We start from the raw sequence: 72,089 nt of genomic DNA on the forward strand, positions 1-72,089 counted from the left end.
AACCAAAGGCGATAAACATGAAATCGTTTACATCTATTATTAACAATAGGCTGAATAAACTAGCAGATGCAAGTAATCTTATATCTTCAGCACAATCTGGTTTTAGAAAAGGATACTCAACCACTGAAAATATTTTCATACTACATGTTCTTATCTCTATCTATTTCTCTAAAAATAAAAAATAAACTATACTGTTCATGTATTGATTTAAAAAAAGGGTTTGATACGGTGTGGCGTATCGGATTATGGATAGAAATGCAGTCCTCTTCCCTCACGGGAAAAAATTTCAAAGTTATCAATAATTTATATAATAATATTAAATCATGTGTTCGAAACGGAAGTGAGACATCTGATTTTTTCATGTGTAACGTCGGTTTAAAACAAGGCGAAAATTTGTCACCATTTTTGTTTTCTATATACCTTAACGATTTAGAAGATTATCTTCAACAAAACAATGTTTCTTGTTTGCAAGAAATTGATAGTTTATGTGAACATACTCTTTGTGTATATGTTAGATTATTTGTTATTTTATATGCAGATGATACCGTATTGATGTCCGAATCTCCTGAAGGGCTACAAAGTGCTCTTGATTGTTTTCAAAATTATTGTGAACACTGGAAATTAACAGTTAATACCAATAAGACAAAATTGTAATTTAAAAAAGACAATTCATTTTACCATATTTGATGAGTAAATACATCGTGATGATTCTTATCCTTATCTTGGCATACTATTTAACTATAACGGTTCATTTGCTAAAACAAGGACAAAATTAGCTGAACAAGCAAAGAAAGCTTTATTTGTATTGTATACAAAAATCCCCATTATCTATAGACTTGCAACTTAAATTGTTCGATTCACTGGTTACCCCAAATCAACTTTATGGCTGCGAAATCTGGGGATATGAAAACGTAAGTATAATTGAAAAAAAATCATTTACAATTTTGTAAGAAAAAATTCTAAATATAAGAAGTAGTACAACAAATTACATGGTTTATGGCGAACTTGGAAAATTTCCACTTGAAATTTAAATAAAATTAAGGATGTTAATGTTTTGGCATAAATTAATCACAGGAGGCGACATACTTTCTTCTACATTCTATCGCTTAATAGGGAACAACCAACCAAATGAAAAAATATATTTTTGAAACAGCCCCTGTGTATAGAAAGTTGAGCCAAGGATAAAATGTCTGGCAGCCACTGATTGGCCAGTATGTTATGAAGTGAGAAAATAGATGTGTAGCCTGATAGGTAACTATCAATAAGAAATGTTAAGTCCGATTGATTTTTTCCCCAAAAGTTCAGGTAATAATAATAAACAGGTAAACAGTTATGATTTTTGGTAATTTTCACTGCGAAATTCACCTATTTTCAAAATGGCTACCCTGGAGAAAATTTGAGCTGAAGGACCCAACTTTTTTTTTAATTAGGTGTTATATCAGACCCTAAACTTTTGTTATAAATCATAATTGTCATATTGAATTCAAAAATTTGAATGAAATACTCCAAAACGTTAATACTAAAGTCTACGGGAAAACAATTGGTTGGTTGGTCCCTAATACTAAAAATGCAAGAAAATCAAGTAGCAGACTTTAAATGGCTTAGCTATATAAAACAAATTTTTAATTATACTGGTTTTAACAATATTTGGATATACAAAATGTACCAAAACACTTGTACATTAAATAAAACTGTTTTTAAAACATTACTTAAAAGACGTTTATGTGACCAATTCATTCAAAACTGGTTTTCTACTATCCAATCATCGTCTCGTGGACAATTTTACTCTATCTTTAAAAACAGTTAAGCATTGAGTCTTCTCTAATTAAACTTAATTCCCAAGAGCGCATTATTATCAGCAAATTTAGAATGTAAAATTTAAAGTTACCTGTTGAAACTGGTAGATGGATAGGTATACCACGTAATAATCGTGTTTGCTTATTATGTCATAACGGTATTGGTGATGAATACCAATATTCATTTCAATGCAATAACATTTTAGTGGCGGAGTTTAGACACAAATACATTCCAAATTATTACTATATAAATCTAGCTAAAATGAGAGAAATGTTTGAAATATTCAACAAATCATTATTATCTAGAGTGAGTAATTTCCTGAAAAACTTTGTATTTCAAGTAGATAATAGATAAGTATAATATTTCATATGTTGTATTGTAGTTATTATATGTATAGTGAGATAGCATTGTTTATAACTACGTTAGTATATACACTCTTGTATTTTCACGTTATTACCCTGTAAGCCATGTACATTGTTTTGTCATATTGACCTCTTGTTACACACTTTTGTGTCTTAGGTGAATAAATCTTGAATCTTGAATCTTGAACTTAATGCAATTAAATAAAAGTCGGCTTTACTGTATATTCAGATCAACTTGGGCGTATTTTATGGATCAAACACAAGTTATCAATTTCGAATGACTTGCAATTTGCTTGTACTTCCAATGTTCTTTGGTCAGAAGTCAAAGTCTTTTTAGGTTAAGCGGATACATATAAATATGTAACTAATTGTCTATCAATGTAGGCTGATTTGGCCTTCTCATGTGAATCTAAGTTATGAAATGAATAAAAGTAATAATTATTTAGTCATATCTTCTGAAACAGGAACATCTTCAGATTATCAGATAACGTGTGTAGAAATCCACATGAGACATATCTTCTCTATATCTGTCAGGGAAAACAATCCAATAATCAGTAAAAAAATTCCCTACGGCAAAATAAATCAGGATGCTGGAGCGCATGTTCAAATATATATATTATATTATCACTATCAGTAACCATGCATTCTTATCATTATTTCGTATGCTGGACATGTTTGTCAGGTTGGGAGTTTTCTTGGATTTGTAAAAGATGCACTGAATCTACAGTGGTGCCCTCATTTATGTTAAACAGGAGAACCAGACGCCAAAGTTCTAATATATACACCAAAAGATGGTGTTTTGTTTCAAACCAAAATGAAACGCATCTCAGCCCTGTGATATTGAAAGTAGGTCAAGGTCATTAATTTTAACAAGCTTCCTAGCCCTTCTTATCAGTATGCTAATGATCAAATAATATCATGTCCTAGGGCCTATTTTTTATTGAGTAGAAGTCGAAAATGTTAATTGTTCACAGACGGAGGAACGGACGAAAAGCGATTGCAATACTGAGCTCACTTTAGACTTTGTCTCAGGTGACCTAAAACCCCTATGAACTGGGACACATTGGTGTACAGGTACAGAAGGTAAGTGATTTTTTTTTTATCTGTAACCGAACGTGGCCGCTATAGCCCAGAAGGACACACCTTACACGTAGATGCTTAAAACCGTTGTCATTGATGTCCAGTGTTAAATAAAGATTTTAGCTGTTTATGTAAGAATTTTTGTAAGATATCCAATGAAAGTTTATACGTGACGTTTCGATGACTGGTACGGTATGTACACCTTCATCAGACAAGAGACCAGGGCAGCATGTGTACACAAAGGTGTGCGAGTTGTCTTCGAAACTCGATTGATTGATGTCGATTTCGGCTATGTTGCAGTGTACAATACTATGCTTAGTATTGTAATTGGACTGAAATGACTCGATTTTGTTACACTTTGCCTAATACCTGGTCATGTACGTACCCCCTCGTTAACATCTGCTGAAAACACACCTTTCTTAACTGACTGGGATTTCTAATCTTTCCAGTGTTCCTCAAGGCGGACCCCAAAACATCTCCCCGTCTCTACAGTATACGATGCTCCGTAGTTTTTCCTGTGGTGTTTTATCCATTGGATGATCTAAGATGCTTTGGAGTGTCTTGTGTGGCTTCCTAAATATAGTTATGCCACTACCGCGGTATCCTTAATTTGGTTTCAGATATAATTTTGATATACGGGATGACTACTTGGCCTTTAGTTCTGTTGTTGTCCTTAGTCGGTCTTTTCCCCCTTTATTTTGACGCTGTTTTTGTACCCGTTGTAGGGCCCATTCCAGATATCACATGTTTTATTGCCCTAGCTATTTGGCTCTGCTGTGTTCCGCTGTTCTGTGACTATAGTCTCACATCTGTTAAGCAATGCACTCACTTTTTGATGTAAGGAATGATTAGAATTGAAGTTCAGGTATTGGTCTGTGTGGGCCTTTTTACTATAAACCAATACATTTACAGTACCGTCTTCTTTCCTTAATAGTAGAGTGTCCATGAAAGGCATATTATCTCAAGTGGGTCATCAAACGTACCGTTTACATAGTCTCTGCTTGCATTATATATTGGTGCTGTGCTCCAGATCCTCCGTGAACAAATTTACCACAACAGGTGACACTGGATTCCCCATGGCAGTGCCGAAGCGTTGCTCGTAAATGTTGCTTCGGACAACTCGTTCACGTTTTACATCTTAGTGTACACATGCTGTCCTGGCCATTGTCTGATGACGGTGATAGCGTACATATACCATACCAGTCATTGTCTGATGACGGTGATAGTGTACATATACCATACAAGTCATTGTCTGATGACGGTGATAGTTTACATATACCATACCAGTCATTGTCTGATGACGGTGATAGTGTACATATACCATACCAGTCATTTGTCTGATGACGGTGATAGTTTACACACCATACCAGTCATTGTCTGATGACGGTGATAGTTTACATATACCATACCAGTCATTGTCTGATGACGGTGATAGTGTACATATACCATACCAGTCATTGTCTGATGACGGTGATAGTGTACATATACCATACCAGTCATTGTCTGATGACGGTGATAGTGTACATATACCATACCAGTCATTGTCTGATGACGGTGATAGTTTACACATATACCATACCAGTCATTGTCTGATGACGGTGATAGTTTACATATACCATACCAGTCATTGTCTGATGACGGTGATAGTGTACATATACCATACCAGTCATTGTCTGATGACGGTGATAGTTTACATATACCATACCAGTCATTGTCTGATGACGGTGATAGTGTACATATACCATACCAGTCATTGTCTGATGACGGTGATAGTGTACATATACCATACCAGTCATTTGTCTGATGACGGTGATAGTGTACACATATACCATACCAGTCATTGTCTGATGACGGTGATAGTTTACATATACCATACCAGTCATTGTCTGATGACGGTGATAGTTTACATATTCCATACCAGTCATTGTCTGATGACGGTAATAGCGTACATATACCATACCAGTCATTGTCTGATGACGGTGATAGTGTACATATACCATACCAGTCATTGTCTGATGACGGTGATAGTGTACATATACCATACCAGTCATTTGTCTGATGACGGTGATAGCGTACATATACCATACCAGTCATTGTCTGATGACGGTGATAGTGTACATATACCATACCAGTCATTGTCTGATGACGGTGATAGTGTACATATACCATACCAGTCATTGTCTGATGACGGTGATAGTGTACATATACATATACCATACCAGTCATTGTCTGATGACGGTGATAGTGTACATACCATACCAGTCATTGTCTGATGACGGTTATAGTGTACATATACCATACCAGTCATTGTCTGATGACGGTGATAGTGTACATATACCATACCAGTCATTGTCTGATGACGGTGATAGTGTACATATACCATACCAGTCATTGTCTGATGACGGTGATAGTGTACATATACATATACCATACCAGTCATTGTCTGATGACGGTGATAGTGTACATTTAGGAGTATTTGAATGAGATATGTTGACAGCTATTCGGACAATGGTAGCCACAACAACATGAATACACGTGTAATATATATTTACCACGGCGTAAACCTTCCACCACCAAATCATCTGATCCAACAATCGTCTTCCCAGAGCAGGCTGGAAATAAACAAGGGGTATCAAAGGTCCGATAAAAAAGATGACTCCTAGGGTACTGCTGTACCCTAGTAATATTACGAAAAGAACCCCTTTCAAGTTCATCCTCCTGATGGATTGGCCACAAGCCGGATGTACTGGGGTTACAAAAACAACATACAAACACCTGTTTCAAAGACACAAAATTAGCCATAATACAGCTATTATCCCCGTTCAGGTCCCGCTCACTCGTTCAGGTCCGCGCGTGTTTGTCGGTTCGATCAACAACTCATTTATTGAGCTTTAAAATACTTCAATGAAATTATTTTTTTAATAAAAAATGGTTTTTAAATATGCAATAGCATCCCTTCTTTCATAAAACACTGGGAAATTACACATTTAGAAGTGATAAACACCTTTAAAACCCATCCATATCCAGATTCAGGTTCATTCAAGTCTTTAGGAGGACCCGTTTATTGGTAAATTAGTAAAATGTTACTGCGAATAAAATTAGCGTATTTGTATTGAAAAAGGGCTCATCGGAATGATGACATCTTATCTTCATGACATTACGAAACGTCAACTAGACGGCGACATTTTGAAAGGACTTATCAACGCAATTTTAGCGTTTTCTCCTCTTAAACGAAGATCTCTGTACACAAAGCTAACGTCAAGTGAGCATTTTGCCAAAAACTAAACTGAATATTGTGGAAAGGCATGGGTGCATATTTATCTTCTCCGTGGGGTATGCTAACAACAAATGGCTGAAGCGTACAGCTCATAGAACATTGGACCACGTCACTACTAAATATGTGTCAATACACGTTGTGCTTGACAATCATACCTATCAGAGACGGAAATTTCAGATTGTATATACATCGATTGATTAAAAACGTGAAATGTATTGAATAAAAATGTTGATGGTCTTTTTAATTTTGTGAATTACACTGGTGCATATACGTAATAATGTCAAAAATTGCTGGAATCAGTAACATAATTCATGACGTCATCTGATCTATGCATGAATAGCTAAAGTCAAGTGAGTATTTTGTCAAAAGCTAGTCTGAATATTTCAGAAATACAGCAAAAGAACCAATTTATCCATCTCCGCTTCGATTGGGAAAAAATCGGCAAGTTTCAATGAAATGAATACAATGGTTAGCTCTGATTGGTTATATAAGAAAAACTTATATTTTCACTGCAAAATCTTATATTTTCACTGCCCATTTCTGCAGTGAAATATATACGTTTCATTAGTTTGATTAAGGACCTGTTACAGGTTACATTGATTTTTGCCCATGAGCCAATTTAATAATTACTTGGTGATATTTGTAGTACTATATGAGACAACCCATGAAATATGTTTTAAAAATCCAAAAGGTCCCAAGGGCCAGTTCTGTGACCATTTTAATATCACCCTACATGGGAGTGTGACAGGATTCCATTTTTAGTCAAAATTACGCACACTCAACTTTTTTTTTTTGCTTCAAAAAGGTTATCATTTTCTTTAGAGTGATATTTACTGCAAATCATAGATGCATTTATGCAACAAAAAATATCAATTAAAAAAGTCACACAATCTTAAACCCCAAAATTAACTATATTTTTAAGCCAATTTTAAGCCATGTTCACTTTTTACAGAATTGGTACAACTACTTCCGGTTCTTTTACACCCAAAATATTTGGCGATTATTTCGACCAGTATGTTAAATATCTTTGGTGAAAATTATAGAAAAATTGAAATTCGGTAAAGTTGACATATATACAACAATCTGCAGGGAGGCATTTTTCAAAATAGCCCTGCAGGTAGGGCATAAAAATTGAACTGCTGCCCCATTGCGTGATCGTAAGAGGCGACTAAATTTGGGATTTTATCAACTGTGAAAATTCGTGTTGGTATCACACCATCAGGTGTTATTTCCTTTGTATCAGAAGGATGGCCGGGCAAAACATCTGATAGATTATTAACTATCGAGTCGTGTATTTTAGATCATTTAGATGAAAATGACCTTGAAATGGCTGACAAAAGATTTACAATCAGAGATGCTTTAGAAGAAAAAAATGTAAAGTGAATATTCCTCCATATAGAGGTAATAGTCCACAGTTTACTACTAAGCAGATTTGAGAATACATGTGGGGGGAAGTACAGTGTATAGGTAGAGTGAAGAACTTTCATATTCTCGATGGTATTTTACCTTTGACCCTGTCGCCACTAGTAAAAAAATATTTCAAAGTTGCATGTGGGCTCACAAATCTAGATGTCCACTAGTCACCAACTAAACATTTATGATTGTAAGAGCTTATTCAGAACAATTTTGAATTGCTTCATGGAAGAGAAATTGTACTTGTATAGTTTTGCAAAATTGAACTGTATTCAACCTACTTACATGTCATGTTTTCCTTTCATCACAAACCAACAGTATCTTATGTAAACCATGTTGAAAACCACATAGATTTAAGGTTATGACTAGGGATTATCACATAAATAAATGAACTGTGAACACACGTTATAATACCTGTCACATCTGCCTGGTTATGGGTTTCTATTGTATCAGTTATTGTGTCGTGCCATCTTGACATCACATGCATTCTGACATCATCAAAGAAAGACGAATGAAGAGAGAATGTCACCATTTTAGATTTTATGTCAGTCTGATAATATAAAGAACCACAGACTCCTTAGACTTGACATCTGACAGGTAACTTATAGTGGACATATAGAAACTCAGCAGTGTCTACTTCCCAGTCATTTTTTATAAACAAATTATGACCTCCTTACTAGTTTACATATTTCTTAGACATTTCTACATGAATTACAATGGATTTTGTTTGTTTGTTTTTGTTTAATGTCCGATTGACAGCCAGGATCTTTTAAAGACGTGCCTGGCTAAACAACAAACAACAACTCACCTATTAAGATTTAACCCTTTTACAATATGTTTAACAAAAAAGTTTGGTTGGTGCCCAGCATGTAAAACCGGCTCATTCCCCGAACACGAACTCTGGTGAAGACAAAGGGAGGTGTTATTGTAGGAAGTTCTTTGAAGTTTAGTTATAGCCTGTTTCAATATGGAATACCAACTCAGGTAAAAAAAAAAGGGTCAACTCAGGTAAATAAATCAGATATATAGTTTTCTAATACAAAGCACTATCATATAGATGATTTTACTAGTAATAAAAATGAAATAAAAAATCAAATTTCCAAAGCACTATGCCTAACTATATATTTTATTATCAATAGTAACAATATCAGATTACAATATATATATAAAAACAAATAAAAATCAGAAGCTATTTCCTAAATTCAAAGCACTAGATATATATATATTACTATTTATAATGACAATATTATATTAAAATATATATAAATATGTAAACATGTAAACTAAAAAAAAAAAAAAAAAAAAAAATAAGTAGTATATCTCCAGCACAATCTGGTTTTAGAAAAAGATACTCAACCACTGAAAATATTTTCATACTACATGTTCTTATCTCTATCTATTTCTCTAAAAATAAAAAACTATACTGTTCATTTATTGATTTTAAAAAGCGTTTGATACGGTGTGGCGTATCGGATTATGGAGGAAAATGCAGACCTCTTCCCTCACGGGTGAAATTTTCAAAGTTATCAATAATTTATATAATAACACTAAATCATGTGTTCGAAACGGAAGTGAGACATCTGATTTGTTCATGTGTAACGTCGGTTTAAAACAAGACGAAAATTTGTCACCATTTTTTTTCTATATACCTTAACGATTTAGAAGATTATCTTCAACAAAATAATGGTTCTTGTTTGCAAGAAATTGATAGTTCATGTGAACATACTCTTGGTGTATATGTTAGATTATTTGTTATTTTATATGCAGATGATACCGTATTGATGTCCGAATCTCCTGAAGGGCTACAAAGTGCAAGAAAATCAAGTAGCAGACTTTAAATGGCTTAGCTATATAAAACAAATACTTAATGATACTGGTTTTAACAACATTTGACCATGTAATGATCGTAATTGCTTATTATGTCATAACGGTATTGGTGATGAATACCACTATTTATTTCAATGCAATGATATTTTAGTGACAGAGTTTAGACACAGATACATTCCAAATTATTACTATATAAATCCAAGTTTAACTAAAATGGAAGGTATGTTTGAAATATGTAACAAGTCATTATTATCTAGAGTGAGTCATTTCCTGAAAATTGTAGAAAAACTTTGTATTTCAAGTAGATAATAGATAAGTATATTATTTCATATGTTGTATTGTAGTTATTATATGTATAGTGAGATAACATTGTTTATAACATCGTTAGTATATACACTCTTGTATTTTCATGTTATTACCCTGTAAGCTTTGTACATTGTTTTGTCATATTGACCTCTTGTTACACACTTTGTGAATAGTGAATAAAATCTTTAAATCTTGAATCAGGTGAGTTGATTTACCTGTGTTTCTGATTTACACTGAGAACATTTCTGTAACAGACTATAACTCCCTACCAACACACCTTAATCCCTATGTAAACACCCCGCCCTAACCAGAGTTGGTGTTCGGGGAAGACCCCATAAAGGCTCACCAAAGATAGAGCTAGTCAGCCGCCCAATATGCTGCCAAATGTCTGAAGATCTCTGACCACGCGTATTTATCTCAATATACGCTACCAGGTCCTGGTCAATTGAAAGTGGGGGTACTACAAGAAATATATAAGTAAACTGTTTTAAACAAGTAAACTCATTGTTCCCTTTTTTGTACATCTGCAACTGTGTTGAGACCTTATGTGGAATACTTTTTATATCAAAAACGGATTTCAAAACATTGAAGTAAAATTCTCTTAATTTATTTGCTGTCTGTTGTATGCATGTAGGCTGTGTAATTTACTGACATAAGTATGGGTCTAATGATCTCTTTTAAAAAAAATTCACATTAAATTACAAAACAAAACTCTAATTTTAATCCGTTTTATTGATAAATAACATTTAGCATGTAAATAAATCTTACAATTGCTGTTAGAGTAGACGATGTTTTCCATCTTTAAAAACATTGGATTTTCCACAGCCTCTATCTCCTCTTCCTGAATGGCCTCTGGAACATGGTCACCAATATTCCACAAATTAGACATTCCTGAACATACCATTCAGTGTTAGGCGTGTAAAGAATGTACATGTTCATAGGTGATACGATTACCTTGACTACTGTATTCAAATTTACATTTTTAGAAATTGTCAGCATTGCCAGATAATATAAAAACTGTCAATATGATCTATAATAACAGGAAGTGTTTTTACGCGTATCTTTACACACACGTTTCAAGTTAATAATTGAAAGTTAAAGGTATTGAAATGCAAAATTTTCAGCATTTTTTAATCATCTATTAAGCATAAGTTCTTCAGTGGTTTCTGTATACAGTGCATGTAAATTTATATAAGCATATTGGTCAGGTGTATTGAAAAATGGGTATATGGGTCAATTTCACTCAGGTTCAAAGAGACAGTGTCATTGCCTAGCAGTTAATATACATATATTCTGACTGGTTGCATAGTATTGATTTGTATATTTCTGCTGAATTATATTTGATGTGTTATTGTTATCAAAGTTTCCAATTACATAAAAAGTTGAAAATTAAACTTTTGTTATATTTTTTAACTGACCTGCATTGGGAAAAAATCCTTAAGATCTCTTTGATGGTGAAGAGATTCTTGAATATTGAAAACCCTATCACTAGTGTGACGGGGATCGTATGTGTCGGGATGTGATGTTGCTACCTGCTTTGTTGCTGCAACTGGAATTTTCTTTTGTGGCAAGGAACTCATCGGTCCTGTGGGTTTAACTTAACTTTATGTTGAGAGAAAAAGGGAGATATTTTGATTTTATAGTAAATAATCCATGTTTGGGGTTGTTTTAATTTGTTTTTCTTAAACCATTTTTAGCAGCTTTTATATATAAACAAAATCTAGGTAACAGAAAAGCATTAGCATTATATAAAAAAAAATCTTTATGTAAAAAAAATATCTTTGGACATTAAATCTAAATTATTGTTTTTTGGGGTTTTTTTTTGTTGTTTATTTTTTCTTTCTTTTTTTGTTATCAAAAGAAGCGAAATCTTGATAAAGTTTTTTTTTAATATAAACATGGCAAATAAATATTACATTTATGCATGCATCAAAGGGCCTGTTTCCAGTAATGTTAATTCTCCAGGAGCCTGTCCCCGTATAATTTCTTATCTAGCTCAACTACAGTTTTTTTCTTTTCCGAAGAATAATTTTACACCTTTCCGACACCCAGATTTCATAATGTCAGTGAACATGTACTTTTATAAAGTTGTCATTTTGAGCATCAAAGACATAAGGTCGTAAATGAAAGAAGGTTATCTCGAAATGGTAATTCGCAACATAGTATAAATTTCTTTTGATAAATATTTCCAAAACATCGTGTTTATTTATAAAACATAAAACAAACATTTTCTCGGATGAAAGTGCACTTGCAGAGACACAATTATGAAGAAAAATGCCATAAAATTGCAATTTTCTCCCGTTATATAGTTTTGGGTGCAAATTTCCATCACAAAATCGGATAGAGCTTTACTTGTTTCATATGTGTACCAAAAATCAGCTAATTCCATGTAGTGGAACGTTCTCATATCGCCGCCTGAATGTGGTTGTAAATTGAAAGAAAAGGGGAAATGAGTAACAACCTTGTCTGAAACTCTATTATATAGCTTATTATATACAAAATTTTATATTGAATATCAGAGCGGATATTTTCATGACAGTTTTATGATATATAACGACTAAATAAACAGTATCGATATAAAGATTTACACTGAGGACACCTTGATACATGAATACTGTTCTATCTCAAGTTGTCCTCTTTTGAATTTTCTTATCGTGTGGCCTTGTACATTTATCCGTATCTTCTTTGTCTATACGTTTACGGAATCATTGACTCGACGATAGCTATTCTTGTCTCACTTTCCTTGTTGTATTGTCCTATCTCCAAAGCGTTGTGGCTCTATCAGGGTTGGGACCCTGACTTGTCTCACTTTCTTTGTTCCTGCCGACCACGCCACATCGAATAGAAAGATTATCCATATGAAACAGTTTATTTTTTTCCAAGTAATTAATCAATTCTACGCCTCTTGGAGGCATTGAATGTGATTTATTATATTGTCTTGTTATTTTTTGTAATTAGTTGTTCGTTATTTATCACACATTTCATAATTGTACCAAACTACTAAGTATTAGCTGTTTACAGCAATCATCGGTGGCTTGCTATTTTGTTACTTTATCGACGCTTCATACACCAATCGTTATTGTTTCAAGATGGAGGGTAAATGTGTTGGAGAAGGCTGTCAACTATACTTCAAGAAACGTAGTGGCAATAAGAACAGAAGCGCACGCAATTTAAATAGTCCACAATACAAATGGCTCCTAGATACGCTGGTGCAACAAGGATTGATGTCAGCAAAGGAACAAGCACTTATTTGCCAGAAGTGTTACATGAAGTATATTCGGAACAAAAATCAGCCTGAACCTGAACCCGAGCAGAACCAGGAAATAGAGGAAGAAGACGACTTCCCGTCCCATATCCTGCCGTTGCTGACCCTTCATGATCTTTTGAATGGATCATCTTCACACAAAAAATGCTGTCTCTGTCTTGTTACCTTTGCAATAAATGGAACAAAATCATCAGTCTTACCAAAACGTGTAAGACATCACCTGATCTATTCACACAAACTGTGGTGTCCCACCTCATCCCTCGTCATTTGTAATGACTTAGATCCGTCTACAGAGGTTGTCCTTGATGGTAGAGGTTCCTTGGAATCTCAGTTACCATCAAAATCACAATATATGTTGCTTCGAACCGATCTCGATTACTTGAGAACCATTACGTGTGGAACGTATCAGATATCTCTGGCTCCTGGTTGCATCGCCGAACATTTAAGTGATGACGGAGACTATGAGGTGTGACTTTACCAGCACTCCCTAGACCTTCTCCGATGTCAAATACATTCTCGACACAAAAGCCAAACGAAATATAACGTTTGGATACGGTTCACCGTTTCACCCGATGATGAGGCCCCAATAAAGGACTACTACTGCCAGTGCCCAGTTGGAGAGAGAACGATTGGAATGTGTGTGCACATCTCCAGTATCTTGTACTACCTTGGGTATTACAGGGCGCTGGAAAACCCTCGACCATTACAACCACAGATGAAGAAATTCCGACAAAACTTGAAATAGTTTTCCATGTGGATGTTTGGGGCTCGATATGAAAGATCCCCGTTACCATGTGACTAACCAAACTTATAAATATAGGTATTATACAATCGTCCGTAGCTATGAACACTCCCGTAAATGCGAAAAGCAACCAAAATCATAAGGAACACGTTTTGTTTGTTGTTCTGTCTATTTGTCAGCCAATGTCTTCAACCACGGGGACTTGTGAAGTAGCCATCTTGGATTTTTTTTTTTATGAAAAAGTGTTTCTCTTAATTTTTTTTTCATATCTGTGTACATATTCTCAACATACCGAGCAAATACTCTCGTGCTTTTGTTAATTATCTAAAGAAAGTCGAAAATCGGCAATTCAACCATAGGCTAATTCAACCCAAGATTTGAAAATGTTCAACCACTTACATGTTGATGATTTTTCCTCTCATTAATAGCATATTACGTACTGTTTAATAGGATAAAAATTGGTTTGCATGCAACGCCCATAAAAGGTGTGTCCAAAAATTTTATCATCGAAAATGGCATTTTTGAGATTGTTTCTTCCATAAAACAGCCAAATAGCGCGATGGAAACATGATTTTTTGTCACAATCATGCCATGAATGTATTCTTTACGGTGACCATTTGATTAGATTTTCATTAATATTTTACATAACATGCACATTTTATCAACAATTAGACAGCTTCTGAAAGGTACAACTTTGAGGAGCCATAAAAAACAAACCAAGTGACCAAAATCTTTATACTTTATAGATTTGTGACCACAACGGCATGGGCAATGCACCACCAACAGGAAATTTGAATCAGAGAAGGGGCCATTTTGGAAACAGGACCTTTGACAACTAATATTTGGAGTTCAGCACATGAAAGGAAAAATATATAGATCCAATTACAAAAAAAAAATAGATTCATCCTTAATACTAAAGCACACTTTAAATAGCAGAACTACCTTTTATAAACTCATCCTAGATACCAATTTATAATACTTCATCCCCTTTTTATACAAAGTTGATACTTTATTCTCACATACATGTACTTCACATGGTTATCCAGCGGTTGCTAGGGAAAAGATTAATAGAATCTTTCACTCCCTTAGGTGTGAGACAGGGGGATCTCAACTCGAGGGGAAGATTCTAAAGTTGCCAAAAACGAGGCTTGCCGATTGCTTGGCAGCTTAATTATCTTACCCCGAGGGTTGAGATGCAAGGAAATGTTGACGTGACGTGATTGTGACATCATTGTACTGTTGCCGTGACGTCATGGTAGCTCGTGAAACGTCTTACCCCGTATGCTAACTAGGCCTACAGCGAAAGTTTGCATACAAAAAATCAAAGGGCCAAAGGCCCTGAGAAACGTCAGGGTCTGAGGTCATATTATAAGAAATTTAAAATTGGACTTTACAGCCAGACAGTTACATTTGTATCAGATGAAATGTCTTCATCTGGCCCTGGTATTTCTATTCTATATATATTCAAGAAAACATGTATAACATATATATCAGCTGACAACTTTACAATAGCTGAGTATAGTTGTTTCCCCATTTCTTTAATGCTTGTGGAAGATTATTGATATACTCCTGAATCAGTAAAGCTGCTTGTAAACTTTGAAAAAAGAATCAACTGAACGACAAATCGGTCTATTAACAGAACATGTTGTTCAAGTAACTACAACTAAAGATAAAATCCAAGATGTACACAGCCGAAGTTTTTTTTAAATTTTATTTATACTATAAGTCATTAATAAGGCCTATCAAACATCTATTTTATGACCCGTAGTAACACATTTTCACTCCGATAGAAAACTGCGGTCGTGTTGTCCGACGAGACATATCTAGTTTTGACACCGACGCCAGTACATCATGTAACTTCATGATCAGTCACGGATCATAAGCATTAGATTCTTTTCAAACAACAAATAATAACCTTATTTAATAAAATCCTCACGAAAAACGGCAATGTAGTTTGTTACAACTTGCCCTCAATTCCTGGTCATACCTCACATACAAATGAATATGAAACTGCGAACGGTCGTTGGTTTACATGTAGTTACAGCAGACATAACCGCCATCTTGGCTGACTAGTGATGAGTCACGTGACAGCTGATGTTATCTCGTGGAATGCTCGGGTGCAATTTACTACGTAAATAGGATTGGGTTTAAGCTATCAAATATTCCTGCATATGAACTCAGGATGAACAGATGTGGATAGTTTCTCTGTGAATGCATGTAAATTTCCACGACGATCAAACTGATTTTTCTACTTTCGTTTTCAAGGCAGTATCGAGACAGAACTACGTAATCCTACGCCAACAAAATTGCATATACTGACGAGGAAAAAGGTTGATATTTATACTCTAAAATAGTCTAGAACAACAAACATTCACATTTCATTTTAAATAATTGCAGTAAACACGGTTTACATCACTTAAATTGAGTCAATAATTGCTATCAAAATAGGAGCTATATTAGGTTGCGGATGTATATCATTTGTATGACAGAAAAGAGGAATAGTTAGCCGGAACAGATCTGTCAGTAACAACATTTTCCCACCACGCCTATAACGGCAGGTGCCAAAGGCACCCTGACGTTAAAAAGTAGTTCTCCCTGTCCAGGTGCTGACATATATGTCGGGGTTTCTGATTGGTCAATTATTTTGGTATTTTCTAATCATTAATTTGATTGGTCAAATCAGCAAAAGTGATATTTTTCACTTGTGAAATATTTTTCACTAGTGAAAATATCACTTTTATAGAATGAATTATTTTTGATATTTCACTGGTAAAAATGTGATAAAAGAAATTCTCCATACTTCACAGGGTTATCCGGCGGTTGCTAGGGAAAAGATTAATAGAATCTATCATGGGTCTGTTCCGTGAACTCGTTACCGAATTACCGTTTACATCTTACTAATTCACCTTTCTTTCCCTCTACTATCCAACTATGGAATCATTTAGATAACGGAATCCGACAAAGTGTTACGTACTCGGCCTTTAAACATTCTCTTCAAAATTTTACAGACACAAAAGTTCCCTTCTACTTTCAAATTGGTGACAGAAAACAGAACATTATGCATGCAAGATTAAGAGACAGATCTAGTACTCTAAATGTCACGTGACTCCGGGGATTTCATTCACGAAACAAGTCTTGAATATATTTCATCATACATTTATTCATTCCTTCCTCTCGACAACCTATAACAATGATACAAATAATAAGACAATGACAAACTCTAAATACAGAAATACATACGACGACTTACACTAGGTATATCGCGGTACATGTACAAAATCACGCGGACAAAGTATTAACAACTTACAGTACGACAACGAAACTTATCAATATCAACCTTACATTTACACCAATTGAATTAAAATATACATAGCACTCTACTTAGCTTATATTCTGAATATATTTGTAAAGACCATCACTTACCCCAGCACAGCTGGATAATCTCATCTTGCGCGAGCATAGATATGAGTTGACTGTATTTGTAACTATGGTGTAAGAACGTCCGTACAGGTCAGTCCCAGGCTTCAAAGTGACAGGGAAAGGACAGGTAACATGCATGCACGCACACTTACATTAACAACCAATCAGAACTCATTCCCAATATGGACAAATATACAACCATACCCAATCATCACCCATACATGGACACACGCCACACCTAAGACTGGACACTGCGACAAGACTGCGACAGGACACTGTATACGTACATAACATACAATATATACAGACACGGGTCACTACACACGATACGAACTCTATACGCACATTCGTTACGCCACACAGTGTTTATAATAATAAACAATCTGGTGACATCCTCCCCCTCTTAGAGTAAATGCCTCCTGGCATCTAACCTGGAATCTAAAAATGTTCGGTAATCAAGCACAAACATGATTTTGTACCAAAGTTGAACCTGTGAGTAAACAAAAATAAATGTTTATTTGATTAATATAATCAAACTTTACTGGCTCTGAAATGAAAACAAGAAACCGTCATTAATGCAATTACTAACAAACACACCCTGTAAATGCAAATGGGGAATTAGTTAGAATTGAAAATTAGTGTTGTCACATAACAAGGATGAACTTAAATCACACCCAACTGAGTACAGTAGATTCCTAGCATCTACGCTGAAAAGGAATTATCTATACATGTACCTCAATTAAACACTATTACATTCAATTAAGGAGTTTGCTGTGGAATTCATCATACAAATCCACCACATCATAATCATATCCACAAGATATAAATGTATCTGCCTGCTTCCCTAGAAAAAGAAACAGCAAAATGCTTAAAACCTCGACATCGTCACTTAAATAAAACAACAAGTACTCTTGTACTCTTATACTACAGGAAGCCTATTTACACAAATATCTCCTCATTGTCAGACACGTTACTCTGACCAACAAGTTGTTGTACCCAACTTCCAAGTCTGTCTGGCTGACGAGTATCCCGTACTGGTCTTACCCGTAAATTTCCAGTTTCCCTCGCAAGTGAATTATACGATCTCCGTCGGGCCGGAATGACATATCGGGGTATATCAATTTCGTACTCACCATCTGTTGTGTCCTCCGTTGACTCGCTGCTATCCACTTGAATAGTTTGTTCTCGTCGCGTCTGCAATCTGGACTCCGATTCCCCATCACTCTGGTGATCTTCCCTGGGAATAGACATAAATGGCAGTAGGAAATTCCTATGAAGAGTTCTTACAGGTCCTTTACCAGACTCCTTCTGCACTCGGTACACCGGAATATCCCTATTAGGAATCTCCAACACTATGTAGGGATCCTTTTCCCACCGGTCCGCCAGTTTATGCTTTCCCTTTACTCCTACCTTCCTCACTAGAACTCTGTCCTGGACATCAAGTGTTGACTCCCGCACTTTCGCATCGTAGTTCTTCTTATATCCTTTCCCTTTCCTCTCAGCTTCAGCGCTTGCAACCTTGTAAGCAAACTCCAGCCTTGTTCTCAAATGTCTTGCATAACTCTCCCTACTGACAGTCTCCTCAGTGTCTGGTACACCCAGATATGCGTCTATGGCTAAACGTGGATACCGGCCAAACATGATATAGTGTGGCGAACACCCAGTAGTATCATGCCTGGTTGCTTTGTACGCATGTACTAACGGCGGTATATACGTCGTCCAGTCAGCTTTTCTCTCGTCATCAAGAGTCCCAAGCATCTGAATCAAGGTCTGATTAAAGCGTTCTACTTGGCCATTTCCCATGGGATGATAAGGTGTTGTTCTCGACTTGACCACTCCTGCAATCTTACAAAGCTCTTTGATAACTGTTCCCTCAAAGTTCCTTCCTTGGTCGCTGTGCAGTCTCTCCGGAAAGCCGTAATGACAAATAAACTGGTTAAATAGTGCTTTAGCTGTTGTCCGTGCTGACTGATTGCGTGTGGGGATGGCTTGGGCATACCGAGAAAAATGGTCCGTAATCACTAGGACATTCTCATATCCACCCGAAGACCTCTCCAGTTTCAGATAGTCCACGCACACCAATTCCATTGGACGTGATGAGCGAATGTTAACTAGAAGAGCTTTTGGCTGCACACGCCTCTTGTGCCTGATACATCGTCCACAGTTTTCCACCTTCATTATAACATCTCTCTCCATTCCTGGCCAAAAGAACCGTTTCTTTACCAACCATAGGGTCCGTTCTATCCCCTGGTGTCCGACATCGTCATGTAACCCTTTTAATGCCACGCTCCGGTGGGTAGAGGGAAGCACAAGTTGTTTTGTAGAATTTCCATCAAGGTTAGTCAGCCTGTACAAAATCCCCTGGTATACTTCCAGCTTCTTCCACTCACGAAGCATCTTCTTTACTTCAACATTATCCGCCTGCAGATCCTCAGCCTGTGGTCGAACTCCGTCTTCCAGTAGACCTATGACTCTGGCGAAGATGGGATCCTTTCTTTGTTCCGCTTTCCAATTCATATGGCAAAACTTACGGGGCCCTGTCGGTTCCTCACTCGGTTCAGGTTCCAAACGGGTCTCGCTCGTGATAACAAGGCTTTCCGCGAGTGCTAACGCCCCCTTCTGTACCAACGCCGAGCAACACACTGCTTTGACCACATCGGAAAACATCACTTCCTTCCTGTCTATACGTCGAGAAAGCCCATCAGCATCAGCATTGTTCCTGCCTGGTCTATAAACGATTCTGAAATTGTAGTTGGACAAGGACGCTAGCCAGCGATGTCCCGTAGCATCAAGTTTTGCTGAAGTCAAAACATATGTGAGCGGGTTATTGTCAGTTCTTACCTCAAAAGTATTCCCGTACAAATAGTCGTGAAATTTGTCGCACAAAGCCCACTTCAGACATAGGTACTCCAATTTGTGAGCGGGATAGTTCTTCTCACTATTTTTCAATCCTCGACTGGCATAAGCTATTACCCTTTCCTTTCCGTCCTGCAGTTGATAGAGAACTGCTCCCAAGCCATCAAGAGATGCATCGGTATGAACAATGAATGGTTTTGAGAAGTCTGCATATGAAAGTATAGGTGGAGAAGAAAGCATCTCGATAATCTTCTCAAAAGCCTCCTGTTCTGGTGTTTCCCATTTCCATGGAACTTTCTTCTTCGACTGAGCCGTCTTCTTGTCAGTAGGATGTCCAACTAGCAAATCATTCAAGGGCTTCATTATTTTGACGTAGTCCTTCACAAAACGACGGTAATATCCCGTAAATCCAAGAAATGTACGTAAGGACTTCACAGATGTTGGCACGGGCCATGACTTCAATGCCTCTGTCTTCGCTGGATCTGTCTTTATTCCCTCTTCCGACACTATGTGTCCGAGATAGCACACTTCCGTGTGAAAGAACTCGCACTTCGAGGGTTTCAACTTCAGATTATATCGTTCAAGTCTTTCAAACACCGCCTCAAGTCTGTTCAAGTGCTCTTCAAAAGTCTTCGAAAATATCAATATGTCGTCTATGAAGATTAGACACTCCCTCAGGTTAAGTTCTCCCATGCATGTTTCCATAAGTCTCTGGAATGTAGCTGGGGCATTGGTAAGACCGAAAGCCATTCTGTTGCACTCGTAAAATTCTAACGGTCCTACAGAGAATGCTGTCTTCGCTTTGTCCTCTTCTCTCATCTCAACCTGCCAATATCCCGATCGTAGATCTAGTTTGCTAAAATATTTGGTACCAATAAGTGTGTCAATCGTATCATCGAACCTGGGCAAGGTATAAGCATCTTTCACCGTTCTGTTGTTCAGCTTCCTAAAATCTATACAGAAACGTAGTGTTCCATCTTTTTTCCTTACCAGCACCACGTTCGAGCAAAATGGACTCTTGGACTCACGAATTACTCCAGCATCCAACATACCTTTCAGGTGTTGACGTACCTCCTCATACATAGATGGGGGAATTCTACGATACGAATCCTTAAAAGGCGTGTTATCAGTTAGGTCTATGGCGTGCTCCACAACAGTTGCTCGTCCAAGATCATTCGCTGACTTCGAGAATATGTGATCCCACTTACCTAGTATCTGGGTGGCTCGTTCCATCTGCTCCTCAGTAAGACTTTCCTTGTTGATGTGAACCCCTAGTTCCGCAAAGTCTTGTGTGCCCGCTGTACTCCTCTCAGGTGAACCCTCTGGTTTCCAAGTGTCCACCACCTTAACCTTACTAAGGGAGTATAATGGCGACCTAGGTGGTATCCGAATGGTACGGGTAGTCATGTTACAAACCCGCACGGGTACTCTAACTGCTTTACCTGAAGACGCTCCTAAACGGACTGCTCTAGGACAGATCGTCAAGTCATTCTTCATCGTGAGACTGGGTTCAGTCACAGCGGTTTCCACACCCTCTACACCTCGGGCCATGCCATGGATTGTCATCACTCTATTAGGAACCAATGTAATTGGAACATTGTTCGTAGTCCTCACTGCTACGGTAGGAATGTTTGTCATGGTATCAATAGCCATTCTCCACGCAGCTTCCATCTTTGTATCTTCATGTTGCACCCCATACTGGTTACATATTCTAAGTAGGTTAGTTCCCACAATGACAGGTACACCGGAGTTGAAATCCGTGGGTGGGGTAACTAGTACTGGTACACAAAATGCACCATTTGAAATAAATGGAACAGCGATATCTGCCTCAACGTAGCCTAAGTATGGTATGCTTGAACCAGCAGCTCCATATATTTCCAAATCAAAATCGGAAATACTCCTGAGTCGCGGTTTAGGAGATAAAGTTTCATAAAAATCCTTGGACATGCATGTCACCATCCACCCACTGTCAATGAGGGCAACAGTTGCTCTCCCACATATATTAACTGTACCTACATTAACGCTACCAACCATACGATCATGCAACTCCTTACCTTTTTGTGTGTTGTTACATTTAGGGCTCTTCAATTCCTCATTAACTTCCTCTGGTTGCCCTTCTACAGAGGAAGGTACTCGTTTGGGTGACGAGTATCCTGGTTACCATGGAAATTGCCGCGTCCAGCATTCCTTCCACGTCCCCTGGACCAGTTACCACGGTGAGTTCCGGGCCCAGAACCCCCATGTTGGTTACCCTGAAAGGAATTGTTATCCACTTTCTGCTCTAAACTCTTCATTTTATCTAACAACATTGACATCTGATTGGTGAGTTGTTCGATTTTACCATCACATGAAGGTGACAACTGTACTGGTTGGTGAGTTGTTCGATTTTACCATCACATGAAGGTGACAACTGTACTGGTTGGTGTTGTACCTTCGCTGCAGGTTTACTATTCTTACCACTGTCCTGGTTGATCTCCTGATCTACTGCCCTAATTTCTCTAAGTAAAGAATAAGTTTGTTGGGCGCCATTTGTCACGTGACTCCGGGGATTTCATTCACGAAACAAGTCTTGAATATATTTCATCATACATTTATTCATTCCTTCCTCTCGACAACCTATAACAATGATACAAATAATAAGACAATGACAAACTCTAAATACAGAAATTCATACGACGACTTACACTAGGTATATCGCGGTACATGTACAAAATCACGCGGACAAAGTATTAACAACTTACAGTACGACAACGAAACTTATCAATATCAACCTTACATTTACACCAATTGAATTAAAATATACATAGCACTCTACTTAGCTTATATTCTGAATATATTTGTAAAGACCATCACTTACCCCAGCACAGCTGGATAATCTCATCTTGCGCGAGCATAGATATGAGTTGACTGTATTTGTAACTATGGTGTAAGAACGTCCGTACAGGTCAGCCCCAGGCTTCAAAGTGACAGGGAAAGGACAGGTAACATGCATGCACGCACACTTACATTAACAACCAATCAGAACTCATTCCCAATATGGACAAATATACAACCATACTCAATCATCACCCATACATGGACACACGTCACACCTAAGACTGGACACTGCGACAAGACTGCGACAGGACACTGTATACGTACATAACATACAATATATATAGACACGGGTCACTACACACGATACGAACTCTATACGCACATTCGTTACGCCACACAGTGTTTATAATAATAAACAACCTGGTGACATAAACAACGATTATTTCATGCAAATTTGATTAATTTCAAACACTGCCAATGTGGACACCCTGTTGAAGATGCATATCATTTCTTTTTTGAATGTAATAATTAGTCTGTTCAGCGTTTGCAACTGTTTCGTGGTCTAAATTATTTCATCCCACTAGACCTGCAACTTCTGCTATTCGGAAAAAAATGAACTTTCTCATCAAGAAAATGTAACTATATGCCAATCAACCCAACTATTCATTAAAAATACAAATAGATTTTAAAAATATCTTTATTGGAAATTAATGTACATTGTATTTTTGTCTTTGCGGACTCGGGTGACATTCGGGTGTGTGTGAAATGTTATAAATGAAGGACCAGAAAAGAAAAGAAGGAAGACACCACTGGCATGGATTATCATAGACATTAGACAAGTTTGAACGAAAGGAAAGTCGAAGTGTGTACCAAAGTGATTGTTGCCCGAGTCCGCTTAGGTCTACCACAAAACTATTTGTCTTTATGAAGTATTTAGATATACACGTATATCCCATATATATAAGATTATTTGTATCAATATCTTATAAAATCTCTCTCTGTCTCTGTCTCCCCCCCCCCCCCCTCCAACTCCCCCTCTCTTCCCCTTTCATTCCGTCACTCTCTCCGTCTCCCCCCCCCCCCCCCCTCTCTCTCTCTCTCTCTCTCTCTCTCTCTCTCTCTCTCTCTTATAAAATTAGATTGTAAATATGTAAATAAAACTGCCATCATGTGAATTTTCTCTCAATGTAAAATTGTATCGGGAGAGGGCTTAATATAAGTTGGAAAACTTGTGCCCAATCCCTTTGTAACAAATTGTAAATTACAAATAAAATATGTTTAAATCAATGTTCCGTGAAACAAATTTAACGCGTTAAAATTCCAAGAAAACATATAACGCGTTTAACGCTTTAAGTCTTAACGCGTTAAAACTAGTTTTAAAACTAGTTTTAACGCGTTAAATGTTATGTTGAACGCGTTAAACACATCAAAACTAGTTTTAACGCGTTAAATGTATCTCGTTTTTGACATGAACGGCCCATGAACAGACCCATGATAGATTCTATTAAACTCAACCCGAGTGTAAGAGTTTGGCCAGTCAGCACGAGGCTTGCCGAGTGCTGGCCAGCCAAACTCTTACACGAGGACCGGCACGCATTATATGACGCTGCTGGCAATAACGTAACGTCGTCATTTTACGTAGAGTAACCAAGTCGTAAATAATGATGTCATAAATTTTGACGCACATTCCAAGGAGCAATGAAGATAGCGCGATGAAACCTGTCATAAACGCCTATATTTGCTTACAAGTATGTAGATAATCAATCATTGGTCTGTTGCGCTAACAAGGATTATTTCAACCTAAGTGTAAAAGTTTGGCCAGTCAGCACGAGGCTTGTCGAGTACTGAGTCTTTCTGTACATTCTAATTTTGTTAATATAATCTTACCATTTAAACGTGTTTTCATTGAATTTTTCTTGATTTGTTAATAGGCTGATTTTAGTGAAAGTTAGTATGCTTAAAGAGTTTTTATCTACATTTCATTTGATAATGTTTTCATTATTTTTCGCCGTTGTCATTTATTTGAGAAATTAACATTTATTTTAGAATATGATTTTTGTGGCGCCATTTTAATGATAATTAAATTTTGTTAAGTTAATGAATGATGACAGTGCCACGGGAAATTTGGTTTTATTGTTACTTTTAATCTCTACCCCTACATAGGAGGTATTATGCATACAAAATTTACATGAAGAATGCCTAGCTTTTTCTTTTTCAACACATACAATTTCAATAAAATAAACCCATGGATGAAAGCGGGGCAAGTGATTGAAAAAAGTTGTAAATGCAAAGAAATTATTGCAGAAATAGGTTGTGCGGAAAGACTTTTGACCCGAAACTGTGGATTTTATTATTCTCTTACCCTGGACAGGTATAAACGCAATTTTACCGGGGTGAGATTTTCTTAATTCTCAATCTCGGTTCTTCCTGTCCAGTGGCGTAGGAAGTCATCAAAAAATGGGGGGGGGGGGGGGGGGGGGGGGGCAACATTTCTTTTAACCTTAAATTTTACGCACTAAACAAATCGTATGCCATCTCCGCAACATTAGCCAATAATTATCATTTCAACATCCCATGATAATTTTGATAATTTATGTAGTACCAAATAAGTTATTTACGCAAATCAGGATATATCATTTATGGCAAAACATGAATCACCAGGCCCGGACAGGATTTTCGAAAGAGCGGGGGGTCCAGTAATTTAGTAATAATGCGAGCGCCGTAGGCGCGAGCTAAATTTTTTTTTTTTTTTTTGTGCTTTTTTTACGAGGGGTCTGAACTAGGGCCGCCCAGCGGGTCCAGGGCAGCGCCCTGCTAGGGGGTTCAAGGGGGTCTAAGACCTCCGCGGAAAATGAATATAGCACATTTCCAATAATTCGGGATCAGGCGCAGATCGAAATTTTTTTGTATTTCCTCGTACCTGTCGGTAATTAGTATCCCTCTATTCACGTAAAAAACCGCGCATTCTTATTCATGTTGTGTTTCTGTCTTGTTCTCATTATGAACTCCATTAACTTCACAAATTATCATCAACTTATTGAATCTATGTGATGAAGCGAAGCAAAATTTCGTATTAAGATATAAATAATGACTTACCAGGCTATGCAGACAACTGGCACACAGGTCTGAGGATTGATATACTAGTATAAAAGTCGGAATGTTCCGGATGTACAAGATAAAGTTTTTATCGTTGCCTTCAAGAAAACATTATCGGATCGAAAATATACAGATATTTATCGAAATTAATATATAAATTCGTGTTTTTTCCCCTTTTTTAGATTTTGGATGTCAAAAAGTGGGGGGGGGGGGGGGCAAAAAGATATGTTGCCCCCCCCCCCCCCCCCCCCTCGCTTCCTGCGCCACTGCTGTCTGTGTGTCCTTTATGTGAAATGCATCTTTAGCTGTTACCTCGACCAATAAGGAGAGATTTGCATTCATTTCGCTGTCTTCTTCGGGATTTTCATCTTTGAGTTCTTGTTGCATGCAATATATGCTTGATGGAAGCCATCCAAGTTCTGGTCCGGTCTGGTCCGATCAGTCCAGTCTGGCCTGTTTTCTATCCGCAGTTTAGTAAGACCCGTTAAGTCACGAGTGTTGACATTGTTGTGGTCCTATTTTTTGTTTTGATAGGTAGGCCAACCAGGAACAAAACAGTATGGTCGCATTCATCAATCTGCTGTGTCTTCTATTCTGTGTACATGTTGAGGCACAGGATGCTGCCCCTGAGCAGATACACCTGTCATATGGGGGTAAGTATTAATAGCATTAATTATCGTAGGCTGTTGTCACTACATATATACATAACGGTTGCAGATCAATGTTCAAGTTAATGAATGCATTATGGCCGATCGAAATGGTCGTGCAGAATCTAATCAAGAGTGAAGACCTATAATGATCTCTTATAATTATAAAAAAAAAAAATCTGAATTTAGCTAGGACTTGGTTAAATAAGATTGTCAGTTTATAATGATCTATAAATGACAAGGCATGTAAAAAAAAATACAAACTTATGTAATGTGTTAATTATTACCTGGATTCCTTTTTTTTAACATACATACATCAAATGTAAGTACACGACGTTAACAAATTAAATGATTAAAAACCATTCATTAACAGTTTCAACTTTTTACTTGAAGAATGGTACAGTATACGTACATTTTGAACATGGCCTTGACCTGTTAAATGTTACAAAACCGGTTATAATTATAGCTCAGGTAATTTATTTATCACATGATGTCATCAGCCCACTGTTGGCCACTTGTGCACATGCCCATCAGAAATCAGTTTTGATGTCCATTACGTATTGGCACAGGCATTTGCAGTTCTGACTGTAAACTGAGATATATAATACCATATTAAAATACCCTTATTTTTATGGTATTATATTTCAGTTTATAGTCAGAACTTCAAACTCCTGTGATACTGGGGGACTGGGCTGAGTGCTGTCCAATCGGGTACATGTAGCTCAAATTTAAATGGTTAGGCAAAGTTTTTATACCCCCGCAACGAAGTTAGGGGGTATACTGGAATCAGGTTGTCTGTCCGTCTGTCTGTCTTTAGACATATTTTGTCCGGACAACTCCTCCTAAACCGATGGGCTGATTCCAATGAAACTTCACACACATATTAATGATCATGTGTAGATGTGCATGCCACTTTCTTTTTCTCAAATTATGGTTGCTATGGCAACTGCACGGTCACTATAAACAGGTTTTCCGATAAGAACCATAATTTTAAGTTTGTCGGGACAATGCAACTCCTAAACCGAAGGGCCGATTTCAATGAAACTTCACACAAATATAGAGGACCATGTGTAGATGTCCATGCTACTTTTTTTTTCTCAAAATTATGGTTGCTGTGGCAACTGGTCACTATATTACTGGGTTATCTTAGTTAGCCTCTAATTAACAGTTCCAATTCACCATTGAATGGTGCAGATTACGGGGGTATTAGTCAGCCATCCTGGCGACAGTTCTAGTTTCTCACTGGAATGGGATGTACCTTTTTATCTCAATTTGGAAAGAAAATTGGTGAATTGGGAAAGGTTTTTTTTCAGCAATAAACTGCAAATTTTGGGAATGGGGCCCATTAATGGCACCAAATTAAGAAGCCTTCAGAAAAAGCCCTTTTAGAGCTTCTGTCTAGAGGTTGGATCCTGCAAGTAACAGAGATCAGGGAATTTAGGATGGGGCCGTACACTTAATTACTGTACCATTATGATTAAGTGAAGAAGCATTTCACTTAGCTCTCTTTTCCATAAAGTAGCTGTAATTTTATTTAAATAAACTATTGAATACAGTAGTAATTTTGGTAATGCATGATGTCAAGAGCATGCACTCTAGATTTAATCAATATGAGTAGGAAACATTCAGAACTGGACAGGGTTGAACTCCAGTGGTACATTAAGCTCACTCATTTAGAGTTTGGAAGTTCCTGTTTCTGGTCATTATCTATAACATGTACAGTTGAGTGTAGACTAAAGGTTACACCCAAGTGCACTCCGAGTGCACTCCATTTGGACTTGGAGTGCACTCCGTTTGGACTCCAGGTAAACTTGGAGTGCACTCCAAGTGGACTCCGAGTCTACCTGGAGTCCTATAAGACACCATGCCTACCCCAGTTCTATAATCAGACTATATATATATATATATTAATACTTTGATGCTTTTAATATAATTTACATATAAATAAATAGATTTTTACAAATTACTTTTGTTTTGTTAATATTACTATTAACATTTGTTTAGTCTACTAGGAATATTTCTTTTATTGTTAATACATGGTAATAATGCCTTCATGTTAAATTTATATTTATTAAGATCCATAAAAGACAGTTATACAATTTATGCTATAATCAGGTTTCTATGAAAGTTAATTGCTTATTATTTCATATTTCATTAAGATGTAAGTAAATTGTATTTCATTTTATTAAGGAATTGAAAATTATTTCAATTAGAATATTTATTACTCTACATATATCATGACTGTAAAGGAAGTTTAGATAATATATCTATATTATGTTATGTTATTGAAAGTTTACAGTATTTAATGAATTATGTGTTTTTTAATAAGACATTCTCTACATACATGTACTCAATTCAGGCAAGTAATTATAAAATAAACAATCATTTTAGTTTCATCAGAAAAATATACATTTACAACTGTACATATTTACGAGCATTACCTAGTTAAATTAATGTTCTGACATAACGTACACACAAGTATGTAGTTCTGGACTACCCATAATGAATGACAGTATCTGTTTAATTGCTATTATTATTGGCCATGCATGACTGACTCTGGCCTGACACCCCTGATAACTGTGCCAGGTGAGTTTTAGGAGCCAGCTACAGGTACTGTCCTGGGTTCACAGAAATACCTGTGTCAATACTGTCACTGTATGGCTTCAAATGATGAAGCTGTGCAAAGCAGGGTCACAGTGTTATAACCTCAGGCCAATTAACAGAACAGTAAGATTATCTCCTGACTTGAAGGAAAGGATTGTAGCTCTCCATTTGAGAGGCCTTAATCAGACCAAAATTACATGTATAAACGAAATACCAGTGTAAATTAAGGCGGAAATGTCAAGATAAGTAGTAAAACCATTAACAAATTGGTTAACAGGTGAAATGAAGTCATTCTATACTGAAATTAGAAAGTAAAAATAAGCTGTTTCTTATATTTATTACATTGTAATCTGTCTAAACCATAAGTCATTGAGACCAAACGTATTGGCTGGTTTATGCAGGTGTCCGGTATGTAGAGGTACAATGTTGAATGATATAAGTTCAAAAAAAATTAATGCAAATCAAATTAAGAAATGATGCAGTTCTTATCTTGTTATATTCAAAAATATAAAGACATTGCTTTAAAAAATTGATTGTAAAGAAAGAGATTAAAGTAAAAAAATAATAATAATTTCAGTGTAATTCCAAATGGTATAATGAATGTAAATTCACCTTTTCCCAAACCAACCTATAGCCTTATACCCGTAATTAGTACACATTGTTCTCATCCAGGAAATAAGATTATATAGCCTGAGGTAAAATTTGCCTAAGGGCAGTTGGACACGGCAACCTATGTACCATTTACCTGTAAAACTGACCTGTTGGAACTACATCATTTCCTATTCCCATTCAGTCAATATCTATCATGATATGTGTCACTCATTCATTATATGTAACAGATACAGTTCATGAATGTACAATGGTTGTTCAAGCCAATTATAAAATCATAAAGTTAAATGTTTAAACTTTAAAAAAAAAATGACATAAGGCCAGCTGCAGTTGGTGTATGGAATGTTTGATAAGTATTTACTTAACTCAAACATGAAAATTATATTAATCTATGTTGATTTACATATTGACCTCTAATACTCTATACATGCTTCCATTATAATATCAAAGACATAAAGTAATAGTACCAGTTTGAATTTTTTTTTTTTTTCAAATATTTTTTTTTTTATAATAATGACTTATAACTGTTTTAATAATACTGTAATAGGAATGGACAATCATATTATTTCAAAAGTGTCAGATATCGACCGTCACAAGTCTGTACCTATATTCTATATGACCTTGGTATAGGTCAGCCTGAGTTTCCGCTAGCCCTGACACCATACCAGACATGGTGTCAGGGCCAGAGGAAACTCGGGCTAGGTAAAGGTAAGGTGTGATGACCAGTTTCCATTTAACAATTAAGGGGGTCTTTATCTAGTTAGATGACCGTGTGTACACCTGTCCAGATCTTCACACCTTATGAGGTAAACGTGGAGGAAGGGGTCATTGTTGGGGTCAGTGTAAGTCTGTCTTTTCTCCACACCCCTGTAATCATGCTTGATATACAGGTAAATATTTAACTGGAAGTTGGGGGGGGGGGGGGGGGGGGGGGGGGGGGGAGATTGTATCTTATATAACTGTTAAAAGAACTCCATTTATGACCAGGATTTATGAGGCAGGTATAACAAAACAAAGTTGGTTTACCAAATGGAAATTTAAGTCTGATGTTAAACTGTAAATCTGCTATCAAGGTGATAAAAATATAAATACTTTGAGTACAAGATAGTTCCAGTACACATTCAGACTCTACATTTTAAGAGACCACAAACAACTTAGGGGGGATTGTATATATCTTATATAACTGTTAAAAGAACTCCATGTATGACCTGGATTTAATGAGTCAGGTATAACAAAACAAAAATTGGTTTACCAAATAGAAATGTTAGTCAATCTGATGTTAAACTGTAAATCAAAATTAGACATTAGATCCGGAATATGCTATCAAGGTGATAAAAAAAGCCAACAACTTTCTTTTTTATTGTATGTTAAGATAAGTATAAACTGTTGGAAGAAAAGTATTTGAAATATATATAAAACAGTACTTAGTACTTCGAGTACAAGTTATGTCCAGTACACAATCAAACTCTACATTTTGAGAGACCACAAACTGCCAATTTTCTGCTAATTGACGTGGCTTGTTAAAACTCTTCAAATCAAAGGAATGCTCACATACATTTTTCAACGAAGTGCCAGATCTATTCATTTTATATAGGGTTAACTAATGGAAAAAATCAATTCTATAAGATGCTGTTAGTTAACCAACGAAAAATGAACCAACAAAATAATAAGATGATATATATACAAAGATAAAACAGTAACACATATCTTATTGTTACATGTTTAAGGAGTCTAAATGTATAAGAGTATACATCTATCTATAAACATTATGTATATATGTACTTGGTTACAGGTACATGTGATACATGTGGACCCAGGTAGGATTGGGGCCTGATAGGACTCCAGGTAAACTTGGAGTGCACTCCAAGTGCACTCCAAGTTTACCTGGAGTCCAAACGGAGTGCACTCCGAGTCCAAACGGAGTGCACTCGGAGTGCACTTTGTGTAACCTTTAGTCTACACTCAACTGTACATTGTTATGTCTGAATGAAATATCTTAACATCAAAAGCATGGACGTAAATTTGATCAAGCAGTGATGTATGTATATATGTTTATCAGTTCTATTTGGTAGCTACATGTATATATATTGTCAAATCACGTTTAATTTACATCCCCAAAAATACATCCTTAACGGTTGTGTATTTTAAATATTTGCCAATGTATGTCACCAGTCTTTTCTCTATAATTTGATTTAAAGTGTACCCTGAACGAAAAACGATAATCAAATATGTTATTCTTTAATTTGTAACCACCAAAGAAGAATGTCGCAAACTACATCAAAACCGGTTGGACGAGTGCCGAGATATATCACACATCGAAGTACGTGATTTGCACCTGTCGGTCGACAGCTAATCAGAGTATCGGTCAGTCACGCTGATTTGGAACTCTTCAGTCTATGACGTCACAGGTTGAACGGAGTGACTGTTATGGTGGCCAGTAGCATATAGAGGACAGTGTGAACAGTAGCAGCACAAACATGTCTGAATATGATCAATATGGACATGAGATTTGAGGTTGTTGAATTTGGCGAATATTGCCGACAAGAAGTCAGAATCCAACAATATATGTTTGAATTAAAAAAAATATATATAGTGAAATTGACTCTGAAATCTGGTTAACACAGACTGGTGTAATATAATCGGTCAATCACCAATAAATGTACATTAGTTATGTGTTTACCATTCTTACTCATTACCAAAGAAAGGAACACAGCATCAACATTTTCAAATAAAAGAATGTGCCATTTCATTCGCAAATTAATATTCAAATAAACATACCAACAATACAACAGTTGTGGATACTCTGGTTTGTGAGAAAAGACGAATACACGTACAGTAAATCTATGCATTATATTCTATACAAAACCCGCTTCTAGTCATGAAGGACACTTAATTTAGAAAGTAATATATTATAATCATCATGATCTACAATAGACTAAATCTCTCTCCCATATGAATACCAGTGTTGAAGTCTACAACAAACTTCTACATATACAGATTTTATCCCTTATTTTACATGCCATGGTCTCAGGGATTAAGGACGATTAAATGCTTGAGAAAGATATAATTTTTATACGATCGTCAGTGAAATTATATAAAAGTGATTTGCAACAATTATAATATAATTGATACTTTCTGTACAGGTATAAAGAAAGCATATAGGTACTTATTAAAACCATCATTTCATCTCCATTTTTTATGATAAAAAACATACAATATATTTCATTGTGACTAATCATAATTAATACAAAAACTTATAAACTCGCAATGATTTTCGTGTATGATTTTTTTTCAAATTTTAGGTATTTTTTGCTATTATTTTTTTAATTGTGTCATTATTATGAAGTGATCCAGATCCTTGTGCTTTGGCTTTCCATTCGTGTCGCAAGTCATATCTTCACTTAAAAAGGGACTTTAACAGATGTACATGTATAAACATGTTCGGAGAATTACGAATTCTCAAGTTTGAATGGGTTTAGTATACCGCTAAACAATAACCAGGTGTGAAATTACGATCCACAGACTCGTCACACCTGTCACTGCACCAAAGGTGTCTGTGATTTCTGGTGTTCTAATCAGCACACGCCGATAATTGCTTGTGAGTTCACGCGTTTGGTTTCTGTGCATTCAAAAAAGTTCCGAAAACATGCTTTTACAGGTTGTACATAAATTGAGCTTGAATGCTATTAAAAATTGCATTTATACTATAGGGAATACATTTTCAAGTTGTTGAAATCAAACTCATTATTTTTGGAATTCAGTGAGTTTCGTTTTCCTTACCAATGAAAATATTCGTATCTCAAAGGTTTGTCTATAGAATAATTAACCAAAGTTACCTCATTCATATATATATATATACCCATGATATTGAAAATTTACTTTATCTTTCATGGACACGTTTTATCAATTGCGGACAATTACCCAAAAATCACAAATAATAGTATCATTGCTGTTTTGGCTAATAAAAAATTCAAAATGATTAGCATTTATTTTACATCTTGTATGAATTGCATTTTAAACTTGTATCACTATAGAAGTATTATAACTGAAATCAATACTGGTACATTTGTATGTAACAAACCGGTCATGCCCTCATAATAAAGGTTATATATGGCCCGTTTAAAAAGAAAATTACCTGGTTTCGGTAGCACTTGTTATTAACTAATTCACAAATATAACTCAGAGAGTTTATTCAGCACTTTCATTTTTGTTGTCTTATTCGCATTAACTACAGGCACGTGTTCACGTTTGTTTCTATATATTTCCTATATGGCGGCTCTGATTGTGTTCAACCTGTGACGTCACAGGTTAGAGGTCACCAAAACGAGGTATTCAGCTTTGGGCTTCAGGTGTGTTTTCGAGAAAAATCACAATTACTCGGTAATGGGTCGGCCGATTTTGATGCAGTTTTCTGCATTCTTGTTTATTAATCAATACCAATAACATATTTAAATATAATTTTTTCGTTCAGGGTACACTTTAAACCAGTACTAATCTTAAACAAGGGTACATATGATACATGATGGTTACAATGTATCAAGTCCTGAACTGTGCAATGTTATATATCATGACATAATAATAGTTTAATCATGGCATGGTGAACAATGATCTAAAAGTTCTCATTAACTTACGCACACTTTATTTTTATCCTGCAGCTGAACCAAGTCACATGGTTGTGACATGGAGTACCCAAAAAATCTCAAATGGAACCATGTGTGCCTACGGACTCGACTCATCACTAGCTTCTACTGCTACTGGATTCTCTGTCAAGTTTTCTCAGTCCAGTTCAGGGTCAAGTGTTAACCACACACAGTACATACACAGAACAACACTGGTGAACCTCAAGCCAGGGGTGAAGTATTGTAAGTATACACCAAAATGTTCATTGTAATAGCTCACCAACACATTCCCAAAGGGAGCTACGTACCACGCCAGCATTTGTCTTTTCACACATCCATCATTCATTTTGGTGCCTGCTGGGATATTCTAAGAAGGATACTGACCTAGTTTTAAAGTCACAGGGGTCAAATGTATTAAAATCTGTGTGGCTTCTTTTTATTAGGTCACCTGAGACAAAGTCTCTTAATTATATATATATATATAAATATAAGATGCTTTACTAAAATTGTGAATCTCATGACCCTGGGGTTTCAGGTTTGCCCCTGGGGAAGGGGTAAACTTTACTATAGTTTATATAGGGAAATCTCATTTTTGACTATAATTTGTTTGATTTCTAATAGAATTCATTCTAATTTGGTTAACATTATCAGCTTGGGATGGCAGTTTGAGGGTATGCACATGTTGGCCTTGACTGACCCCTAGGGGCTGACGGATGGGGCTAAAAAGTGTCAAATTGACTGAAATTTCAAAAATCTTCTTCTCAAGACCGAAATAAGTTGGAATCAAATACTCTTTATAGTTGGAAGGGTCTTAATTATATATATATATATAAGATGCTTTACTAAAATAGTGAATCTCATAACACTGGGGTTTCAGGTTTGCCCCTGGGGAAGGGGTAAACTTTACTATAGTTTATATAGGGAAATCACATTTTTGACTATAATTTGTTTGATTTCTAATGGAATTCATTCTAATTTGGTTAACATTATCAGCTTGTAATGGCAGTTTGAGGGTATGCACATGTTGGCCCTGACTGACCCCGAGGGGCTGATGGATGGGGCTAAAAATGGTAAATTTGGCTGAAATTTCAAAAATCTTCTTCTCAAGACAATGTATTTTCAGTCTATCGTTGTGGTTATGGGGTCCAGATGAGTCTCCAGTTTGTACATTTTTTGACCATGTTTGGTATATTTTCAGTCTATCGTTGTGGTGATGGGGTCCAAGTGAGTCCCCAGTTTGTAAATGTTTTGACCATGTTTGGTATATTTTCAGTCTATCGTTGTGGTGATGGGGTCCAGATGAGTCCCGAGCTTTACTTCTTTTCTAAGAGGACAGACACTAAATGGAGTCCATCTATAGCCCTGTTTGGTGACATGGGTAAAACGAATGCCCAGTCACTCATCAGACTGGAGAAAGATGTTCAAAAGAACATGTATGATGCCATTTTCCATGTAGGTAAGTAAGGGTGGGAATGATTCTAGTTTGCTCACCAGTTACGAGTCACCCCGGCGTCCTCGTCAGTGTTGGCCTCGGCGTCCCACCCAAAACTTTAAAGTTTTTGGAGTAAGTTTTTTGAAAGCTTGTAAGTCCAAAAGTATACACCTCATGCCCTTCTTAGTTGGTTTATACATTCATTAGAAGTCTAAGAGTGATGTTATGGCAAAATTATGCAGAAGAAAATGTGATTTTTTCACATTTTATCATTTTGTGGACTTAACTTTTTTGGCACCAAAACCCACTTTTAAAGTTTTTGGAGTAAGTTTGTTAAAAGCTTGTAAGTCCAAAAGTATACACCTCATGCCCTTCTTATTTGGTTTATACATTCATTAGAGGTCTAGGAATGATATTACAGCAAAATCATGAAGAAAAAATTGTGATTTTTTCGCATTTTACCATTTTATGGACTTAACTTTTTTGGCACCAAAACCCACTTTAAAGTTTTTTGGGTCAGTTTTTGGAAAGTTTGTAAGTCAAAAAGTGTACACCTCATGCCCTTTTAGAATGGTTTATACATTCATTAGAGGTCTAGGAGTGAGGTTATGGCAAAATCATGCAGAAAATTTTAGGATTTTTTCGCATTTTACCATTTTGGGACTTAGTTTTGAAAAGCTTGTAAGTCCACATCCTTTTTAGCTCACCTGCCCGAAGGGCAAGTGAGCTTATGCCGTGGCGCGGCGTCCGTCGTCCGTCCGTCGTCCGTCCGGCCGTCCGGCCGTCCGGCCGTCCGTCCGGCGTCAACTTTCCATTCAAGCAACTTCTTCTCAATAACCAAAAGGCCTAGAGACCTAATATTGGGCCTGTAGCATGCTGGGGTGAAGGGCTACCAAGTTTGTTCAAATGAATGACCTTGACCTTCATTCAAGGTCACAGGAGTCAAAAAGGCTAAAATCTTCAAACGACTTCTTCTCAACAACCAACAGTCCCAGGGAGTTGATATTGGGTCTGTAGCATGCTGGGGTAAAGGGCTACCAAGTTTGTTCAAATGAATAACCTTGATTTTCATTCAAGGTCACAGGAGTCAAAAAGGCTAAAAAAAAATTAGACGACTTCTTCTAAATAGCCAAAAGACTCAGGGACTTGATATTGGGTCTGTAGCATGCTGGGGTGAAGGGCTACCAAGTTTGTTCAAATGAATGACCTTGACCTTCATTCAAGGTCACAGGAGTCAAAAAGGCTAAAATCTTTAAACGACTTCTTCTCAATAACCAAGAGTTCCAGGGAGTTGATATTGGGTCTGTAGCATGCTCGGGTGAAGGGCTACCAAGTTTGTTCAAATGAATGACCTTGACTTTCATTCAAGGTCACAGGGGTCAAAAAGGCTAAAATCTTTAAACGACTTCTTCTCAATAACCAAGAGTCCCAGGGAGTTGATATTGGGTCTGTAGCATGCTGGGGTGAAGGGCTACCAAGTTTGTTCAAATGAATGACCTTGACCGTCATTCAAGGTCACAGGAGTCAAAAAGGCTAAAATCTTTAAACGACTTCTTCTCAATAACCAAGAGTCCCAGAGGCCTAATATTTGGCCTGTAGCATGCTGGGGTGAAGGGCTCCCAAGTTTGTTCAAATGAATGACCTCGACTTTCATTCAAGGTCACAGGAGTCAAAAAGGCTAAAATCTTTAAACGACTTCTTCTCAATAACCAAGAGTCTCAGGGAGTTGATATTGGGTCTGTAGCATGCTGCGGTAAAGGACTACCAATTTTGTTCAAATGAATGACCTTGACCTTCATTCAAGGTCACAGGGGTCAAAAAGGCTTAAATCTTTAAACAACTTCTTCTCAATAACCAAGAGTCCCAGGGAGTTGATATTGGGTCTGTAGCATGCTGGGGTGAAGGGCTACCAAGTTTGTTCAAATGAATGACCTTGACTTTCATTCAAGGTCACAGGAGTCAAAAAGGCTAAAATCTTTAAACGACTTCTTCTCAATAACCAAGAGTCCCAGAGACCTAATATTTGGCCTGTAGCATGCTGGGGTGAAGGGCTACCAAGTTTGTTCAAATGAATGACCTTGACCTTCATTCAAGGTCACAGGGGTCAAAAAGGCTTAAATCTTCAAACGACTTCTTCTCAATAACCAACAGTCCCAGGGAGTTGATATTGGGTCTGTAGCATGCTGGGATGAAGGGCTACCTAGTTTGTTCAAATGAATGGCCTTGACCTTCATTCAAGGTCACAGGGGCCAAAAAGGCTAAAATCTTTAAACGACTTCTTCTCAATAACCAAGAGTCCCAGGGAGTTGATATTGGGTCTGTAGCATGCTGGGGTGGAGGGCTACCAAGTTTGTTCAAATGAATGACCTTGACTTTCATTCAAGGTCACAGGAGTCAAAAAGGCTAAAATCTTTAAACGACTTCTTCTCAATAACCAAGAGTCCCAGAGAGTTGATATTGGGTCTGTAACATGCTGGGGTAAAGGGCTACCAAGTTTGTTCAAATGAATGACCTTGACCTTCATTCAAGGTCACAGGGGTCAAAAAGGCTAAAATCTTTAAACAACTTCTTCTCAATAACCAAGAGTCCCAGGGAGTTGATATTGGGTCTGTAGCATGCTGGGGTGAAGGGCTACCAAGTTTGTTCAAATGAATGACCTTGACCTTCATTCAAGGTCACGTCGATCAAGTATGCTTAAATCTTTAAATGACTTTTAGTGAAAAGCCAAAGTGCAGAGAGACATTATATTGGTCCTGTAGCATGCTTTCAAATAACTGCAGGATCCATATATGAAAAGATCACTGCATTACAGGTGAGCGATTTGGGCCCATTGGGCCCTTGTTATTTAGTTTATGCATCCATTAGAGGTCTAGGAGCGATATTATGTGACATACAATTTCAAATTGACATGCTTATACATACATAAAAAATGAATGCATAGTGTGATTGCTGCCGCCGGTGAGCTTTCGCAATCATTGATTGCACTTGTTTCAAAATATTAAACACTGGCAATTCAATAAGATGGAAGATTTTTGATAAGTACTGCTGAATTAGTGTATAAGATTTAATAGGCAGCTGAATAAATGCCCGAATAACTTTACATCTAAATTTAACCCTTGACATTTCATTATCAGTATATTGATAAATAATTAACAGGATTATATTATACATATTCCTGAAAATTGCTGTTTTAACTAAAGTACTGATTGTGGTTTTGCAGGTGACTTTGCCTATGACATGGACTCGGTAAGTCTCTGTGCCAACATGTATTCACAATTTAAGTACTGGTATATACTCACTGATAATAACCTCAGCAATAGCATTAAAAGGAAATATGGTTGTGTCAGTTTCTTTTCTATCTGTCGATCCATCTGTCCATGAAAAGGCAAAATTGATAAATAATCTATTATATAAGACTAGTTCATTCTTAGAGCCTTCAATTTTCTGCTTAGTCCTTTTCAGACCTGCAAATATTTTCATTAAATTTTCATTTAGGATTCATGTGTTAAACACAAAATATAGGATTCTTTCACATCTGAGTATCATGTAATGTCAACATTCTAAGTTAACTAAGGTTTAATTTTGTATCTATAGGATAATGGTCAAGTTGGTGATAGTTTTATGAGGAACATTCAGCCAATTGCAGCACATGTGCCTTACATGACTTGTCCAGGTAACCACGAGGAGAAAGGGTAAGAAATTGCTTCTCACACAAATCTGCAGCTTATTCAGGATGCTGAGCACTACCTGAAGTGCTTATGTGACAAGATATCTTGAAACTATTCTACAGAATTAGACACTTGCTCTTGTTAGCTCAATTGCCGGAAGGGCAAGCGAGCTTATGCTGTGGTGCTGTACCTGTACCGGCATCAACTTTCTCCTGTAAACAGCTTCTCGGTAACCATTAGGCATATACACCTGATATTGATCCTGTAGCATGCTGGGGTGAAGGGCTACCAATTTTGTTCAAATGAATGACCTTGGTCTATTTTCAAGGTAAAGTGAGTCAAACAGATCAACTTCAAAGTTGCTGTTCATGTGAGCAATACAGGCCCACTGGGCCTCTTGTATTCAAAATGACAACCCCCAGTGTAAATGACAGATGCAGTTGCATTATTTGCTTATTACAAGAAAAAGTCAACGATTATCAGTATTTATTCAAATACAATTGGCTCATCTTCCTAAAGGGCAAGTGAGCTTATGCCATGGTGGGGCGTCTATATGTCCATCTGTCCAGCATCAACTATTCGTTTTAACAACTTCTTCTCAATTACCAAGAGGGCCAAAATCCTGATATTGGGCCAGTAGCATGCTGGGGTAAAGGGCTACAAAGTTTGGATAATAGGGGTCAAATGTGTCCAAATCTTAAAATGACGACTTCTCAGTAACCAAGAGACCCAGATACCTGTAGTGTACTGTACTGGAATGAAGGGCTACAAAATCAATTGAAATGAATAAACCTAGTCTAATATAAAATTTGAATCAAGTGGCTTTCAGGCTAGCATCTGCAGCAACTTCAAAGTTACATTAGAAGCAGCTGAGCAATGCAGGCCCATTTGGCCTTTTGTTCTTCAACCCGGAGTAACAGTGATTTAGGGCTTCCTTTTTAAGATCAATTCATACATCTCTCATCTCACTTTACAGTGTCAACCTCTCGATTGTAATTACATTTGACGCAAGCGAACACTCTGGTGCTTACAATCATCACTAGCAAGCACTCTGTATATTCTGAACACGCCTCTAGTGTTACATAACTTGTCCATCTTACAATACACACTGATTATATTACGTCCATTGTGAAATGAATATGATTAAAACATAGTTTGATTTAATTTTTTTGTTGGTTTTAGAAACTTTTCTAACTACAAGAACCGGTTTACCATGCCAACAGATGAGCTTAGTGAGCGCATGTTTTACAGGTAAGACAATTGTACAGAATTTGAAGTATACAATGTTATTGATTATTGGGGATATAATATGTATGTAATTTTGCCCTTGCTGACTTGTCAGTGTTCTAGTTTACCTTTCAGATGATATTTAGTTGTAAAGCTGGTATATAAAATGGCCAGTCATGAAAAATGAAATCTTAAGCTGTAATTTTGTATTATTACAGTTTTGACATGGGTCCCATACATGTCATATCCTTTTCCACGGAGTACCTGTTTTTCCTGCAGTTTGGTTTTGAACAGATTCTCAATCAATACAACTGGCTGAAACAGGATCTAGAGGTAATGCAGTGGGAACAGTCATAGCAACCAATTCTAAAAAAAAATCATAAGGCCTTAAATCATGAAAGGTTATTTTATCAGCATTGTTTAATTGAATAACCTTGACATACTGTAAAGCTCAACCACACAATCACTTCAATCTCACATAGGTTCCATGGGTTTTAATCTTAAAATGACCAATTTAATCATTGAGGTTTAAAACAATTTTATCAAGTTTATTGATAGAGTGCAGTGTCTAACAAAATTATGTTGTTCAATTAATTGACCCTGATGGACATTCAAAAGTCAACATTTATCTTTTCATTGGCATAAACCACAAAGTGTGGAGTCATACTTCTATTATAGCTATCAAAGGTGATTGGCTTTAGAATTTAAATCTGTTACTTTGACTCACGCTGTAGGGAACAGGAACTGAACTTAATGACCTAGGTTAATGTTACTTGGCCAAGTTAAACAGAATACTTGTATGCCTGTGACAATGAAATGCATGGGATATTGATTGTCTGATGATATATTACAATGAATTCTCTCATTACAGAAAGCCAATCGTACTAAAACGCCCTGGATAATGACAATGGGTCACAGACCAATGTACTGTAGTAACAATGACCGCGATGACTGTACCCATGAAGAAAGTCTGGTAAGGACGTTTGATGAAATAGTCACATCATAGGGGAGCATGTAATATATATGTGGGGGACAAGCAGAAAAAGTTTGTAATATATATAATTATAAACTTAACTGTTATCCATACTTGCCAACTTTACTAGAAATATCTTGCAGGAGATAAACACTTGAGCAACATTTTCAACTGAGCAACACATTTGGCATGCAATACAAACAAACAAAATGAAAGGGGAGATAATTTGCTATAGAAAAATGATTTCCCATCCTGATTATTTATCTCCCTGAGTTAAAATAATATTTTGTTTCAATATTGTCTAATGATCTGTTAAACTCAACTGTGGAAGATCTTTTTATTAGCAGTCAGTAACAAAAAGTATACACAAAATAATTTTTTTTAGTTTTTTGAAATTTCCTGTGTTTCTGACAACCGTCTATCAGAACTGACTTGTTAAAATGTCTTATAAGACTCTTTTACCTGTAACGTACATGCATGTATAAATTATAAAAAGTATGTTTTTAAACTAATCTAAAAAATGATGCCAATTAAGGTAATTTTTCAGAATGATATCGAAGCTAATAGACTTTCAATCACAGTTAACATTAAGTAAATTATCTAAAATGCCACAGTAAATATGTGGAGTATTATAGATACTTTTAATAAAGTTTTTTCTGTATTTTAAAACACATTAGGGGTACATACTCAGTAGTAAGCAGACAGGATATCATCAATTATACGCTACTTAGTCATACATGTATTTCCTAAGTTTTAATACAACAGCAATTGGCAAATGAATGTTCATATTTGAAGACATGTTTTTGCCTCTTAAAATGTGAAGTAGGAAAATCAATTTCAGACAAAAAAAATCTGGTAATTACTACTATTACACAAGTGTATGATGATTGAAACGACATGAAGCACATGTTAATAGGCAGCATAGCCTTTGGTCTTAATGTGTCTTTATCGGGGATGTAATACGTCACCTGGTCCAAACGACTAAAGTGAACTGATGCCATATATATATAATTACCATGGCATCAAGGGTCAAGTGTCCAGCTTCCTTCAATCAGCAATTGAATTCTCCTTAACCACTAATAAGAATTTAACCAAATCTGGTAGGAAGAATCCCTATGTGGCTGGTATTTAAACTTATACAAATGCTTTGGCTGTCATAGGCCATAGTGAAACTAACAGATGTGTGTGGACAACATTTACAGGTATGAGTTGTGTTAACAGACGTGTGTGTGGACTACATTTACAGGTATAAGTTGTGATAATAAATTTGTGTGGACTACATTTACAGGTACGAGTTGTGTTAACAGACGTGTGTGGACTACATTTACAGTTACGAGTTGTGTTAACAGATGTGTGTGTGGACTACATTTACAGTTACGAGTTGTGTTAACAGACGTGTGTGTGGACTACATTTACAGGTACGAGTTGTGTTAACAGACGTGTGTGTGGACTACATTTACAGGTACGAGTTGTGTTAACAGATGTGTGTGTGGACTACATTTACAGGTACGAGTTGTGTTAACAGACGTGTGTGTGGACTACATTTACAGGCACGAGTTGTGTTAACAGATGTGTGTGTGGACTACATTTACAGGTACGAGTTGTGTTAACAGACGTGTGTGTGGACTACATTTACAGGTACGAGTTGTGTTAACAGACGTGTGTGTGGACTACATTTACAGGTACGAGTTGTGTTAACAGATCTAGACGTGTGTGTGGACTACATTTACAGGTACGAGTTGTGTTAACAGACATGTGTGTGGACTACATTTACAGGTACGAGTTGTGTTAACAGACGTGTGTGTGGACTACATTTACAGGTACGAGTTGTGTTAACAGACGTGTGTGTGGACTACATTTACAGGTACGAGTTGTGTTAACAGATGTGTTTGTGGACTACATTTACAGGTACGAGTTGTGTTAACAGATGTGTGTGTGGACTACATTTACAGGTACGAGTTGTGTTAACAGATGTGTGTGTGGACTACATTTACAGGTACGAGTTGTGTTAACAGATGTGTGTGTGGACAACATTTACAGGTACGACTTGTGTTAACAGATGTGTGTGGACTACATTTACAGGTATAAGTTGTGTTAACAGACGAGTTGTGTTAGCAGGCGTTTATATTTATTACATTTACAGGTACGAGTTGTGTTAACAGATGTGTGTGTGGACTACATTTACAGGTACGAGTTGTGTTAGCAGGCGTTTATATTTATTACATTTACAGGTACGAGTTGTGTTAGCAGGCGTTTATATTTATTACATTTACAGGTACGAGTTGTGTTAGCAGGCGTTTATATTTATTACATTTACAGGTACGAGTTGTGTCAGCAGGCGTTTATATTTATTACATTTACAGGTACGAGTTGTGTTAGCAGGCATTTATATTTATTACATTTACAGGTACGAGTTGTGTTAGCAGGCATTTATATTTATTACATTTACAGGTACGAGTTGTGTTAACAGGTGTTTATATTTATTACATTTACAGGTACGAGTTGGGATACCCTTCATTCATGCCTACAGCCTGGAACAACTCTTTAAAAAGTATGATGTGGACTTGATGTTCTGGGCTCATGAACATTCCTATGAACGTCTTTGGCCTGTCTATGACAGAACTGTAAGTATGACATCTGTATATGTCACGAAGAAATGAAATCACCCAGTACACTTGTTTTAGACACCCAATTATATACACACCCATTATATATACCCTGTAGACACATTACATACACCAAGTAGACATGTTATATACACCCAGTAGACATGTTATATATACCCAGTAGACATGTTATATATACCCAGTGTACATGTTATATATACCCAGTGTACATGTTATATACACCCAGTAGACATGTTATATACACCCAGTAGACATGTTATATATACCCAGTAGACATGTTATATATACCCAGTGTACATGTTATATATACCCAGTAGACATGTTATATACACACAGTAGACATGTTATATATACCCAGTAGACATGTTATATATACCCAGTAGACATGTTATATATACCCAGTAGACATGTTATATACACCCAGTAGACATGTTATATATACCCAGTGTACATGTTATATATACCAAGTAGACATGTTATATACACCCAGTAGACATGTTATATATACCCAGTAGACATGTTATATATACACAGTAGACATGTTATATATACCCAGTAGACATGTTATATATACCCAGTAGACATGTAATAAATATACCCAGTAGACATGTTATATATACCCAGTGTACATGTTATATATACCCAGTGTACATGTTATATATACCCAGTGTACATGTTATATACACACAGTAGACATGTTATATACACACAGTAGACATGTTATATACACACAGTAGACATGTTATATACACACAGTAGACATGTTATATACACCCAGTAGACATGTTATATATACCCAGTGTACATGTTATATATACCCAGTAGACTAGACATGTTATATATACCCAGTAGACATGTTATATATACCCAGTAGACATGTTATATATACCCAGTAGACATGTTATATATACCCAGTAGACATGTTATATATACCCAGTAGACATGTTATATATACCCAGTGTACATGTTATATATACCCAGTGTACATGTTATATATACACAGTAGACATGTTATATACACAGTAGACATGTTATATATACCCAGTAGACATGTTATATATACCCAGTAGACATGTTATATATACCCAGTGTACATGTTATATATACCCAGTGTACATGTTATATACACCAAGTAGACATGTTATATACACCCAGTAGACATGTTATATATACCCAGTAGACATGTTATATACACCCAGTAGACATGTTATATATACCCAGTAGACATGTTATATACACACAGTAGACATGTTATATATACACAGTAGACATGTTATATACACACAGTAGACATGTTATATACACACAGTAGACATGTTATATATACACAGTAGACATGTTATATATACCCAGTAGACATGTTATATATACCCAGTAGACATGTTATATACACACAGTAGACATGTTATATATTTTTTTTATATTTATTTTATTTTTAAGACATTATCAATACATAAATATATAAAAGTCACAAACACAAACGCACATCGATTCCAGTATGACTGGTTTGTTATCAACATATAGTCTTAATATCATCTTCAATGTCATCATTACTTATATTTTTCATCATCATAGTCTCATCATCCTACTTAAACATTAAAATCATCATCGTAATACTAATCATCATCATACTAATCGTCATCATCAACATACTCATCCCCATCATCATCATCATAATCATCCTCAAAGTCATCTTCATCATAATCTCATCATCATCATCATAATCATACTAATCATCCTACAAATCATTATCAGCATAATCATCATACTCATAACCATCCTAAAATCATCATCATCATCATCATCATCATCATATCAGCATCATTATATCATATTCTCATCTTCACAATCATATCATCCTAAGAATCATTACCATCATAACATCATCATCAGCATCATCATCATTAGTCATCATCACAATCTCATCCTGATATCATCATCATCATAGTCATCATCATCATCATCATCATCATCATATTCTTATCTTCTTCATCATCATAATGATAATAATAAACCTTAAATCATCAGCATCATCATCATAATCTCATCATGATATCATGTATATATAGTCATCATCATCATCATTTTACTCATCATCATACTAATCATCATATAACCATAATCATCATCATCATACTCATCATCAACATCAATTTAACTACAAGGATAAATACATACAAACCAAACATACTCCTATACCTGTATACATATTCTGATAAACATACATCCATACACACATACATACATATTCAGTTTCCTGGTAGCCTGATCAATCCTGTCCAGGGCTCAGCTTCTGTGTTGGTCATATCAACTCTTGCCACATCAACTGAGTCATCGGCACCATTGACCAGGCTCCACACTGACTGCACCATTTAGATCTAGCATATACACACAAAACACACATACACATTCAAAACAATATCATATGTATACACATTCAAAATTACTTAAATGTGCACTAACTAACTACCTTACCTACACACACACACACACACTAACATACACTCTCACACACATACTCATGCATATTCACACATACTTGCATTTAATAGTCTACTTGCTGATTTGACTTATATATAAATCATTTAGCAAAAAAAATAAAAAAATAAAAAAAAAGGAGACAACAAAAAAGGAAAGGGATAAAGCAGAGAGAGATAGAGTGAGGTCATGGGATGATGAATTCCTTCTTATCCGAATTACAGTGTACAGGTGTTATTGTCAGCACAATGTCAGGATTAGATTTCAAGTTTAATAAGATTTTCCCATTTTCTCCATTCATTCATAAATTTTAATCTTAAAGTGTTATTTTTGCTATTTGAAATATATTTTTGCACAGAATAATGACTTTGTATAGTTTTTACTAAAGTATTGATATTCAGAGAACTGTGCAGGCATCGTGTTGTGTAGATGTAGTGTTTAATTATCAAAATTATTTCATTATCAACTCGAACACTTGGGCTATTGTAACTAGTAATTCCAAACAGAAAGGATTGTTTATTGATAGAAAAGGGAATAAACAATGCATCAAGAAGTGATTCTAGTGTCTGTATGAGTTTTTGAACTTCTTGGCATTCCCATAGAACATGACTGACTGATTCTCTTTCATAGTTACATAGGTTGCATAAGGGACTGATAACTAGTCTTGCCTTAACTTGTCTTGAATTGGTAGTTAAAATGTTATGAGTAATCCTGTATTGCAGCCATTGAAGCTTAGTATTTTTTGTTACCTGGAATGGTAATTTGTAAATATTTTCCCAATCTTTACGAGTTAGTTCAAATTGTCCCCCCCATTTTGCTTTACCAGTTGGTTCTGCTTTAGTTATGTTTAACAATTTATAAAAATCTTTTGTACCTTTCTGGTTCCTCAAAATAATCTGAATATAAAAAGGTATTATTGGCCGCACAACCGTATTTTCAAATGGTAACCTATCAGCAATGAATCTTTTAATGGAAGATACAAGTCCTTGGTATTGAAGGAAGTTAGTTGTTATATCATATATTTGAACAAAATCTTTATAACTTAGAAAAGATTCAATACTATCAGATTCCAACATATCCACTACATTTATTACTCCTTTTCTGTACCACTGAGTGTAAAAAAATGGTTTACCTGATATAGTAATATTCCTATTAAACCAAATAGGTGCTTGTAAAATTGAATTATCCTTATTAATAGTAGTTTCTAAGGAAATATGTAATTTATACCATGCTCTAAAAACCTCCTTCCAATATTTATTAGTACAATTCTTATGGCATTTTTGTATATACTCACCTCCAATATTTAGCAAAACATTAGTATTTACACTAGTATTTAATATCAAGGACCACTTGCCTGGTGTACGATAAAGTCTTCTAATCCAACTTAGTTTTAATGAGTCCGCGAAAGCCTTGATATTAACCATTTTTAAACCGCCATTTATGATATCTTGGACAACAGTTTCTCTCTTGATTTTGTCTACTTTACTGTTCTATAGGAATTCAAATAGAATAGTGTTAATAATGCTGAATGTTTTTTCATCTGGATTAGGCAAAGCTGTAGACATGTTATATATACACAGTAGACATGTTATATATACCCAGTAGACATGTTATATACACCCAGTAGACTTGTTATATATACCCAGTGTACATGTTATATACACCCAGTAGACATGTTATATACACACAGTAGACATGTTATATATACCCAGTAGATATGTTATATACACACAGTAGACATGTTATATATACCCAGTAGACATGTTATATATACCCAGTAGACATGTTATATATACACAGTAGACATGTTATATATACCCAGTAGACATGTTATATATACCCAGTGTACATGTTATATACACACAGTAGACATGTTATATATACCCAGTAGACATGTTATATATACACAGTAGACATGTTATATATACCCAGTGTACATGTTATATATACCCAGTAGACATGTTATATATACCCAGTAGACATGTTATATATACCCAGTAGACATGTTATATATACACAGTAGACATGTTATATATACACAGTAGACATGTTATATATACCCAGTAGACATGTTATATATACACAGTAGACATGTTATATATACCCAGTAGACATGTTATATATACCCAGTGTACATGTTATATACACACAGTAGACATGTTATATATACCCAGTAGACATGTTATATATACCCAGTAGACATGTTATATATACACAGTAGACATGTTATATATACCCAGTAGACATGTTATATATACACAGTAGACATGTTATATATACCCAGTAGACATGTTATATATACACAGTAGACATGTTATATATACCCAGTAGACATGTTATATATACCCAGTGTACATGTTATATACACACAGTAGACATGTTATATATACCCAGTAGACATGTTATATATACTCAGTGTACATGTTATATATACCCAGTGTACATGTTATATATACCCAGTAGACGTGTTATATATACCCAGTGGACATGTTATATATACCCAGTAGACATGTTATATACCCAGTAGACATGTTATATATACCCAGTAGACATGGTATATATACCCAGTAGACATGTTATATATACCCAGTAGACATGGTATATATACCCAGTAGACATGTTATATATACCCAGTAGACATGTTATATATACCCAGTAGAAATGTTATATACACCAAGTAGACATGTTATATATACCCAGTAGACATGTTATATATACCCAGTAGACTTGTTATATATACCCAGTGTACATGTTATATACACCCAGTAGACATGTTATATACACCCAGTAGACATGTTATATATACCCAGTAGACATGTTATATATACCCAGTGTACATGTTATATATACCCAGTAGACATGTTATATAAACCCAGTAGACATGTTATATATACCCAGTAGACTTGTTATATATACCCAGTGTACATGTTATATACACCCAGTAGACATGTTATATACACACAGTAGACATGTTATATATACACAGTAGACATGTTATATATACCCAGTAGACATGTTATATACCCAGTGTACATGTTATATATACCCAGTAGACATGTTATATATACCCAGTAGACATGTTATATATACCCAGTAGACATGGTATATATACCTACTGTACATGTTATATATACCCAGTAGACATGTTATATATACCCAGTAGACATGTTATATATACCCAGTGTACATGTTATATATACCCAGTAGACATGTTATATACCCAGTAGACATGTTATATATACCCAGTAGACATGGTATATATACCCAGTAGACATGTTATATATACCCAGTAGACATGGTATATATACCCAGTAGACATGTTATATATACCCAGTAGAAATGTTATATACACCAAGTAGACATGTTATATATACCCATTGTACATGTTATATATACCCAGTAGACATGTTATATATACCCAGTAGACTTGTTATATACACCCAGTAGACATGTTATATACACCCAGTAGACATGTTATATATACCCAGTAGACATGTTATATATACCCAGTGTACATGTTATATATACCCAGTAGACATGTTATATAAACCCAGTAGACATGTTATATATACCCAGTAGACTTGTTATATATACCCAGTGTACATGTTATATACACCCAGTAGACATGTTATATACACACAGTAGACATGTTATATATACACAGTAGACATGTTATATATACCCAGTAGACATGTTATATACCCAGTGTACATGTTATATATACCCAGTAGACATGTTATATATACACAGTAGACATGTTATATATACCCAGTGTACATGTTATATATACCCAGTAGACATGTTATATATACCCAGTGTACATGTTATATATACCCAGTAGACATGTTATATATACCCAGTAGACATGTTATATACACACAGTAGACATGTTATATATACCCAGTAGACATGTTATATACACACAGTAGACATGTTATATACACCCAGTAGACATGTTATATACACACAGTAGACATGTTATATACACACAGTAGACATGTTATATATACCCAGTAGACATGTTATATATACCCAGTAGACATGTTATATATACCCAGTAGACATGTTATATATACCCAGTGTACATGTTATATATACACAGTAGACATGTTATATACACACAGTAGACATGTTATATATACCCAGTGTACATGTTATATATACCCAGTGTACATGTTATATATACCCAGTAGACATGTTATATACCCAGTAGACATGTTATATATACCCAGTAGACATGTTATATATACTCAGTGTACATGTTATATATACCCAGTGTACATGTTATATATACCCAGTAGACATGTTATATATACCCAGTAGACATGTTATATACACACAGTAGACATGTTATATACACCCAGTAGACATGTTATATATACCCAGTAGACATGTTATATATACCCAGTAGACATGTTATATATACCCAGTGTACATGTTATATACACCCAGTAGACATGGTATATATACCCAGTAGACATGTTATATACACCCAGTAGACATGGTATATATACCCAGTGTACATGTTATATACACCCAGTAGACATGTTATATATACCCAGTAGACATGTTATATACCCAGTAGACATGTTATATATACCCAGTAGACATGTTATATATACCCAGTAGACATGTTATATACACACAGTAGACATGTTATATATACCCAGTAGACATGTTATATACACACAGTAGACATGTTATATATACCCAGTGTACATGTTATATATACCCACTGTACATGTTATATATACCCAGTGTACATGTTATATATACCCAGTAGACATGTTATATACACACAGTAGACATGTTATATACACACAGTAGACATGTTATATATACCCAGTAGACATGTTATATATACCCAGTAGACATGTTATATACACACAGTAGACATGTTATATATACCCAGTGTACATGTTATATATACCCACTGTACATGTTATATATACCCAGTAGACATGTTATATACACACAGTAGACATGTTATATACACACAGTAGACATGTTATATATACCCACTGTACATGTTATATATACCCAGTAGACATGTTATATATACACAGTAGACATGTTATATATACCCAGTAGACATGTGATATATACCCAGTAGACATGTTATATACACACAGTAGACATGTTATATATACCCAGTGTACATGTTATATATACCCACTGTACATGTTATATATACCCAGTGTACATGTTATATATACCCAGTATACATGTTATATATACCCAGTGTACATGTTATATATACCCAGTGTACATGTTATATATACCCAGTAGACATGTTATATATACCCAGTAGACATGTTATATATACCCACTGTACATGTTATATATACCCAGTGTACATGTTATATATACCCAGTAGACATGTTATATTATAAGACTCTATCATATGTGGTCATGTAGGATAGGGATATTCCACCCGAGGGGTCACAAAATGTGGTAAAACCCGAGGCTTAGGCAATACGCTGTTTGCATATATGGGGTATGGTAAATCGATTGGCGCTGTTCTTTTTTTATTATATGCAGTAGAAAAAAAGTTTGGATTGAGAAAAAATGGCATCTATCTGAGAAAGCTATCGACAGATAGTGCCTATTTTGCATATTTTAGGTTGGGGAATGAGAGAAAAATACTCAATCATATGTGGTTCATGTAGGATAGGGATATTTCACCCTCTGGGTCACAAAATGTGGTAAAACCCTCGGCGGAGCCTCAGGTTTTACCACATTTTGTGACCCCTCGGGTGGAATATCCCTATCCTACATGACCACATATGATAGAGTCTTATAATATATACCCAGTGTACATGTTATATATTCCGCACTCAGGCTTCTAGCTCTAATTGTATTGCGAAGATTAACATTGAATGCGCTTTGATGAAGTGTGGCATTGTTTCATCATTAGTATTAATTACCGTGTTGATTATACACTACAATGCATAACGCCTCTTGGGTTATTTATTGGATACCTGTACAAATCACCTACCTGTAAACATAAGTCCCAATTGAGACACAATAAGGCTTCACACAATACCCGTCACAGGTGTTGTTTCACTGTTGACTAGCCGGACCTCATGTCATAATCGCTGAGGTAAGACCGGTTTTCAGAAGTAACTTTTGGTATACTTTAACAGTAACCAGACACATAATCGGTCCGGTGTTCGGAATTCAGAAGGATCAGTATTTGGAAGTTTTTAAATACTATACCGTATTTGACCTAATAAGGGCGCAGGGCGCGGGTAATTAACAGTGGGGGCGCCCTTATTAAGATTAGTTTAGTTATTCTGAAGTTTTATGAAACAGACTATACCTTATAGCAGAATACCCAAGGCTGTGGAAACGGTAAAATATTCAGTCATGAAAATATTCCAGATGAAGATATCAATTCATTATCATACAGTGTATATTATATTAAGCCTAAACATCACTTGAATATTCTTGTAAACTTGTAAACCATGCCAGCTGATCTTTAGGCCAGAGAACGTGTGTTCCATCATTTATGGTCAAATGGAACTCTTTTGTGTTCTATTTATTAAGCCACAGGTGTCGTGGTTTCCCAGATCATATCAGACATCGTTTTCTTTGACCTAATAATTGATTTACAATGTCTTTTACTAACTTTCTGTTCTGAAGTATAGATATGTGGAAGTTTTTAAATACTATAATAAAGTGCAAAGACAATTCGTTCGGTATTCAGAGGTGTTCAGTTTTTAGAAGGTTCGGTTTTCGGAAGTTGCACTGTATATACAAGAAGACATGTTAAACACCCAGTAGAGGCATTATTGTGTACACCCAGTAGAGGCATTATTGTGTACACCCAGTAGACGCATTATTGTGTACACCCAGTAGACACATTATTGTGTACACCCAGTAGACGCATTATTGTGTACACCCAGTAGACACATTATTGTGTACACCCAGTAGACACATTATTGTATACACCCAGTAGACACATTATTGTGTACACCCAGTAGACGCATTATTGTGTACACCCAGTAGATGTATTATTGTGTACACCCAGTAGACGCATTATTGTGTACACCCAGTAGACACATTATTGTGTACACCCAGTAGATGTATTATTGTGTACACCCAGTAGACACATTATTGTGTACACCCAGTAGACGCATTATTGTGTACACCCAGTAGACACATTATTGTGTACACCCAGTAGATGCATTATTGTGTACACCCAGTAGATGCATTATTGTGTACACCCAGTAGACGCATTATTGTGTACACCCAGTAGATGTATTATTGTGTACACCCAGTAGACGCATTATTGTGTACACCCAGTAGACGCATTATTGTGTACACCCAGTAGACGCATTATTGTGTACACCCAGTAGATGTATTATTGTGTACACCCAGTAGACACATTATTGTGTACACCCAGTAGACGCATTATTGTGTACACCCAGTAGATGTATTATTGTGTACACCCAGTAGACGCATTATTGTGTACACCCAGTAGACGCATTGTTTTATACATACTGTATATGTGTATATATGACTGTACATATATATGTGTTTTTTTATTTACAGGTGTTCAATGGTACCAAATATCCTTACACAAATCCCGGGGCCCCTGTCCACATCACCACTGGTTCCGCAGTAAGTTCTATTGTAGCCACTTTCCCTGTTTTCATTGACAGACCTGGCCTGACAGTAATATGAGCAAGCTTGACTGTAGATATATATACACAATGTATCTGTATTTTTAGGTCACTGAGACGAAGTCTCAGATGACCTTCGTCTCAGATGACCTTTCGTCTCAGATGACCTATTGCAATTGCCTTTTGTCTGGCATCGTCCGGCATTCGTCGTCTGTCATAAACAATTCACTTTTTCAGCTTTATCTCCAAAACCTCTCAGCCAAATTCAATGAAATTTGGCAGGAAGCTTCCATGGCCAAATGTGGATCAAAATTGTGAACTATATGGGCCCAACCCCCACGGGACTGAGGGGTGGGGACCAAATTGACTTAAATTTCTCAACTTCTAGATATGGTAGAATCAAATACTCTTCACATAGAAAGGTCTAAAGGTGATTTACCAAAAATGTGAATTTCATGACCCTGGGGTCTCATGTTTGCCCCTTGGAAGGGTGTAACCTTTACTATAATAGCTTATATAGGAAAATCACATTTTAGACTGTCATTTGTTTCATTTCTATTGGAATTCATTCTTACTTGGTTAACATTATCAGCATGGGATGACAGCTTAATGGTATGTACTTGTTGGCCCTGACTGACCCCAAGGGCCACTCATGGGTGGGGCCAAAAACAGTCAAATCAGCTGAAAATTCAGAAATCTTCTTCTCAAGACCAAAATAAGATAGAATCAAATACTTTCCGTCGATGGAAGGGTCTTAAGGTGCTTTACTAAAATTTGTAAATTTCATGACCTTAGGGTCTCACATTTGCCTCTGGGGAGGGGGTAAACTTTACTCTAGTTTATATGGGAAAATCACATGCTTGACTATCATTTGTGTTATTTCTATTTGAATTCATTACAACTTGGTTAACATTAACAGCACAGGATGACAGTTTGATGGCATGCACATGTTGGCCCTGACTGACCCCCAGCCCAGTTTGATGGCATGCACATGTTGGCCCTGACTAACCCTCAGGGGCTGATGGATGGGGCCAAAAACAGTCAAATTAACTGAAATTTCAAAATTTTCAAGACCCAAATAAGGTAGAATCAAATACTTTTCATAGGTGGAAGGGTCTAAGGTGCTTTACTGAAATTGTGAATTTCGTGGCCCTGGGGTCTCACGTTTGCCCCTTTGGAGGAGGTATCCTTTACTGTTGTTTATTTAAGGAAATCACATCTTTTACTATCATTGATGTCATTTTTTTTGGAATTAGCAGTTTTGGAAGGTAGTTTACTGGTATGCAATTATATTGGCCCCCAGGGGCTGATGGGCAGGGTAAAAAAAGGTCAGATTTACAGAAACATTTCAAAACTTAGGTGACCATTAAGGCCTATGGGCCTCTTCTATTCCTTAAAGAGTTTGTGTTCCATATGTCTTCCATGAAATTATAAAAGATATATAGTTTTATCACCAGTTTCTGTTTAAAGTTATCAGATTGTCGGTTTTAATCAGAAGTTAAGATAATGTAAATGGGAGTGAAGTTCAAGCTACTTTCTATGTTGTTTAGCTGTAAGATGAGTTAATAAGTGTAACCTTGATTATTGATCACCTGACAGGGATGTTCTGAGGACCATGACAACTTCGGCCATGCAAATCAATGGTCAGCCTTCCGCAGTACGGACTATGGATACACACGCATGAAGGTCTTCAATGCCACTCACATATACATCGAGCAGGTCTCCGATGACAAGGTCAGTCATCTCCAGGGTATTCACATTGCTGGTTCTCAGACAGCGATATCTTATTATCTCAAATGGCAATCAATATTGGGGTTAAACAAATCAGTTTGAGATGTGTTTTGTATTTATAAAAATGATAAGTGTTTTGTTGATGTCAGTGTGATATGTCATTTCCATATTTACTCTGTACTTTTATTTTTTTCCAGGATGGCATGATCATCGACAAGATTTGGTACATCAAGGAATGTCATGGTAACATCAGGTTTAATGAACAAGGCCATTCCTCATACTGTTGATGCACGACTCATGAAATGTACAGATGTTTTGTCAGATGTTGTTATACTACATTGATTGTGAAACAATAAAGCCCATCGGTTTATCTGTAATATATCAGTAATAACATGTAAATGTCTGGTACTTTATATCTAGTTTCTGATTTTATTGTGATAACATTGTTGTGTTTATAACTAAAATTACATGTAGGAACAAGTTTTGTCTTAACCAAGAAAAGCATTATATAATGTCATTTTATGATTTCTGTGGTGGGAAATTTTCTTGTCCCACTCAATAGTAAACTACTGCATGAATTTAATCATATAGCCAAGAAAGGTCAAAACTAGATGACCTTGTCATGTATAGATTTCAACATTTCGGGAGGTTGCGTACATTTCTCACTATAAAGGTAACAGCATCATTCACATCAATTAAGATAAGATGCCCAAATTTTTCAGATATATTCTCTAATTATAGTCAGTAGGCTGCTACCAATGGAAGTGTCTACTTAAATACTGATAGCCATTGTTTATTGTACAGTATATTGTTCACTAACAAGCCATATTTTTCCATGTTAGAGAAATATTGAAATCTTTTACAAAGTTTAACCTTGTTCCTGATTTATAGGTATCAAAATTATATAATTATAAACCATGTGCCTCTGATAAACCGAAATATTACACAAATATTGCATCACAAGAAGTAAAATCTAATTTTCATAAATGATTAGATTTCTATTTCACCATAGTCTAAGCATATAATACTGTATATATTTTCCTACTACCTGTCTGTATTTGAGTTAGATTTTATTTTTTGAACTGTGCCTCTCAATATTGCTGCCTGATAGTAGTTATACTGTTCTTACCTTAGAGATACTGCATACTATATTTTGATAGCATAACGAACTTGATGGACCTTGGAGGTTCTTTTAATAGAGTGTTTAGTATGAAGTGCAAGAACACTGTAAGATTTTAAGCATGCAATTACTGTTTGAATATTTTGTGAGACTACTATATAATTTTTTATGTACATTTTATTTTAATTTCAATATAAGATATTTTTATGATAGAATGTATGTAAAATTATATGTCTGTATTAAAATGACATTTGAGATGGGAAACAGCACTAATTATAATGATGTATCATAAGGTTATTATAGATAAAATCATTAATATTTATGTATGAAATCAAGAAAAAGTTTATTTTTAGTTGCTAATATCAATCATCTCGGAACTCATTCATAATAATTCTGTGAAACCATTGATTGAAGTTGCCACCTTTATACATTGGGTTCTGGCCTTAGTTAAAGTTGGAAACTGACCATTTTACAAATGTACTTACATGACTATGCCGACCTTGGCTGAGGTTTGGAACTGCATGTCTACTGATACAGTTTGGTCATAATTTGAGAATATGACCTGTCGTGTCAGCGTTATTTTTTTCCTTCCTAACATGCTGCTCATGTATTATCCATGCTTTGTCACATTCCATGTTTTGTGATACATATTTTCACAATTAGTTTTGGATTGATTTTTTTTGGGTGAACATATTTGCATTAATTTTGTTCTTTTGATCTTTGAATTGATATTACTTGTAGATTGTGTATATCACATGAAATGTTAATGATTGGATTTGTAACAGTTGTTGTAAATTATTAATCATGGTGAATTACACAAATTGTCTAAATGGATAGGTATTGTGGACTGTGAAGGATACTGAGTCGGAGTGTTGATGGACTGTGAAGGATACTAAGTCAGTGTTGATGGACTGTGACGGATACTAAGTCAGAGTGTTGATGGACTGTGACGGATACTAAGTCAGTGTTGATGGACTGTGACGGATACTAAGTCAGAGAGTTGATTGACTGTGATGGATACTAAGTCAGAGAGTTGATGGACTGTGATGGATACTAAGTCAGTGTTGATGGACTGTGACGGATACTAAGTCAGAGTGTTGATGGACTGTGACGGATACTAAGTCAGTGTTGATGGACTGTGACGGATACTAAGTCAGAGAGTTGATTGACTGTGATGGATACTAAGTCAGAGTGTTGATGGACTGTGATGGATACTAAGTCAGAGTGTTGATGGACAGTGATGGATACTAAGTCAGAGTGTTGATGGACTGTGACGGATACTAAGTCAGTGTTGATGGACTGTGACGGATACTAAGTCAGTGTTGATGGACTGTGACGGATACTAAGTCAGAGTGTTGATGGACTGTGATGGATACTAAGTCAGTGTTGATGGACTGTGACGGATACTAAGTCAGAGTGTTGATGGACTGTGATGGATACTAAGTCAGAGTGTTGATGGACTGTGACGGATACTAAGTCAGTGTTGATGGACTGTGACGGATACTAAGTCAGAGTGTTGATGGACTGTGATGGATACTAAGTCAGAGTGTTGATGGACTGTGACGGATACTAAGTCAGAGTGTTGATGGACTGTGACGGATACTAAGTCAGAGTGTTGATGGACTGTGATGGATACTAAGTCAGAGTGTTGATGGACTGTGATGGATACTAAGTCAGAGAGTTGATGGACTTTTACAAAAAAGGGTACAAAAAGGGACCAAGGGAACCTACACATCAAGTCTGAGATCAATCCTTTCATTACATGTAGTATTAAGAAATAGTGATAACAGATGATTTACAGATTGAGGAAGGGCATTTTGAAGAGCCCACTTTTGATGATGGTCAAGGCTAAAAAGTAGTCGGACTGAAAATTAATTTCCTTTTTGCATTATGTGTCATGATTGTATTTACAAGGTAGCTTTAAAACACTCGCATTTATCCACAAAACAATCTTAAATTAATTTAAAGCATTTTAATTTATAAATGTTTCACAGAATTTATGGTGAATAAAATATATTGTTGGATTATAAAGCAATGTTTTTTTCTTGTTGTTGCATGTAAACATGGTCACAAAAAAGCAGTTGTATCAAAATTGTCAGATTCCTCAAACCACTTAATCATATTTTCATGAAATCATTTCATTATTGCAAAATCATTATGAGAGTTTTAAGGGGTTCTCGTTCATTAAGATAGAACCTCCTACAAATTGATCTTGTTCAAATCATATATACAATAGTTCTCCGACATGTGCATACACTGTAATTTCTATAAAAACAAGCTCATTGGCCTTACCAGTCATCAGAGTTTTGAAATATTTCTGTCAATTTGACCCTTTTTGACCACGCCCATCAGCTCCTGGGGGTCAGTTGGGCCAACATTTGCATTCATTAAAATACCTTCAAAAACTGCTAATTCTAACAAAGTTGGAATGAAGAAATCCAACAAATGATTGTCAAAAATGTGATTTCTTATGTAAACTATAGTAATTTTTACCCCCTCCCATGGGCAAACAGGAGACCCCAGGATAACAAAATCTATGATTTTGGTACGTAAAGCACCTAAAGACCCTTCCATATATGATGAGTATTTGATTCTACCATATTTTGGTTTTGAGAAGATGTTTTTTGAAATTTCAGTTAATTAGATCTTTTTTGGCTCATCAACCAAAAATCAATTTTCAAAAATCTTCCTCTCTACTCTCAGATATTATAGAATCAAACACTCTTCAAAGATGGAAGAGTCTTAAGGTGCTTTACCAAAATTGTGAATTTCATGTCCCTGGGGTCTCATGTTTGCCCCTGGGAGGGGATAAACATTACTTAAGTTTATATAGGAAAATCACATTTTTGACTATCATTTGTGTCATTTCTATTGGAGGTCATTATAACTTGGTTAACAATATCAGCATGGGATGACAGTTTGATGGTATGCACATGATGGCCCTGACTAACCCCCAGGGGCTGATGGGTGGGCTAGAAAGGGTCAAATGGACTGAAATTTCAAAAAATTTCTGCTCAAGACCCAAATAAGGTAGAATCAGATTCTCTTCATAGATGGAAGGGTCTTAAGGCGCTTTACCAATATTGTGAATTTCATGACCCTGGGGTCACACATTTGCCCCTAGGGAGGGGTTAAAATTTACTATAGTTTATATAGGGAAATCACATTTTTGACTCTCATTTGTTAGCTCACCTGGTCCGAAGGACCAAAGTGAGCTTATGCCATACCGTTGCGTCCGTCCGTCCGTCCGTCAACAATTGACTTCTTCTTCATAACCACACATCAGAATTTGACCAAATTTGGTCAGAAGCATCCCTATGGGTAGGGGACTCAGAATTGTACAAATGATGGGGCTGACTCCCTGGGGGCCTCTAGGGCGGGGCCAAAAGGGGTCATTTTTGCGCTATTGATATAAACGACTTCTTCTCTGAAACCAAGCAATGGCTATCACTCATATTTGCCTGGTAGCATCACTATAGGGTGGGGATTCAAAATTGTACAAATGATGGGGCTGACCCCCCAGGGGCCTGAGGGGTGGGGCAGAATGTGGTCAATTTGGCTATATTGATATGAACAACTTCTTCTCTGAAACCGAGCAATGCCTGTCACTCATATTTGCCTTGTAGCATCACTATGGGGTTGGGATTTAAAATTGTACAAATGATGGGACTGACCTCCCAGGGGCCTGAGGGGCGGGGCCAAATGTGGTCAATCGGGCTATATTCATATAATTGACTTCTTCTCTGGAACCAAACAATGGATATCTCTCATATTTTACTGGTAGCATCACCTTGGGGTAGGAATTTGAAATTGTACAAATGACAGGGCTGACCCCCTGGGGTGTGAGGGGTGGGGCCAAAAGGGGTCAGTTTTACAGAATTGATATAAACGACTTCTGCTCTGAAACTAAGCAATGGATATCACTCATATTTACCTGGTAGCATTCCTATGGAGTGGGGATTCAAAATTGTACAAATGGTGGGGCTGACCCCCAAGTGGTCTGAGGGGCGGGGCCAAAAGGGGTCAATTTGGCTCTCTTAATATAAACGACTTCTTCTCTGAAACCAAGCGATGGATATCACTCATATTTGCCTGGAAGCATCACTATGGGGTGGGGATTAAAAATTGTACAAATGATGGAGCTGACCCCCCGGGGGCCTGAGGGGCGGGGCCAAATGTGTTCAATTAGGCTATATTGATATTAGTGACTTCTTCTCTGAAACTGATCTATGGATAGTGCTCATATTTGCCTGGTAGCATCACTATTGGGTGGGCCTTCAAAATTGTACAAATGGTGAGGCTGACCCCCCCGGGGGCCTGAGGGGCAGGGCCAAGAGGGGTCAATTTGGCTTAATTGATATGAACAACTTCTTCTCTGAAACTAAGCAAGGGATATCGCTCATATTTGCCTGGTAGCATCCTTTTGGGTAGGGATTCAAAATTTTATAAAGGAAGGAACTGACCCCCACTCCCCCCGGGGTGCAGAAGGCCGGGTCAAAAGGGGTCAATTGGTTTAAACAACTTCTTTTCTGAAACTAAGCAATGGATATCACTCACATTTGTGTGGTAGCATCCCTATGGGGTTGTGCCAAAAGTTAATTTTATTTCATGGATTAATGCATTTTTTGACATCAAATCCTCATTTTCCCATATAAAGTGCCTATGATATATTGACATAGCAATACCAGTGACAAATATACTTAATCATCATTCTTGTTTCATATCTCATGAAATCCAGGTGAGCGATACAGGCCCTCTGGGCCTCTTGTTTGATTCCTATTGGAATTCATTCTATCTTTATTAATAATATCAGCATGGAATGACAGCTTAATGGTATACACATGGTTGACCCTGTCTGATCCCTTGTACTGATGGTTGGGGCCAAAAAGGTTCAATTAAATCAACCGAAATATTTCAAATCTCAGGTGACCGTTCAGGCTGATGGGCCTCTTGTTATTATTACTATCTTGTCACTCTATTTTTCGAACTTGGTGAAAATAGGATCATTATAGATGCTAGCACGCTTCACATTGTTCGTTAGTCTGATGAAGGTGACAGTGTAGTCATCAAAATGTAACACTCTTAAATATCATATTGGTTGTGTTATATAACTTCTCTCATAAGTTCGGATTAATTCCAAAAGAAATCAAACAAATGATAATGATAGGGGTGTCTGAGAAGAAGTCAAAATTGTAAATTGTTTACGAATGCATGAAGACAGACTAAAGGCGTTTAGAATAGGTCTCCAGTAACATAAAAAAACACACACACACATTTGATAATCATTCCAATAATTATTTAATAGATACAAGTATGTACATGCAGAAGTAGTTAAACCATTAAGTTAACATACCAAATTAAAACACCCAGTCATTCATTACACCAATCATCATAAATAATTAATCTAGCACACAAGACACAGATTTAAAATGTGAGATCTTCCTATTGGTACCGGGTAGGTTTACATTCGTTACACATTAAAACATGATATCGTGAGTATTTCAAGTTTTCATAAGATGGTGGTCCAGATAGGGTTTACATCAATAACACATGATCAATGATATGGATCTTCATTCTACAATGGTGAGCATTTCATTACACACAGACACAATGATGCCTGGCATATTACACACAAATTTACTAATTGTAGATCTAGAGATGCCCTAAACAATAAACTTACAATGGTAGACATGTCATCATACAAACTTACAATGGTAGACATGTCATCACACAAACTTACAATGGTAGACGTGTCATCATACAAACTTACAATGGTGGATGTGTCATCACACACAAACTTACAATGGTGGACGTGTCATCACACACAAACTTACAATGGTGGACGTGTCATCACACACAAACTTACAATGGTGGATGTGTCATCACACAAACTTACAATGGTGGACATGTCATCACAGACAAACTTACAATGGTGGACGTGTCATCACACATAAACTTACAATGGTGGACATGTCATCACACACAAACTTACAATGGTGGACGTGTCATCACACACAAACTTATAATGGTAGACGTGTCATCACACAAACTTACAATGGTGGACGTGTCATCACACACAAACTTACAATGGTGGACGTGTCATCACACACAAACTTACAATGGTGGACATGTCATCACACACAAACTTACAATGGTGGACATGTCATCACACACAAACTTACAATGGTGGACATGTCATCACAGACAAACTTACAATGGTGGACGTGTCATCACACACAAACTTACAATGGTGGACATGTCATCACACACAAACTTACAATGGTGGACGTGTCATCACACACAAACTTACAATGGTGGACATGTCATCACACACAAACTTACAATGGTGGACATGTCATCACACACAAACTTACAATGGTGGACGTGTCATCACACATAAACTTACAATGGTGGACATGTCATCACACACAAACTTACAATGGTAGACGTGTCATCACACACAAACTTACAATGGTGGACATGTCATCACACACAAACTTACAATGGTGGACGTGTCATCACACAAACTTACAATGGTGGACGTGTCATCACACACAAACTTACAATGGTGGACATGTCATCACACACAAACTTACAATGATAGATGTGTCATCACACACAAACTTACAATGGTGTTTTTACACTGTCTAGCAGCCACTGTATACAAGTTTGAGATGACAGATCGAGGACACTGGTCAACAAAATGATTGCATTAATACATAAAACATCATACAGAATTATGTCACTATCAGGTAAATGATACTTCAATAGACCATCAACACATGACACATATACAGCCAGTCTAGCCAACCAATCAAAGAAATGCCAGGCATTATGTACATAAAAAAAAACACAGATCCTGGGAAAGAGTGTAAAATCTAGTCAGAACAGCAGGTGGGAGATCATACCATCTATTGCAGGTGTTCACAATACACCTACAATTTTAATTCCTAGCCTTAATAACCATTCTACAAGGCATGATTCCACATGTTTACCTTTGACCATATGTACATGTCTTGTATTTGAAATCTATTATTTACCAGGTTTCAAATGGCAAAATATATATTAAACCTGTCAAAAGATAAAATATTTAAAACAGAAAATACTTGAATTGTATTTCAAGATCCATGTCATGCTATCCATTTGCATTTTGTCATTACGTTTTCTTGAATAATCTTAAATGTGACCATGGTCTTTTAGTTTGTTGACTTTCTAGCATAGATGAAGACAGATCTGAATTCAATATAGGCCTAGAAAGTCTTTATCCATGACACTCAGAAACTAAGATCACTAGGTCAGTCCTTGTTTTATAAAGGATCGGGTAAATGTTGTTTGTACATAGTATTAAATACAGTCTTTGTCTGCACACAGCTGATGGAGTGATTAGGTGTGGTTTTTACATTGTGGTAGATATATATATAATGTCACTAAGCTGATGGGGTGATTAGGTGTGGTTTTTACATTGTGGTAGATATATATAATGTCACTAAGCTGATGGGGTGATTAGGTGTGGTTTTTACATTGTGGTAGATAATGTCACTAAGCTGATGGGATATGCTTCATTACCTAAAGAAGAAGAGCCCTGGCTTAACACACTGGAGACCCTGGTTCAATTCCTATCTGGACACTTGACAGGAATGTTTTTCCCTGTTCTTTCACACATGAAGACCTCCGGCCAATCGGTCCAACATTTGGGATCACAATAAAAGAAAGCTGTAAACCTATCATTCTGTTTTAAACCTATCATCGAAATTAACCTTTAAAGTAGTGATACATTATTTTTCCATCAGCTGCACCAAAACAAATGATCCAGGACAAATTGATATCAAGAGTTATCCCAGTATCAGCTAAGGAATCGACATGTGTCAAGGGCAGAGTGATTTTAATATTTACCAAGGACAGAGATGTTTTAATATTTACCAAGGACAGAGTGGTTTTAATATTTACTATGGACAAAGTGATTTTTATATCTACCATGGACAAAGTGATTTTAATATCTACCATGGACAAAGTGATATTAATATCTACCATGGACAAAGTGATTTTAATATCTACAATGGACAAAGTGATCCTAGATTAAATCAAGGACAAAATCGTCCTAGTATCTACCAAGGGGAAAATGATTTCTTACCCTGGACAGGTGTATCCTCACTAATGATTTCTAACCCTGGACAGGTGTATCCTCACTGTAATGATTTCTAACCCTGGACAGGTGTATCATTACTCTAATCATTTCTAACCCTGGACAGGTGTATCATTACTCTAATCATTTCTAACCCTGGACAGGTGTATCATTACTGTAATGATTTCTAACCCTGGACAGGTGTATCATTACTGTAATGATTTCTAACCCTGGACAGGTGTATCCTCACTCTAATCATTTCTAACCCTGGACAGGTGTATTATTACTGTAATGATTTCTAACCCTGGACAGATGTATCATTACTGAAATGATTTCTAACCCTGGACAGGTGTATCATTACTGTAATGATTTCTAACTCTGGACAGGTGTATCCTCACTCTAATCATTTCTAACCCTGGACAGGTGTATCCTCACTATAATGATTTCTTACCCCGGACAGGTGTATCATTACTGTAATGATTTCTAACTCTGGACAGGTGTATCCTCACTCTAATCATTTCTAACCCTGGACAGGTGTATCCTCACTCTAATCATTTCTAACCCTGGACAGGTGTATCCTCACTATAATGATTTCTTACCCTGGACAGGTGTATCATTACTGTAATGATTTCTTACCCTGGACAGGTGTATCCACACTAATGATTTCTAACCCTGGACAGGTGTATCCTCACTGTAATGATTTCTAACCCTGGACAGGTGTATCCACACTAATGATTTCTTACCCTGGACAGGTGTATCCTCACTGTAATGATTTCTAACCCTGGACAGGTGTATCATTACTGTAATGATTTCTAACACTGGACAGGTGTATCCACACTAATGATTTCTTACCCTGGACAGGTGTATCCTCACTGTAATGATTTCTAACCCTGGACAGGTGTATCCACACTAATAATTTCTAACCCTGGACAGGTGTATCATTACTGTAATGATTTCTTACCCTGGACAGGTGTATCATTACTGTAATGATTTCTTACCCTGGACAGTTGTATCCACACTAATGATTTCTTACCCTGGACAGGTGTATCCACACTAATGATTTCTAACCCTGGACAGGTGTATCATTACTGTAATGATTTCTTACCCTGGACAGGTGTATCCACACTAATGATTTCTAACCCTGGACAGGAGTATCCTCACTGTAATGATTTCTAACCCTGGACAGGTGTATCATTACTGTAATGATTTCTAACCCTGGACAGGTGTATCCACACTAATGATTTCTAACCCTGGACAGGTGTATCCTCACTGTAATGATTTCTAACCCTGGACAGGTGTATCCACACTAATGATTTCTTACCCTGGACAGGTGTATCATTACTGTAATGATTTCTAACCCTGGACAGGTGTATCATTACTGTAATGATTTCTAACCCTGGACAGGTGTATCATTACTGTAATGATTTCTTACCCTGGACAGGTGTATCCACACTAATGATTTCTTACCCTGGACAGGTGTATCCACACTAATGATTTCTAACCCTGGACAGGTGTATCCACACTAATGATTTCTAACCCTGGACAGGTGTATCCTCACTGTAATGATTTCTAACCCTGGACAGGTGTATCCACACTAATGATTTCTTACCCTGGACAGGTGTATCCACACTAATGATTTCTAACCCTGGACAGGTGTATCCTCACTGTAATGATTTCATGATCTCACCCTATGGTTTAAACTTGGGGATTCCTTAATTAGAACAAGTGTATGATGTCACCACAATAATGCCATTGTCAGGCCAATAATATCTTAAGTACTGGTGTAACGTCACCATAGCATACATAAAAGGGCAACCAAGGCCAGAGAAAAATCATCATTCATCCTCTTGAGGATGAGACAAAGGAATCTCCACCCTTGGAGTAAGATTATAAATTTGCCAAACATTTAACAAGTCTCTGGTTTGTTAAATGAAGAATTTTTTTTCCCCTCAGGTTAAATTCCCTGTCTCACCCCAATGGAAATAACCTTAGACCTACCAAGAACTGTCTCACCCCAATGGGTATAACCTTAGATCTACTAAGAACAAAGTGACCCTACGAGGTACGATAGTATGATCCTAGACTACGGTTCCACTTGAGTGACAGTACTTGCGAGAAATTTACCCATTCCACCATACTTACTGACTAAAACAAAACCTAAGCCACACAGAAGGGTATACCACCTTACTACAGGGGCATAAATTAAAAAGATTGTGGCAGCTACTTGGAAAATGTTCCAGAATACAAGTGAGAATGTAAACAGATGCTGTACATAATCTTCTCTCTGTTGCATAGCAGGATCGACAGGGGGCCCGGGGAATTGTCGGTCTCCAAGGTAATAATCCTTCAGTTTCTGTTCCTTCTGCTCCCATCGGTCGCGGCACCATTTGTCTATGCCGTCCTTGTCGAGTGGCACATCAACATCACTGTATAGTTTAACATTGAAATGGACCTCAGATGGAAAGTTACCCTTGAGGATATCCTCCTCTCCCTGTGGGATGTATTTAGGGTATCCAACATCTACATCTAATACGGAGTCCAGTAGGTTATCTACAACAAAAGTAAGGGGGTACAGTACAACTACAAATTTACGGTTTTGTCAATATCTACAAAAAAACAAGAGACCCAATGGGCCTGTATCCCTCACCTGCTTCAGAGCAACTTTGCAGTTGATCTATGTCATTAATGTAGATACTAAGCTCTAGTAACAGAGTAGGCAAGGTCATGCATTTGAACAGACTTGGTTGCCCTTCATCCCAGCATGCTACATGATAAAATGTTTCAGGTCTCTGAGCCTCTTGGTTATCGAAAAGAAGTTGTTTAAAGATTTTAGTCTATTTGACCCATGTAACCTTGAATGTAGGTCAAGGTCATGCATTTGAACAAAGTTGGTAGCCCTTCACCCTAACATGACACAGGACCAATATCAAGTCTCTGTGTCTCATGGTTATTGAGAAGAAGTTGTTTAAAGAAAAAGTTGACACCGGACAGCCAGATGTATGGACAGATTACGGATGCCGCACCACAGCATCAGCTCACTTGTCCTTACTGCAGGTGAACTAAAAATGGTTATATTACTACATAATTAATCACAGGGTCCACCCCCTATATCACTTATTATTGCCCTCGTCAATAAGAAGTGATCTAGGAGTCGGACCCTAGGGTTAATGTTTCATTATTGGTCATCGGAACATGTCAAGCTCCTGTGCTACAATATGTACAGTGTTATATATAAAGTTGCCTATCTACAACAAATGTAGGAGATAGAGTACAGCTATGATACGATGTATACTGTATATTTTTTATTTCATCTACAAGATACAATCAAACATTATTATTTACCATACACACTGTTTGATGACAATGTACTTATGATTTGAATTCAGCATTACAAGAAAAGTGTCTGGTGATTCAAAATCAATACTACCTAGGAATAAAGGTGAAACTGGAGAAAAATAAAATATCTATAATAAACAACATGCATTTCATCATTGTAACAGTGTTTGAATAACAATTGCAATATATAACTACATATTGATGTGGTCAGAAATAAAACTTACATTCTCTCATTTTCTCTACAAGAAAGACAAAGCCTGTGGTACGTGGATGGAGAACATAATGGTACTTCTCCAAGTCATTGTCTTTGGCATACTTGTCACTCCTCTTCATGGTGTTAGCTGTCAGGTCAGTACCCTCAGGAAACAGCAACACCTGTACAAATAAACAGGTGTAAACAGGTAAATAACAGCAACACCTGTACAAATAAACAGGTGTTAACAGGTAAATAACTGATAAATGCACTGTAGACTTCAGTAACACCTGGACAAGATAACATATAATAGTAACACCTCCACGGGTAAACAGGTCTTAGTAACACCTGGACAGGTAAACAAGTCTTAGTAACATCTGGACAGGTAAACAAGTCTTAGTAACACCTGGACAGGTAAACAAGTCTTAGTAACACCTGGACAGGTAAACAAGTCATAGTTAAACCTCCACAGGTAAACAGGTCTTAGTAACACCTGGACAGATAAACAAGTCTTAGTAACATCTGGACAGGTAAACAAGTCTTAGTAACACCTGGACAGATAAACAAGTCATAGTAATACCTGGACAGGTAAACAAGTCTTAGTAACATCTGGACAGGTAAACAAGTCTTTGTAACACCTGGACAGGTAAACAAGTCTTTAGTAACACCTGGACAGGTAAACAAGTCTTAGTAACATATGGACAGGTAAACAAGTCAAAGTAACACCTGGACAGGTAAACAAGTCATAGTAACACCTGGACAGGTAAACAAGTCATAGTAACACCTCCACGGGTAAACAAGTCATAGTAACCACTGGACCGGTGAACAAGTCATAGTTACACCTCCACAGGTAAACAGGTCTTAGTAACACCTGGACAGGTAAACAAGTCTTAGTAACACCTGGACAGGTAAACAAGTCTTTAGTAACACCTGGACAGGTAAACAAGTCTTAGTAACATATGGACAGGTAAACAAGTCAAAGTAACACCTGGACAGGTAAACAAGTCATAGTAATACCTCCACGGATAAACAAGTCATAGTAACATCTGGACAGGTGAACAAGTCATAGTAACACCTCCACATGTAAACAGGTCAAAGTAACACCTGGACAGGTAAACAAGTCTTAGTAACACCTGGACAGGTAAACAAGTCAAAGTAACATCTGGACAGGTAAACAAGTCAAAGTAACACCTGGACAGGTAAACAAGTCATAGTAACACCTCCACGGGTAAACAGGTCAAAGTAACATCTGGACAGGTGAACAAGTCACAGTTACACCTCCACAGGTAAACAGGTCTTAGTAACACCTGGACAGGTAAACAAGTCTTAGTAACTCATGGACAGGTTAACAAGTCTTAGTAACACCTGGACAGGTAAACAAGTCAAACTAACATCTGGACAGGAAACAAGTCTTAGTAACACCTGGACAGGTAAACAAGTCTTTAGTAACACCTTGACAGGTAAACAAGTCTTAGTAGCATCTGGACAGGTAAACAAGTCTTTAGTAATTATAACTCCTGGACAGATAAACAAGTCATCGTAACCACTGGACAGGTAAACATGTCATAGTAACACCTGGAAAGGTAAACAAGTCATAGTAACTCCTGGACAGGTAAACAAGTCAAACTAACATCTGGACAGGTAAACAAGTCAAAGTAACACCTGGACAGGTAAACAAGTCATAGTAACACCTGGACAGGTGAATAAGTCATAGTTACATCTGGACAGGTAAACAAGTCAAAGTAACATCTGGACAGGTAAAAAAATTCATAGTAACATCTGGACAGGTAAAAAAATTCATAGTAACACCTGGACAGGTAAACCAGTCAAAGTAACATCTGGACAGGTAAAAAAATTCATAGTAACACCTGGACAGGTAAACAGGTCATGGTAACACCTGGTAACACATAAACAAGTAATCAGTAACCTGGACAGACACAATATAATCTATAATCTCTGTACATACCTGTGGCTTGTGTTTGACCTTGTGGAAGTATGATATACATCTAGTCATGATTCTCTGATCAATTTCCCATTTTCTGTGTAAGAATATATAACCAGCACTCTGCATAGCCCAACCTGAAACATAACATAGGCCATACACCATATGGAACAAATATTTTTACAGTAAACATTTCTTAACACAAATAGGCTTGATGTATTTATGCTCATTACAATGTAAGTGAAAATCCCGAATTTGACTAAAGGTTCCAGATATAGCACGATATGTATCTTTATACATTTCAATTAATGGTAACAAAGAATATATCAAAAATAAAATTAAGCCAATAGTAAAAGGCTCACCTAGGGCACTAGCCTGACATGTTAGCTACATGTATGTTTGATAGAGATAAATTTAACGGTTAAGTTGTGTCCTGGAAAAGCTCTGCTGATAGACACACAGACGTCATCCATTTGAACAAACATGTTTATTATTAGTCCTTCATCTCGGCATGCTACTCCAATATCATGACCCTGGGCCTCTTGGTTATTGAGAAGAACATGAAGATATTAAGAAATTTGACCCCTGTGACCTTGAAAGTAGGTCAAATTCATTCCGTACAAAAAGAATTCTCATACATCCAGTTGAGATTTTTAGATATTCAACCATCAACATAATCTCTGGTAAGACTCAAGAATTCACTCATCAGGTTTAAATTTTCTTCATACACCGGTACCATCAAGATAAGAAAAGAATCTATTGGGTACATAGTCCACTGACTTATAATAAGTTAATTATCACTATATAATCAAGATCTATGATGTAGTTACCTGGGCCTGGAACATTCTTTAGACTTTTCTTAAGGCTGATTTTAA

At 36.4% G+C, this 72,089-nt stretch overlaps 2 protein-coding genes across 2 annotated transcripts in view; one reads left to right on the forward strand and one right to left on the reverse strand.

The window, feature by feature from the left end:
• The first annotated feature begins 26,777 nt into the window (after nucleotides 1-26,777).
• On the forward strand, nucleotides 26,778-59,185 carry LOC117323952 (acid phosphatase type 7-like). The gene is made up of 12 exons (XM_033879496.1): nucleotides 26,778-26,911; nucleotides 34,774-34,980; nucleotides 36,011-36,193; nucleotides 39,390-39,415; nucleotides 39,764-39,861; nucleotides 41,020-41,088; nucleotides 41,283-41,397; nucleotides 41,936-42,037; nucleotides 44,533-44,661; nucleotides 54,700-54,768; nucleotides 56,370-56,504; nucleotides 56,699-59,185. The coding sequence occupies exons 1-12, from the start codon at nucleotides 26,818-26,820 to the stop codon at nucleotides 56,786-56,788; spliced, it is 1,317 nt and encodes a 438-aa protein (XP_033735387.1). The 5' UTR covers nucleotides 26,778-26,817; the 3' UTR covers nucleotides 56,789-59,185.
• Nucleotides 59,186-67,196: 8,011 nt separating this feature from the next.
• The window catches only part of LOC117323953 (lysocardiolipin acyltransferase 1-like), a 7,533-nt gene continuing 2,640 nt past the window's right edge, over nucleotides 67,197-72,089 (reverse strand). Inside the window, exons 2-5 of the mRNA XM_033879497.1 lie at nucleotides 72,045-72,089; nucleotides 71,239-71,351; nucleotides 69,304-69,454; nucleotides 67,197-68,293 (exon numbers count right to left, since the gene is read on the reverse strand). The exon at nucleotides 72,045-72,089 is cut by the window's right edge and continues 154 nt beyond it. Of these exons, the coding sequence (XP_033735388.1) occupies nucleotides 67,827-68,293; nucleotides 69,304-69,454; nucleotides 71,239-71,351; nucleotides 72,045-72,089 (776 nt within the window). The 3' untranslated portion in view covers nucleotides 67,197-67,826. The remainder of the gene's footprint in view (nucleotides 68,294-69,303; nucleotides 69,455-71,238; nucleotides 71,352-72,044) is intronic.

The sequence above is a fragment of the Pecten maximus genome, chromosome 3, assembly GCF_902652985.1.
Source record: "Pecten maximus chromosome 3, xPecMax1.1, whole genome shotgun sequence".
Lineage (NCBI taxonomy): Eukaryota > Metazoa > Mollusca > Bivalvia > Pectinida > Pectinidae > Pecten > Pecten maximus.

Bases quoted from the DNA above. Each gene is read 5' to 3' on its own strand.
- LOC117323952 (XM_033879496.1), top strand. From the start codon at position 26,818: ATGGTCGCATTCATCAATCTGCTGTGTCTTCTATTCTGTGTACATGTT. The intron at 41,398-41,935 runs GTAATGCAGTGG...CTCTCATTACAG, and splicing joins GGCTGAAACAGGATCTAGAG to AAAGCCAATCGTACTAAAAC. The intron at 42,038-44,532 runs GTAAGGACGTTT...TTACATTTACAG, and splicing joins GTACCCATGAAGAAAGTCTG to GTACGAGTTGGGATACCCTT.